The sequence below is a fragment of the Panthera uncia genome (assembly GCF_023721935.1).
Source record: "Panthera uncia isolate 11264 chromosome A3 unlocalized genomic scaffold, Puncia_PCG_1.0 HiC_scaffold_11, whole genome shotgun sequence".
Taxonomy (NCBI): domain Eukaryota; kingdom Metazoa; phylum Chordata; class Mammalia; order Carnivora; family Felidae; genus Panthera; species Panthera uncia.
The window spans coordinates 783,110-852,158 of record NW_026057578.1 but is presented as its reverse complement, the minus strand read 5'-3'; the positions used below and the strand labels follow the sequence as shown (position 1 = coordinate 852,158).

Sequence of the window (69,049 nt, the reverse complement as noted above, 5' to 3'; positions counted from 1 at the left end):
GCGGCCTGCTGATTCCTAGCCTGAGCCCTCCGGACATGGACATCCCGGGAGGACCCAGACAGCGTCCCTGGGAGGGGGGGCTCCCAGGGGAGGGGGAGGGCGGGCCACAGGCTGAGTGGCTCTGCATGTGGAGAGGGAACAGGTCAAGTGGGAAACTCTGTGACCCTCCAGGGAGAATGCCAAGTCCTCCCAGCAAATCTACTTCTTTGCCCCTCACCTCCCAATCAGCTTGCCCTCTCTCAGCCCCCAAACCTGGCACGGACCAGTTCCAGATGGAGCTTTGCTTAGGGCCACGAGGCCGGGCCCCTCCCAGGCCAATGGAGGCTCCGTGTTAGGGCCTGGACAGGCCCTGAGCCCCAGGTTAGTGCTCCTGGTTTGTGACCCAGAGTCTGGAGACTCTGATGTCTCCGGGCCACGCGTGGGACCTCCCTTCTATGAGCACAGCAAGGTGTGTGTCCTGGGGCTAGCCCAGCTCTGCTGGTCCACGGGGGGCCCAAAATTGCTGGCTGTGGGTGCCCACCTCCCCCACCAGACCCTGGGACCCTCAAGGCAGGTGGCTGCCAGGAGATCCTAGAGGAGGGGCCGGCCAGGCCTTGGTGCGTCCCGCCCGGACTGGGCTTGGCCGCTGCCCACAAAGCCCCACTGAGCAGGCCCAGGGGCCTCCCAGGGAGGGAGGAACACCTCCTGAGGTTGGAAATTGGGGCTTGATCCTCAAAAACTGGTCCCACCCATCAAGATAGGGGAGAGGAGGCCAAGTTCATGCTCTTGTTGGCCCCTGGACGTGGAGGGTGGGCTCTGCTCCCTGCAGACCTGGGCAGAGCTAAGACCCCTCCCCAGCTTGTCACCTCCATTCCCGAGCACGTGCCCTGGGGCCCCCGCTTTTGGGGAGGCATGTGTGAGCCATGGGACCCCAAGTCAGGAGGCATATATAGGTCCAGGCCCCTCCAGGCACAGCAGCCGGGCAAGCCCTTCCCCAGCTCAGCATCCCACCCATGAGGTTGGGGAGCCTTCCCTTAGTCCCCAGGCCTCGAGAGCAGGGATGTTTCTGGCCGAGGGGAAGGCTCCTTGCTTCAAAGACCACAGGGGCCTGGGGGAGGGTGCCAGTGCGGCTGGCCCAGGACGACGGCCCTGAGGTCGGCTCCCCCCCAACACACGCCAGGCCTACCTGCATTGCCATCCCAGGCTCCTTGGGGAGCAGCACAGGGGCCCCTTGGGCCAGGCTGGATCCTCCCTGCCAGACCTTCTGGGCCAGTCCCACGGGCCCGAGTGCTGACAGACATCCGCCTCCGACAGTGCAAACAATGCCAACAGGCTGCAGAGACCGGCCTGCGGAGGAACCACAAAAGGCCACGCGGGGGGTTGGAGGGGGGGGGTCTCCCTGGGGCCGAGCCGGTGAGGCCGGCAGAGGAGGCTGGACAGGAAGCCCCAGCATCTTCAGGACGGCTGCAGGCCCAGAGGCCGGGGGAGAACCTGGAGGCCATGGGCCATTTCCTGGTAGGCACAGGGAAGGCTGCCTGTCCTTGTGTCCATGTTCCTAAATGGGGGCCCGTTTCTGCAGTGCAGCCCTGGGCCTGGCCTGCCCCACTCACGTCCGCCCCATTTTGGGCCCAGCTCTCCTGCCCAGGAGGCGCCCCTGCAGGGAAGGCAGGCCCCTCCACCTCCAGCCTGCCCGAGCCTGGGGACATCCACCCTGCCCCCCTCCGCAGCCCTCCCCGGTGGGAACTCGGGTCGCCAGGCCCAGGGGCTGACCAGGGAGCAGAGGCTCCTTTAGCCAGGCGACTGGATTTCAAATCAGCACATTCCCTGCAAGTGAAGCAGGGATGGGGGGGGGAGGGGGGGCAGGGCTCTGTCCTCTGCGTCCTGTCCTTGTCCTCCAAGCAGCACTGGGTGCCCGAGAGATGCAAGGCCGCTTCGCATGGCACAGCCAGAAGCTCAGGAGCCCTGGGCAGAAAGGACGCGGTCCGCTGTCCGGGTTTCCCCAGTGGAGGTTGCTGACCCCGCCCCCCGGGATGCGCTGCGTAAACGCACCACCCACAGGGCCTCTGGAGCAGGGGCGGCCGTTGGGGGGGGGGGGCAGGTGGGATGAAGCGGGATTTGGCACCTCTGGGTCTCCAGGTGCTTAGGTGAGGAAGCCCACCTGAGAAACCCCGGGCTCAGGCAGAGCTGGGTGGGCGGGGCTGCGGAGGGCGGGCTCTCCCCGGGGGCTCAGTGGGTTGAGCAGCGGTCCTTGGATTCTTTTTTTTTTTTTTTTTTTTTTTTTTTAAATTTTTTTTCCCAACGTTTTTTATTTATTTTTGGGACAGAGAGAGACAGAGCATGAACGGGGGAGGGGCAGAGAGAGAGGGAGACACAGAATCGGAAACAGGCTCCAGGCTCCGAGCCATCAGCCCAGAGCCTGACGCGGGGCTCGAACTCACGGACCGCGAGATCGTGACCTGGCTGAAGTCGGACGCTTAACCGACTGCGCCACCCAGGCGCCCCTGGTCCTTGGATTCTTGATGTCAGCTCAGGTCACGATCTCTCGTGAGTTCAAGCCCCACGTTGGGGTTCTGCGCTGACAGTGCAGAGCCTGCTGGGATCCTCTTTCCCTCTCTCTGCTCCTTCCCCACCTCAAAAAAAGTGTGCATCAAATCAACCCGTTGTGCACCTCAATCGTCCACAATGCCAAAGGTCACTTACATCTCCGTAAAGCTAGAAACGTAAATAAACAATAAAATGGAGAAAAAGGAGGCACACTCTGAATGGTCCGGGACCCCAAGGCCCAGCCCAGCCCCGAGGGGCGCCATCACCCTCTGCTGTCCCGTGTCCACTGCCGCTGCGGGGGATGCTGGCTGTCCCGCCTCCACACGGGGAGCCGGGAGCTTTCGGAGGCCAGGAACTGCAGCCCTCCTCCCACTGGGCTTCTGAGCTTGCGCTTGATGTCTTGGGGGGGGGGGGGGGACAGGGGGGTTGGGGGGGGGGGGGGAAGACAGGTGTACTTATTTGCAGTGTGGAGTACTGTTTGATTTCTGGCATGTTCTCACATTTGTCACACCGGACGGATTGTCACGGCGTCCGGGGCAACATGACTGTCATGTTGCCCCCGTGACCAGGCTGAGCTCCTCTGGCCGCCTCACGTCACGGCGCCCAAAGTCCCCCAGGACTTTGGCCCCCACCCCGCCGTCCTCCCCGGGCGGTGCCCAGAGCTGACTGCCCAGGAGAGCTCGTAAAGCCAGCTTGGCTTCCTGTTGACGAAGACATGTCTGCAAATAGCTCCTCGTGGCTCCAGTGGCTCCAGAAGCCGCTGTGCCAGCTCCGCCTCAGCTACCTGGGCCAGCCTGCGGCTCATGAATATTCACGAATCTTCCTAATTAGTGTGAATTAAGCCAACCCAGCTTCTCTGCAGGCTGCAATCCTCCGACCTTCAGGCGCCCCCCCCCCCCAGTCCTTCACCTCCTGCGGGCGCAGCGGGAGGCGGCTGGTGGGACCCCCCTCTCTGCGCCCAGGTGGGGTCAGGGCCATCAGGGCTGTCCCGGCGCCCAGGCCCTGCTCCAGCTCGCCGTCTCTCCAAAGCACTTGACACATCCCTGGCCTGTTCTCAGGAAGGCCCTGGACCCTGTCCCGTCCTGGGTGGAGAAAATGACCCTGACGTCCGTTTGCGGAGCTTCGATACGTTTTCTCGGCGTCGGAGACGCAGATCTGGCTGTGGCAGCCACGATGGGTGGTGTGTCCCTTTCTTGGCTCACCTGCTCCGGGCTGGCGTTTCCACCACTGAGGGGCCGGGTGTCTTCTCACCCAGAAACCGGCACAGAGCTCGGTGCAGACACACAGGGGGCACTTCATTCTCAGAACCTGCCCGGGGCCCAGACATCTCCACCGGGGACAGGGGCCTGGGGTGCACGCGGGCCGGAGGGCGGGGAGCTGCAAAGCTCCACACCTGCGTGCAGATGTTCCCCAAAGCGGCTGCAGGTGGGATCTCACTCGGAGCGGCTCCGGGCCGCGGGCAAGGGCAGGGTGAGCAGGGCCTCTAGTTCCGAAGAATCAACCACAGGCGCCTGGTCCTGAGGTGGGCAGGCCTGCAGGACGCGGGGAACGGCTGCTGCTGTCCAGCCAGCGGGAGCCAGATGGAGCTCTGCGAACGTGTGTCAGGCCAGCCACGTCCCGTCTCACGGCCGGCCCCATGGCCCCACGGGAAACCAGAACAGGGTAGGTCCCTCCCACCCCAGCACCCCAGAGCTTAGAGCCAACATGCTGCTGAGGGCGGGGGGACAGGGCCCCTGAAATAACGCCCAACCCCATCTCTGGCCCAAGAGGACCTGAGTGACCCTCTCCATCCTCCTCTTTCTCTCCCCTGCCTGCCACAGTTCCAGAATCTAGAAGGTTCTAGCTGGGCCCTTCCCTGCCCACCTGCCCCCGTGCTCTGTCTGGCTCCTTCTCATCATTCAGGTCTTGGGTGAAAGGCCGCCTCCCCAAAAAGGGCTCCCAACATCTTTCTCAGAGGACGGTGGCTCTGGTCCTGCCCAGGACAGGAAGCATGGATGGAGGATAAGGTTGAGGCAGTGGGGAAGCATCTCAGCGCCGGGCGCCTTGGCACAGTTTCGGGCGCTCGTGTTGAGAGCGGGTTCTGAGCCAATGGCTTCCCTGTAGGCCCCACGGAAGAATCAAGCTTTGGTTGGGAAGGTTTATAAGGAGGACACAGAACTGGCTTTTCATGTTGAAAACCTTGTGCTGAGAGCCCCTGAGAGAAGGCCAGTGCCAGGGGCGGGGGGGGAGAGAAGGCCAGTGCCAAGGGCCACCTCCCACGTGCCCCCCGCTGGAGCCCAACCCCAAGTGTCCCCCAGTGTTATGTGGCTCTGGGGTTTCCTGGTCCGGTGGGCCTCAGTCCAGCACAGCCACATAGCCTGGCCTCTCGGGCCCCGTTCCAGCTGAGTCAAGGCCAGAGGGCCCAGTGGGTCACAGTGAACCCCTTTCCCATGTGCCCGTGTGCCCAGAGCTCAAGTGCAAAGAGGCCTTTGCAGCAAAGCCCTGGGATGAGACCCGCAGGGTGGAACTGTATGGGGACAGAGCCTCAGTCCATCCCGGACACCACTCAGACCCCTCTGGCCCCCCTCACACAAAAGCCACCGGTCCTCAGGCCCTCCCCGAGCACATGGGGCGGACGGAGCCCCTGGTGAGGCCAGCGCCCAGGGCCTGGGGGTGCCCGCTGCCCATTTTCAGGCTCCGGGTGGTGCCCGTGGATGGAGGGACCACGGCTGCAGCAGGGCGTCGGTGGGCGGGCGCGGCCGTGATTCAGGTGAGGCAGGGCTGACCTGGCTGTTGGGCTGCAGGGAGATGGGGCTCCTCAGAGCATGGGTCACGCCCGATGCCTCAGGGCCGGGTCCTCCATCCCAGGAGGGCGGTCACACAGGGACGGGGTCTGCCTCCATCCCGATGCTGGGGTCTTACTCGGAAGCCCCTCTCTTCCCCCGTGGGACAAGTCTGTCGTCTTCCTGGATGGCCACCTTCACACAGTGACCCGGAGACTCAGGACCCATGGTGACGTGAGCCTGGGAGTGCTTTGACCCCGCTGGCCAGATGGCCTCTCCCCCAGCTCCCCCCACAGCCCCCCACGCCCCCTCCCTGCTGCCTTGCTATCTCCACACACTCTGCTTGGGCTGAGAGGGGCGCGTCTGCTGAGGAAGACTCCGGCAGGCAGGCCACGGCCACCTCTCCGGGACCAGCCCAGCTCCTGGACCCCCCAGGGCACCTCTGCAGCCTCTTTCTGCCCCTCACCTGGCCACGCTGCTCCCTACTGGGCAGCACTAGCTGCTGGGGTCACGGCCCCCCAGTCCCGCCCTCCAGACCCCAGAGCCTGCCTTGCAGACCGTGTCCTGCCGGGTCTGCACCTGCTCGCCCGCAGCCACCACCACCAAGCCTGCAAGGGCCTGCCTGGAGGCACATGGCCCCCGTCCCCTGCCCTCGCCAGCACGTGCGGCTCCAGACCCCCACAAGGACCCCTCTGGCCGCTCCCCCTTTCGTGGGGCTAACCTGGCCCGCAGCCGCGCCCTCCCTGGCGGGGGCACGGCTAAAAGCAGCCCGTCTTCGGGACTCTGAGTGAGCCCAGGCCCAGTGTCTGCAGACATCAGCCAAGGGTAGGAGGCGCAGGTCGGGGCTCAGCCAGGGAGAACCTGGGGCCTAGACGTTGAGGCCACCCGAGGCCCCGGGCTCAGGGAGAGGGGGCCCAGACCTGCCCTCCCCTCCCCTAGGCAATCCCGTTAGCTCTCGGTGGGTATCAGCTGTGCGTCGTAGCTGCAGACCTTTTAAAACCTGGATGCAGAGGCAGGCGTCCTGCAAGTCTGTTCTCTGCTCTCCCTCGAGTCAGGGGTGCTAAATCCTCAGGCCTCCGCAGCCCCAGGAGGGGACTTCCTGTAGGAAGTGGGCCACGCCAGCCCCGCAGGAGGCGCTGCTGGGCCCCCCTGCTGCCCCCGGCCCCCACCCGGGCTGCAACGTGCGTCCTCATCTGAATCAGACCCTGCCAGCCACGCGCCCGCGAGAAGCGAGGGGAAGGCTGAGCACAAGCCGTTCAGGTGAGCGGGTCCAGCTCAGGACGCAGGGGGCATTCTACTCGCCAGCTAGGCGGGTGTGGGGTTCTGGGGGAGAGAGATTTTAATGGGATTTCCGTGCCCATGGCTGCACTTGCCGGACGAGGCCTCCAGGGAGGAGGGCCATGCCCCTCGGCCTCCCCGCGCCCACCACCCTGCTGGCCCAGAGCTGGTGCCCAGGCCAGGGCAGGCCGTAAGGTGGCGGCTGCCCCTGCCCTCGGGACACACAGAGAGGCTGGGCAGGGCACACCCCCCACCGGGGCCTGGACACACCTGGCATCCACTCCAGGCCCCCCTCCCCAAGCCACAGCCGCCTCCTTCCTGGCTTCTCAGGAATGGATTGACCGGACACCGTCCCCACCCGCCTTTCCCCTGGGGCCCCCTCGGCCCAGCCAGGCTCAGACAGATGGGGTGGGCACTGTGAGCACCGGCAAGGCCCGCCCCTGAGTCTCGCCCCATAGACCACCCAGGAGCCAGAGGGGGAGCCCGGGAGATCCAGACTCGTGAAGACAATGCCCAGGGTAGTCCTGCGGGAGGGATGGTGGTACCAAGGCCAGGACCACTGTCCCGGAGCAGACGGTGACCCAGCCCAAACCTCCGTGTCCTCACTGGCCTCTGAAAGGCGTAGTTGCCTCTAGTGCCTGTGTGGACCATAGGTGATGGGGCACCCCCCCCACCCCGTGATGCCTGGTGTGGGGTCCAGAAGCCTGCCTTTCTCAGTAGTGAGGCCCCTCGTTGTCACGGTCCCCTGTGATGGGAACAGCACCAGCTCAGGTGCGGGCCCACATGAGCCGGGGACACTCGGACACTTTAGAGGGACTACTCTGGAGAAGTGACCTCTGGCCAAATGCGTCTGTGGATCCTGGTTAGAGAAAACTCATTAATCAGCCCTTTTTTGTTGCCTCGTCGTGCGAATTCCCCTGTGGTTCCTGGACTGGGGTGCATGCACTGACCACGCTGATTTGAACGCAGAGCTATCTGGGGGCCTCTGTAGGCAATGGGGTTCTGCAGAGCACCTTCTGGGAAAGGCTGGACCCCAAGGTCGGGATGGACGGCGGGGTCTGGCTCTGCTCTGGGACCCAGGAAATGCACTGTAGGCTCCATGGGGACCTGGGAGCCAGAGGCCCAGGGCTCCATGAGCATCCATGGCAGACGCCAGGCCCTGGTGCCAGCTGCTGTCCTGGCAGAGTGAGCCCGCCCACCATCAGCCCTGTGCTGTGCTCTCAACCCCCCTCTTGGTCTTCCTTCCCCCCTGTAACAGTTACCCTCAGAGCAGGAAATCTGGGTAGCGGGACCCTGTTATGCCCGACCAGCTTCCCCGGGAGGGCGGGCAACAGGGAGAAACAGGCTGTGGGGCAGTGCAGGGGGGGCCTGACTAGGATCTGAGCCAGGCCTCTGCGGGCCTTGCCAAGGGGGCGGCCGTGAAGGTCACAGGACCCCCGACACTCGGGACCTCGGGAGACCACGCCTTTGGGCAAGAGCCCCCCACGTCGGCCATAGACAGTGAGACCCCAGTTCCCCAGGGCCGGGCTGGCAGGAGTGACCTTGGGTGACCTTGTGCACTCGGGCCCGTGGCTCTGGTCTTGCTGGGGTCTTGTCTACTCACAGTGACGATGGTGTGAAAGAGGATGTGTCCGGGCAGAGGAGAGAGAACATGTGATGGTCAGAGCCAGTGATTCCAGTGCGACCAGAGGGTGACAAGCCTTCCGCCACGAGTAACCCCCCCCACGGGCCCCCCAGGAGTGGAGGACAGAGAGCAGCCCTCAGGACAGGCCTCGGCCCTGGGAGGAACGGCAAGGAGGGCTTGTGGCCTTCAGCTCGGCCCGGGGGTGCCCCAAAGGGTCCAGGCCCACAGGGTTTACGAGCCTCCCGCCTGAGCACACAGGCCCCTCCCTGCCCCTCCCCTCCCCGGGCCGGCTGCTTGCCTGCCTGCAAGCTGAGGACAGCCAAAAGGGACACTCACCTGCCACGGGAAACTGCTGTAGGCGGGGCCGAGGACAGGTGCAGGTGGGTGCAAGCCATCATCCCGCTGCTCTCCTGCCAGAGGTTCCAGGCTGCTCCAGAGGCAGTAATCCCCCTTGTGGCAGTCCCCCTGTGCCCCGGCCGCGACCGCCTGCTCCCCAGGGTTTGCTGAGGGCCTGGCTTGGACCAGGGCGCCTCGGGACACACCACCGGGCTGCGCCTGGAAGGACCCCTCCCCTCAGTCTGGGATGGGCTGGTAAGGGGCTTCCGTGGGAGGAAATCAGCTCCCTGAGGGCACGCACAGAGCAGGGGACCCGTGATCCCCTCTGTGGGCGCGGGTGCTGGGACCTCAGAGGCCCATGGGGGCTGGGTGCCTTGCAGTCCCTGGTGGGGGTGGGGGAGGACAGTGCAGGATTTGGGGCTTGGCCCGGCTGCCAGCGGGGCGCCCCCACCTCTCCAGCCCAGAGCTACACCGGAGGGAGGTACGTGTTTGCAGACGCAAGCGTCGGTCCCACCGGTAAAGGCTGTGCACAACCAAACCAGGGACAAGACGGACGGCTGGGGTCCTACAGCTGGTTTTGCTCACAGGTTTTAAATACAACTTGCCTGAAGAAGCCTTGTGTGGACCCCGGTTAACTAGCTGAATGCGAGGTTTTCTCCCCAGCCCGAGAGGGTCACGCTTCCCCACCCCACGTCCTCCTCCCCTGCTCCCTGCAGAAACTCATTCTTCTTTCCCGACCTCATCCCGGACCCTCCGGGGCCCATCCTCCAGCCCACAGACTGTGCGTGTTTCCATGGCAACCTGCACGTGCCTCCCACTGTGAGCTTTGAAGGTGGGGGCCCCACCTGGATCTCCAGGAGAGTGGGGCGCAGAGGGAGGCCCCGTGAACTAAGCCCAGCCTCCCTGGGGGCTGAGCCTCCAGCCTGCTCTCCGCCATTGTGTCTTCTGCCTCCTGTCCCTGACCTCATGCGTTCTGGAGGGCAGGCTGAAAATGGAAACTGAGGCACAGAAAGAGTGGGGGGGGGGAGGAATCTTCCCGTTAGCAACACCCACACCCCCTTCCTAGGGAACTGGAAGTCACCAGCAGGAAGTGTCCCTGGAACAGGATGGCGGGCCACCGGCCCTCTGAGCAGGGGCGCCGGGCCGGCCTTGCCTCCTCACCCAGAACCCCCCTCGGTGGCGATGGCTTTGCTGCTCAGGCACCATTGGCCATCCTGGTGCGGTGACGTTTCTGTCTGGTGTGTCCCCTCTCAAAGCAAGCCACTCCGATGTGCCAGCACCTATCTTGGACTCTATGGCACCTTGGAGAGGCGGACTCCGTGCCTCTGGGCCGACGTCAGCGAGGGTCAGTCCCAGGTCCTGGCGGCACAGGCACCCGGGTCCCTGTGAGCCGGGCGTGGCCGAGCTCCAGCCTGCGGCTTCACCACCCTGTGTGCACCCACGACGGCAACCGAGAAATGTTCCTCTGGGCCCCGGATGTTCTCTCCCGGGGCGAGGGATAACTAGTGCGCTTTCAGACACACGCAGGCCCTACGTGTCAGTTTTTGATAGCAAAATCATTGTTTCCGATGCAAATTTCTCAGGCCACAGACATTGCCGGAATTTGGCTGAAAAAAAAATGGGGGCCATCTGTCCTTCCATAATCCCAGGCACCTGCCAGCCTCGTCACTCTTCTTCCCTCCTTCCCTCTCTCCTTCTTTCCCTCCTTCTCCCTTCCCTTCCCCTCCTTTCCCTTCCTTCTCTTCCCTCCCTCCCTCCTTCCTTCCCTCACTCTAGACCAACCCACTCGCCTCCAGACCAGCTTCAAACTCATTTGAGTCCTGGGGTCAACCTCATTTCCCCAGCGGCCCTTGACATTTACCAGCGAAAGAAGGGAAAAGCGGGCATGTATTCGTGAACCCCCAGCAGTCGGAGCACCTGCCTTACCTGGTCTCCATGTGACATTCAAGCCAGAGAAACCAGGAGCAAGCGGCCGGCCCCACCGCCCACCTCCAGGCCCTGCCCAGCCCCCACCTTGCCCCCTGCACGACTCGAGGGGCCACGGCTTCCCTCTCCCTTACAACCCGCACCCCGGCCTCTTTGCGTATCTGGGAACCCAGGGTAGGGTGGGGCTCTTCCCAGGTGGTGCGGAGTGTGGGGGGGGCTTTGGGGTCTCAGGCTGACCTGCGAAATCCCTTCCGTGGGCTGCCTGCTCTCGGAGGCCCTATCGTCTCCTTCCTCAGCCTCTGATTTGGCTCAGGTAGGACATCATTTAAGTAGGAGCCCATTTGGAGCGCCTGCGTGGCTCGGTCGGTTAAGCGTCTAACTTTGGCTCGGGTCACCGTCTCGCGACTCATGGGTTCGAGCCCCTCGCTGGGCTCTGTGCTGACAGCCGGAGCCCGGAGCCTACTTTGGATTCTGTGTGTGTCTCTCTCTGCCCCTCCCCCATTCATGCTCCATGCTTCATGCTTCTTCTCTCTCTCTCAAAGATAAACATTAAAATATTTTTTTTAGCTTTAATTTTTTAAAAAAAGACTTTCACGTACAGGAGCGAGATGGTCTTTCCCTCTAGGCTCTTAGCACAGGGCCTCCCTGCTAGAAAATGCAGATGCAGACAGCTAGCTCTGGAGAAGCACCAGGGTCCCACCCCAGGCTGTTGGCGGGAGACCCTGACCCAGCAGATGCCAGGACCCCACTGTCTCCAAGCCCCCACACTGCTAGGAGGGGCCTGTGGTCTTGCAGAGCCCCCGGGAGGGGGACTTCCGGGCTTGGAGCCAGGTGGCAATGCTGTGGTCACCGCAGGACCCTGCACGCACTGCTGGCTGGGTTATGGATCCTGACTGTCCACAGCTGTCCCGGTCTGTGCCCTTGTCCTAAAGAGCGTGGGTTGGACAGAGTTGGTAAGACTGTTGGAAGGAAAGGGGAACAAGCTGGAGAGTGAGGACCTCCTGGTCCTATCAAGATGGAAGGGTGACCGACCCTCCCAGAACTGGGGCTCTTGCTTAGCTCGGGCCCTGCCGTGGCCCTGGAAGGCATTGGGGTGGAGGGGGCTGGGCAGGACCAAGAAGTCCCCAGCTGCCCTCTGCCCCCAGTGTAGGCAGTCCCCACAGTGGGGCATCTGAGCCCTGGTTCCCGGGTTGGTCGCACCGAGAGGCCTGTGTGGTTCTGCAGCTGGGTCCCTGCCCACTGTCACCGTGTGGAGCCGTCACCCAGGCCTCTCCCTCAAGGGTCAGGACTATCTGCCCTCGACCCAACCCCCCCTTTCAAACGAGGGGTCCTGCAGCCAAAGGCACCCTCCCCCCCGGGCCACACCTATCAGCTTGTGCATCATGGGCCCTGCACTCTGTCTGCCGATCACACATCGGCCGTAGCCCAGCGTTTTAAAAAGGCACATAAAATATCTACCAGATCACGTCTCGCTGCCTGGAGAACAGAACTGAGTCGCATCCTCGGCAGCGCGGCCCCTCCTGTCCGGGAGGCGAGGGCCAGCCCTTCCCCACGGCCACAGATGACGGGGACTCGGTTTCCCGAAGCGCTTGCCTGGCCCGGGCCCAGCCTAGGCGTCCACCCCGCCCGGGCGGGTCTCGCTGCCTCGTCCGCCTGGTTCTTCCGCCCTGTCTTATTTTCTCGATGGTAAAATGACAGAAGATTCGTTTGGTGTTTTTGAGTTATAAAACCCACACGCGATGCCTTGGCTGTCTCCACGGAGAAGCCGGATTGGAGTTCTCTCCAGCCGCCCTCACCTGCTTCCCGTCACCTGCTCCCCGAGGCCGGGAGTGCAGACTGACTGCCAAGGGCGGGGAGCACGGGTGGGGGTCGGAGCCGCCCGGCACCCCCTGCTCGGGGGCAGCGCAGCCTGGGCGAGTACTGAGCACCCCCCTTCCTCGCCTGCCCTCGAGACCAGCCCCGACGGGCCTCCTAGCAGCCTGGGGCTGGGGGGCCTGGCCTCCCCAGGACAGATCAGCTCCCCACACGCGTGCGGGGGTCGTGACCTTGTGAGACACCACAGGCAGGGACTGCAGCCGAGAGGCACGGAAGGGGCGAGCCAGCCGCCAGCCAGGCTGCACCCGGGCCCCCTGGAGTCGGGGGAGTTGCTGGAAGAGCCACACCCTGGACAAAGGGGGCAGTGGCCACTCAGGTGCCAAGGAACCTCCTGGAAACTTCTGTGGGGTTCTGAGCCCATTCGTGGGACCAGGATCTGAGGCGTGTGATCTTCTCGGACTTGGGGGCCCCTCTCTCAACACCGGGACCAGACCTAACCATCTGGAAGCCCCTGGGAACCCCAAATGCACCCCAGAGCTCCCAGGTGCCAAGTCGCAAGAGTGACCACGAGTGGGGGCCTGTTTCCAGGATGCGCTGTCCCGAAAGGCCCCGGGCCACTGGGTGCCTGTGGGCGCTGGCGCCTGCCACCCCCACGTTTGGGGGATGACGGCTGTCGTGCACCAGGAGTTGGCGTCCGCCCCGCATCCCGCCGTGCCGCTTCCAGGCCGGGCACCTCCGGAGCCACCGCACCGGGCTGTGCAGATGACCGGAACAACACCGTCAGCCAACCGGGGCTAATGACGCTCCCGGGACCACAACATCGCACACGGGCGTCCAGTGAGACGCGGCGTCTTCTGGGCCCTGAAACAAAGCTCACAGAGAAGTCACATCAACCGTACGAAGCGCAGTCCAGAGCACGAGGGCACCCGGGAGAAATCAGAAACAGAATGGTACGGTGAAAACACCCCAAAAGGAACCCACGAAAGAGAAAGTCTTGGGGGGAGTTTGAGAATATTTTGGGCGAAAATGGAAATGAAAAACGCCTACCAAAGCTCGAGGGGGGCCGTGAGGCAGCACGAGGGAAAGCTGGGCCTCGTGCTTCTACTGGAGGAGCTGCGGTCGCGGGGAGGAACCCAGAGGAGGAAGCGAAACCCTCAGGAGAGCAGGACGAGGGGGCAACGGTCAGCCAGACCAGAACTCCCGTAAGAGAGGGAGGAGGAGGACAGGCCTCAGGGGTACGGCCCCCTCCCCTGCTCTCGACGGGCCAGTCGCCAGCCGGGCTCCGCAGCTGAGCCCAGATGACCAGCTCCTTGGAGCACGGACTACAGAGCGCCGTGCGGAAGGGGGCGTCGGAACTGCCCCACGTGCGGAAGGTAAGAGCCTCCCCGGAAAGCTCCAGGGAGTTTTCACACCATCACTCGCAGAAAGACAGCACATCCCTCCCAACTCACCGCCCCGACGACACCGCCCGATGCGGGAACCAGACGCTGCGCACGCAACGGCGCCCAGGAGCGTGGGGTCCGGCAAAAAACATAAAATGGAGCACAGCATCACGGCCTCACTTCACCCCGGGCACAGGCCTGAGACGAGAAGGAGACCACGCATCACCTCGGTGGATGCAGACACGTATCCATGACGACAGCTCCCGGCAAACTGGGACGGCCGGGCTCTCCAGCTGCCTTCACGCCGCCCGGCTCCTCCCCGCCTGTGCCGTGGGGGCCACGCCCTATACATCCCGTGGTTTTGTACTCGCGGATCTGTGGCCGCACAGCACATTGCCCCAAAACCCAGTGGCTTCCAGCAACGACGACCAGGGGCGCCCAGCTGGCTCGGTCGGTGATGCATGCAGCTCCTGATCTCGAGGTTGTGAGTTTGAGCCCCATGGTGGATGCACAGATCACTTAGAAATAATAAAACTTTAGAAGAAAGCAAGCCACAGTGGCAAGCATGGGCTGTGTCTCCCAGTTCCTGTAGATCGGGACTCTGGACAGGACCCAGCAGGGACCGTGGTCTCTGCCCCAGTGTCCAGGGACTCCGCTGGGGCCTGGAAGCATCGAAGGCTTTCCTCAGGCAGACGGGACCCCTTCCCGTGGCCTCCCCACGCGGCTTCGGCTGGGTTCCAGAGGCGAGCGTCCCAAGGGATTGCCAGAGGGGAGGCACGTTGTCCTCACTGCCCCATCGTGCCCACAGGGGGTTCCTCTGGCTGTGCGGAGGCAGGTCTCACGTGCACAGGAGGAAGAACCCAGCCCTGCCTCACGGATTCTTGCTTCCAGCGCTGTTTTCAGAGAGCATGGTGGGGCGGGGCTCCCCGAACCCCAGCGGGCCTCCTCGTGCTCCCGAAGGGAAGACTGAACCTCCCCAGGTGGCTGCAGGGACCCCCTGAATCAGGTCCGGTACCTGGGACCCCACCCACCTACCTCTTCCCAGAAACGCTCTGTCCTACCCACACCTTCAGGGCCGTTGTCAGCGACACTCATGTTCAAGGGCGGAGCCAGACAGGCCCGTTCAAACCCGCTCTGTTACCTCCTGGCGGCCACTTCTGGGCACTGCCGTCCTCTCCCCGGGCGCCTCTGGCCAGGATAGGCTCTTGGACACTCGGGTTCCTCTCCCGGACGGGGAGGGGGCTGGGAACACAAGGCACATGGCAAGTGGAGGACCAAGACGGGCGGGGACTCATCCCGGGAGAGTCTCTCAGCGGTGGCCCCCTCAGGCCCTGCTTGTCCCCTCCCCTGGGCTTCTCCCCTTAACCGGCTCCTCTGTCTCCCCGCCCCACCCCATCAGAAGCTGGAAGGGGGGCAGGCGAGGCTGCGGGAAGGGTCCCTCCCGAGCAAACCCACAGGAGCAGGGGCAGTGTGGGCGCTGCCACCCAGCATGCTCCTGTCAACCCGTCCCCAGCCCCAGCTGGACCCATCTACAGGGGGCAAGCCCCCCCCCCCCCCCCGGAGCTGGCAGGCCCTCATTTTGCGCCTGCTGCATGCACAGCGGAACCCAGGAGAGGGCCGGTGGAGAGGCACAGGTGCATTACCCTGCTGCAGGGAGGGGAGCTGGGCACCGCGTGTGCTGGCTCTGGGACAGAACAGAAAGCACCCGGCAGCCCTGAGCCCTGGAAGGTGGCGGGGCTGGGTGCCGACACGAGGGAGCACCGGGGAAGGCGACCCGGGACCGGGCCCCCTCGGGGAAACTTCGCGGAGGAAGCCGCCCTCCCGCACCCCGTGTGAGGTCGGAGGGCAGGGCAGAGGCTCCAGGTGCCCCCACAGGCTGGGTCTGCACCTGGGGGGTCCAGGGCCCCAGAACCTCCCTTGCGCAGGGCAGGCCACGGGCAGGGTGGCCGCTCGGACTCTCAATGCCTGAGAGCCAGGAGGGTCTGGTCTGTGCAAGCGGCAAGGAGGAGGCTAACACAGACCGATTCTAGTGCAAATGTCAGACCAAGCGTGCGGTGAACGTGAGCGGCTCCGAATGTCAGGGACAGCCCTGTTTCCAGCCGTGTGGCTCCGGAGGCGTTCCTCCAGCCCCCCGGGCTGCGGGGCCACCGCCCTCCTGCGAGGCCACAGGGAGCCAACCTCAGGCCTTGTTGTCTCCGGTGCAGAGCAACAGCCCAGTCCGGGAAACCTGGCCCCAGGAGCAGTGTTCCCGAGAGCCTCCCTCCAAGAGCAGGGCTGCAGATGACAACATCAGGTCTGCTGAGTCCAGACCCAGAAGACAAAAGCTAATAGGTACAAAGTGACATCTGACCCAGAGTTGCCAAACCGACACCTGAATTCGCTGCCCAGGACTTAATTTGGCTGCATCACAAGAGCTCTCCTACCTGGAATGAAGGAGGGGACAGGGCCTTTGGCCTTTGCCAGGGAGGGGGCCCCGGGGTCCTGGGCACAGCTGTGGGCTCCACGCCGAGGAGGGTGTGGGTGACTGAATTACCACAAGGCGGCCAACGCGGGTGTGAAAACTAGGTCATCTGAGGGCAGCGGACAGGCTGGGGCAACGGAGGCCCAGTGACCACCAGTCTTGGGACTGCAGGGCTGACCGTGTCCTGAGTCAGAGAGGATGGAGGTGACATCTGGGGAAGGGAGACGAAGGCTGCCACCAGGCCCACAAACCACTGCCCCCCAGCTCCGACCCAGAGCTCTGTGCGTCCCTGAGGCTCCCGCGGGCCCGGGACCCGGGGCGCCTGGCGGCTGCTGCTCCTCAGTGCTCTTGGCGTCCTCCGGGCTGGGCTGCGTCTTGGTCCGCTGGCCGACCGCACACCCCGGCGGGTGCCACCCAGGGTCGCTCCAGGCGGAGAGGCACTTGGCACAGCCCCGGTCTTCCGAGCCGCCCACCGGCCGACCCCTTCCCGCTCAGCCTGCCTCGGCCGTTTCCATGTGAAAGTGTCGGCAACAAGCCAGGCCCCAGCCTCGATGTTACACCTTCCTCTGCACAGAAGGAAAGGCCAATATCTTGAGCTAGACCATTTCATTTTTAAATTGAAAATTAAGTTACTTTTTTCGCGTCTTAGAAAACCAGATAATGGCCGCAACCAGGAATGGATTCCCGAGGACCCAGCAGTGCCAGGCTTCTAGAACTTTCCTGGAGTCCACCCCTAGCATGTGCCCAAGGACTCGGGCGCCCAGGCCAGGGACAAGCGAAGGGACCTGGCCCTGGCTGGAGAAAAGACACTCAGGAGGCGGCGTCCTCAGAGAACAGGATAGGGCGGAACGAAGGGGCCACAGGTCACCCACAGGATGCCGGTCCGGACGTGGGAGGGACCCTGGTGCAGAGCACTGTGGGGACCCCCAGGAAGAGGCAGGGTTGCAGGAGGGCCTGGTGGACCTAGGAGGACTTGGGAGGAGGGCAGAGGGCAGGGAAGGTAGGGAGGGGGCAGCACAGAGAGAGGAGCCATCCTGGTGTGCTGGAGAGACAGGTGGTGAAGGCCCCCCCAGGATGCTCCAGGTGAGACTTTTCCCTCCAGGCACTAGGGAGCCATGGAAGACTTCAGAGTAGGGAGTGCATGGCCAAAGGGGCAGAAGCCTTGAAGGAGGAGACTGAGGCCGGGAGAAGAGGAGGAAAGGGCCGGCCGGGTGGAGGGGAGCACAGAAAGTCTCACAGGACTCGGTGGGGAAGCTGGGCACGTGCACACACACACAGAAGAAACCTGGCCTTCCCTCTGTTGGGTGAGGCACGAACAGGCCTTTCCCTGGGCTCACCCTGGGGTCCCTCCTCTCTCTTAGTAAACCCTCTCTCCTGCCTGCGAAAGCTCGAAATTTCCCAGTGGGACCCCGACTTGCCTGGTTTAACAGCTAGGGGCAGGTGTATGGGGCTGTGAGGAGCCCCTGCTGGCTCCGGGTTCTACCTGCCTCCTGGCCAGCCCCCCACCCTGGCTGAGCAGCCCGGGGCCTTGTGCCCATCTGCAGCCCACTCTGAGGTCCAGCCCGGGTCTCGATTCCGCACCCGTGCTGGAGGGAGAAGGTGCAGGGGGAGGTGGGTGCGTGCAGAGGGCAAGGCGGGTTTCTCAACAGGTCACGATGGGACAGCAAGGAGAGACCACGGCTGCAGACGGGGGCGATTGGGAGCCCGGCGTGGACACGGTGCACAGGGGCCGCGGGAGAGTCTTCGAGGGGGGAGAGGGCGGGCTCCCGACGGTATCCAAGGCCAGGGCACCGGACGAGGTACCCCAGACAATCCCAAGACTACCCGGCCTGGCTCAGCAAGGGAGCCCCTGATCCCCAGGCCCTCTGCCCCCAACACTCAGAGCCCCCCATGCCCACCCTGAGGCCTGCTCAGACCCATAGGACCTGGGGCGGGGCTGGGGGGGTTGTGTTTCTAGAATACAAGACACCTGGAGGGATACTCTGTCCAGGAGACGGGGGAGGGGCTGGCTGGTGCTGGGAGCAGGTGAGGAGGGTGGGGGGAGGCCCAGCCCCGGGGGGGAGCGGGAGGGAGGGCACGGTGCCCACGGCGGGGAGGAGGGTGCTGCCCCCTCACACAGCCCCCTCGGGCCTCCCTGTGGACCCCCGCCACACTCCACCGTGCTCCCCATAAAGGTGCTTTCAGAGGAGAGGGAGCGGGAGCTTGGGGTGCTGCTCCCTCCGCCAGGGCTCTGCGGAGTGGAGCCGGGCCTGGGGCGTGTGATAAAGGTCAGCAAACAAGCCTCGTGCACCTGCGGGGACGGAGCTGAGGGGCATCCGGAGAAGGTCAGGGGAGGTTTGTTCCGGGAGCTTCCAGAAAGTGAGACTATAATAACAGGTTCGTCCGGGGAGGGTTGGCGTCCGAGGTCGGGGGACAGGCCTGGGCGGGTGCCCCTTTTGTGCCCCAGGCTCTGGGTCCGGTGAAGCCCGACACAGCGGTCCCAGTAAGGAACGGCTCCTCCAGGGGCCCCCGGCGTTGGGTCCAGGCTGCTCCAAGGGCCCAGCGGAACCGCTGACCCAGGCTTGGCCGCTCGGGCCAGCCTGTGACCACCCCACCAAGCCGGTGCCGCCCCTGGGTCTCCACAAGGACCCCCTCCTGTCGGCTGCTTCACGGATGTCACGGGGCCCGTCCGGATCCCCGGAGCCTGGCCTCCCGTCTCGCACACGCGTGTGCTGACACACGAGCCAGTGAGGTGGCGATAACCCCTCGGCCAAGGCCACCTGGAGGCCGGAGCTCTCCCGGCAGGAGCTCACACTGGCCTCGTTTGCGGACTGTGTCTGACTCTAACCTCAGTCGCAAGTGGGGGAGGGACAGGGACTGGTCTCCACCCAGGGTGAAGGTTCCAGAATCCCAGGTGGGAAGCTGGAGGGTCCACTCGGAGTCCCCTTGGCCTGGGCCTGGCCTGGCCCCGGCAGGCAGCCCTCCTCCCAGTGAGCACTGCCCCCTAGTGGCGTCCTGGACGCAGTGGCTCCAGAAAGGGCAAGAGGGGGTGTCCAGGCGGCTGCGGGCAGTGGCATTCGCCCACCAGCCTCCCTCGAGCCACGCCCTCGTCCCATCTGCCCCCGTCCCGTCCTTCCGCTGACTGCGGCCCCACTGACCCTCTTCCAGACATCATACGAACTCCTGGGTGCCCCCGGGGACGACATCTTCGGACACTCAGAGGCACCTGCAACCTGCCCCCACGCTCTGTTCCACAAGGACCCCCGCCCTGTGCCCCATCTGCAGCCTCCCCCCCCCACAGTCTCAGACACCAGTCGGGACACCAGCTGCCCTCGTTCCAGCCGCCCCCACAGGCTGCCCAGATCCGGCTCCACCATCTGCAGCCTTCCCCGTTGTCCCCCACGGTGCTGGCCCCAGTGTCCAGTCCCCCACGGTGCTGGCCTCAGCGTCCAGCACTGGACAAGGGGGCCCATGGGCCCGGGAGACAGCGGGAGGCAGCCCTGTGCCTGGCGTACCGGGATGGGGACGAGGAACACGCAGACGTTCTCAGAAACCAGGGCCCCTGTGGCCGGGACACAGAGGGCGGCTCAGCTGGGGGCGGGCTCCCCTGTGAGTTCTGGCCGCTTCTCCAGGCAGGCTCTGGGGCCACATACCGGCCCCTACTTACCTCTCCCGCCTTGGTTTCCTCCCCGGGGAACGTGGTGATCCGTGCTCCCACCACATAGTGGGATGAGGAGGGGGGCGGGTGTGCACCGGCCGCTGCTGGCCGGACACACAGGGCTGTGCGGCCACATGGGCTGGGCGCAGAGTGGCAAGGAAAGCCTGAATGTGCGGGGAGCAGCGGGGACCACGGGGTCACCCTCTGCCCTGTTCTTCCCCACTCTACTCTCTGCACCCTGTGGTCTGGCAGCCAGTGTCCACCCAGGGTGGGTGAGCCCTACAGGGAGCAGAACCTGGGCTGGGTGGGCTGCCAGAGAGCATAGGTGGGCACATGGCACCCGGCATGAAGGCCACATTTTCTGATCTTCTGTACAGATCGTGACTGGGTTTTAGCCAATGGAAGTAAGCAGAAGCTGTGTGTGTGTTTGTGTGTGTGTGTGTGTGTGTGTGTGTGTGTAACTTCAGAGACTGGTCCTTGAAGGGACAGGGTGTCTTTCCCTCACCCCCTGTTGCTGACTGGAATGAAGATGTAATGGTTGGACTCAAGCAGCCATATTGGTCCTTGAGGTGACCTTGTGGAGAAAGTCATGTAGGGCACAGCCACAAATCAGGAGGGTCCTGGGTCCCTGGCACCAGAGGGCCACCTGCCACACTAGTCCAGACAGCCTCCCTCTGGACCATGAGAGACAAATATGAGTCTATTCTGTTGAACCCATGGTTACTTAAGGCTTCTCTGTTAGTCACAGCCAAACCTAACCCTAACCCTAGGTGACAATTCTAGAGAAACTGAGCAAAACTTCTTGGCGCAGAGAAATGAGCCAAAGACCATCGAATGCAAGAGACAACGACCTTCTTCTCCCATGGCCACGGTGAGGCTAGAGCAGTCACGGGCAGGCTCCTGCCTTCCTCCACAGCCTCCTCCGTGCAGTGAGGGGGGCCAGTGTGTGAGGGGGTAGCGAGGGACTTCCCCCCCCCCCAGAGCACGTGGGAGCAGGGTTATTCACCAGGACCCCCAGAGCCACAGAGAAATCTGGCCAGAGTGGATTGTGCTGGCCCAGACACCCAAGGGCCACACAGTGCAGGTTCCAGGGTTCCCGGGATGGCTCTGGAGCCCACGGCCCTCTGGCAGCAGCAGGGACGGGAAGGGGCTTTGGCGGGCTCGGGCCCCGGAATTCCTACTACCTTAAGCTGACGACCTGCGGTCCTTTGTTACGGCAGCAAAGGACACTGACAGAGCCCAAGGCCTTGACCCTGGAGAGTGGGAGTCCCACCGTGGAGCACAGAGGCCTCACGCCGCCCGGCCCGTTGCGAGCAGGGCCAGAGGCCAGCAGCCCCGAGACGGCGTGCAAGAGGAAAGAGGCCACACACCGTGCAGGTTGAATCACTGTGTTTTACTAAGTGCACAGGTCCCTGTGGCAGTAGAACTTTCTGGAACTTTCCACATGCGTCCCTGCTGCCAGATTCCACCCCTGCGGTCCTGGGCAAAGCCGTACTGGGCCCCGCTCTCAGGTACAAGTGTCAACCTGACAGTGAGTTGAGTAAGTCAGCGTGTCGGCTGGTCCGTAGAAAACTAGAGTTCATTCCCTGGGCGTCTATCCCTAGAAAACGGACAATGCACAAGTCGAGGGTCAAGTGTGCGGTGGTAACACATTCGCGAGAAGAAAGGCCGGTGGCAATGGTACAGGGGCGCGTACGAGTGGTGGAAAGTACACGGCAGTACTGAAGGCATTATGAGTATTCTTTGGAGCAAGAACAAAGTGCAGACAGCCAAGGCAGCGGCGCGGACAAGGGCTGCGGGGCGGCGAACGGGGCACCGGGCGCGGGACGGGGCGCGGAAGGGCCCGGCGGACGTGAGGCTGGTGCCGGGTCCGCCGTCCGCTCTGCGTCCATCTGCGGAGCCGGCGGGGAGGAGGAGGCGGGGTCCTGTGTCGGTGCCCGGCAGACGCCAGGGGGCATGGGGCGACCTCGGTGAATTTCCGTCAACGCGCATTAAGGCAACGACATTATGAAACCCAGCCAGAGTTGGGCGTGTGGTGTGGCGGGGGAGGGCCAGCCGTGTGGGCCGCCCCTCTCGGGGCCCCCTCCCCCATCACCTGACCTGCCCGTCCTGAGGGTCTCCCTGGCGTCCTCTGCCAGCCAGGGACACCACGCAGGTGTCCAAGACGAGAGGTCAGCCGGCTCCTCCGGTCCCACAGGTGCCTTGGAGAGGTTGACAGAGGGTCTCCCCTTCCAGGGAGTGTCTCTTCCGTGCTGTCTCTACCCTGTTTGCTAAAGCCTCTCTCCCTCCAACGTCTCCTCCTGGCGTCTGCGGTCAGCCCCCACCCCCACAAGATGGCATATCCCGTGACCCGTGGCCCCTGCTCGTGCACGCTCCGGGGGCTATGCAGCGTCCCGGCCTCGGCAGCTGGTGTTCCCAGGTCCCCTGGAGAGAGGAGAGGGGCAAGCCCCTAATCCCACCACACCACCTCCTACGGGAAGCCCTCCCTGGTCGTCTCTCCTACTTAGTGCTCAGCAGGGGCCCAGCGGAGCCTGCCCCCCGGGAGCAGCCACACAGGCTCCCCTGGGTACTAGAAGCAGGTAGCCCATTACTTCTGGGCCCTCCCCAGCCCTCCTGCCCCTCACCCAGCATTGGCACATCCAAGCAGGTGGCCTGAGGACCGGCTCCGGGGTCACAGAGGGCAGGTCTGTCCACACCACCGCCGGAGGCAGTGGAAGACCACGCAAGACAGCGTCAGTTGGGGAAGGGAGCGTCTGCCTCGGAGCCGGTGAGCATGGGGTGGGGGGAGGGGCACCAGGGGCACAGAGCCGTCCTGCTGCTCAGAACCCAGCCACCCTGCTCGGGTGCAAGATGTCCCCAAGCCCTCCATGGGGTGTCAAACTGTCCCTCTGCACACCGTGTTTATTTCAAGGGCTTGTGACATCAGAGGGCGGGGACACTGTCGTCACTCTGGTCTCGCAGCATGACGTCAGAGGCAAACAAACGCCTGCACCACAGTCTGTACACTATTTACAGTTCGGGGTGAATACGAAATAGATACAAAGAGTCAGCATTTCTACAAAGGCCTCCCAGGAGCCCTCCACACCTCTGGGCTTCAGGAAGCATCTAGAACGGTCTCAGGGCCGAGTTCCATCCACAAACAGCAGAGGCAGGGGCACCTGCTTTATGGGGTGCCCCCTGAATGTGAGGGCCAGCAGAAGAGAGGGCACCCCTCTCCCCCCCGCTTCTCTCCTGTGTTAACGTGCTGAATCCGTGAGCCTAGTACAAGGGACAAGGTTAGTTCACGATGCCGCCCCACCTGGCTGGTTCGTGTGCTCGGGGACCAGGGGCAGCCACAGGGCAGTTCCCGCTCTAACCAGATGGGCTTCTACAGAGCACCCTTTGCAGTGTGGGGTCCCAGAGCGCAGGCACCTTTCCAGCCTCCAAACGGGCTTGAGGCGAGCGCCCCCGATGAGGGGAGCGCCCTCCCGTACAAGGGGCCAGGCGGGCAGGCCGAGGGAGGCCTCTGCCACCTGGCCAGGGCCCCTCCATCCTCCAGGGAGGCCCAGCGAGGCCATGGCTCATGAGTTCACGTGGGCAGGCAGGAGATGTTGGGCCAGAGGGTGCCGGTGAGGGACAGGGTGACGCCCGTGTGGCCAGGGAGGGCAGAGGGAGCCGGTCAGGGCCCCAGGGTTACAACCGGACACCCGGGCCTCCCCAGCCCAGCCCAAGTCACGTCGTGGCATCCGGCCGAACGGAGGCTCTGGACAGCCGCCGGGCCGGCTGACGTGAGGCGCGTGGGCCCCTGACGGGCCCCGGTGGCCCCTCTGCCAGAGCTGCCCAGGAGCCCGGGACCGCCGGCCACCTGCCACTCAAAGTTGTTAGCTTCTCAGGGCATAAAGCAGACAGATCCAGAGAGGTCAGACAAAGGGCCACCAAGGTCAGATGTGCAGCGTGCACGCACACTGGGCAAGCGTGTGAGAGTGCACGCACGTGGGCGTGTACATGTGCGAGTATGTATGGGTGAGCGTGCATGTGTGAGCTTGTGTGCGAATGTGCACGCGTGCATGTGAGCGTGTGTGGGTGAGCGTGTGCATGTGAACTTGTAAGTGTGTGTATGAGTGTGTGTGAGCATCTGTGGGTGACCGTGTGCGTGTGAAGTTGTGTGTGTGTGAGTGTGCACACGTGTGCACGTGTGAGCTTGTAAGTGTGTGTATGAGTGAGCCCGTGTGCGCATTGTGTGCATGTGTGGGTGGGCTGCACATGTGTACGTGTGCACATGAGTGTGTGCGTGCATGTGAGCGTGTGTGTGCCAAGTTACATCCCCATGGGTGCGCTTGTGTGTGTGCGTGTGCTGCACGTACGCAAGCGTGTACATGAGCACAGGGCCGTGGGCTTGTGGGGGCACATACTCTGGCCTAACAAGTGCCCTTGTCTTAGGAAACCTTTGCCACATCTGCCAAGGGTGACCGGCCGGCTCCGTACTCCCATCACGCACACGCCCAACCAAGGGCTCACGCTCCCTGCAGAGGCCTCCAGCCTTTTCCTGCCATGCTTCTCTGAGGGTGGGACCCCGGGGCAGGGGGCGGGTGCCGTGAGGGACACGCACCGCCCGGGCCTCGGTCCGGGCGTCCCGAGAGGGGGCCTCTACGACATCATCTCCCAAAGCCAAGCCCCTAAACCATCCCCCAGAGCTGGGTGCCTCCTCCCTTCGGAGGGGCCAGAGATCTCAGGCAGGAGGCCTCTCGTCCCCCCTGCGGACGTGGAACATGCCTGAGACCCCTCCTGCTGCGGCCTGAGAGACCCCTCCCCCTGTGCGGCGGCTCTGTGGACAGGGAGCACGTCTGAGGCCAGCTCCTCCCGTCTGCAGGGGCACACAACACAGGGAGCATGTGGGACGGGACAGCAACCTTTCTCTCGGGACAACAGGCGCCTCCACCCAGGGCCTGGAGTCCTCGATGGCCGAGACCCAACAAGGCGGGTCTGTCACCGGCGACATGCTCTAACTCTCACAGGGCCTCGAGATCCGACCCCGCCTTGCCCGGCTCAGGGGCCGCCCACTCCTGCCCTGCCTGGCGGTCTGCAGCTGGAACCCCCCTCCCCTCCCCCATGCCGGGAGGGCGAAGGGGGCTCAGCCCAGAGGGAGATGGCGATGGGAGAGGCACCTTCCCCGGGCCACTCCGCACAGGCCACACCAAGGCCCGCGGCGTCTGCACGGGCAGGGACTTCTCCCACCACCCTGAGGCCAGAGAAACACGGCCCTGGAGAAGGACGGTCCTCAGCATGAGGGAGCCAGCACGGCCCCAGAAGCGCTCCTTCCTGGGCCCCCTGGCAACTTCCACACCTTCCCCTCCCGGAGGCTGGGCCCTGACAGCAACAGCGGTTTCCACCTCTGAGCCTGTGCCCTCCGCCCCCCGCCCCCCGCCCTCCGCTGTGGGCAAACACAGACCCAGCACAGCCACCTGCTGCCCAGCCAGCAAGAGGCGCCTATGGTGGGACCCGGGGTGTCCTGGCAAGGGGAGGCGGCAGGCACAGAGCCCATAGCAATGGCCCCTGCCCGGTCAAGAGACATCACTCCCTAAAGAGCTCTGAGCACCCGGACCTCATGCCCGGGGCACATGACCCTCAGATACTGTTTTCCAAGCCCTTCTCCGAGGACAAAGGCAGACTCTCTCGCCAACCACTTCTGGTCCGAGTCATGACAGAGCTCCCCCAGGACCTAGTGTTTGGGGGAGGTCACTCCATAGTGGGCTTGGCCGCGTCCAGCCCGACCACACGCGGGGGTCACTGCCGCAGAGATAGCCAGGTGCCCGGGCTGCGCCTCCAAATGCCAGATGCCTCCCACCCCACAGAGTGCTGAGACTGGCTCAGAGCTGCTGTTCCTGGGGCCAAGGTGCCAACCACAGGAGACAAGGGCCCCTGCTCCCTGAGGCTCAGGCTGGAGATGGTCATCCTTGACTCCCAGGATACCAAGAAGTCACAGCCAAGGGACCAGTCAGTGCAGAGCGGGTGGGTGGACGGTCAGCCGCAGCGGGACGAAGGAGGCACCCTACAGGACAGGGCTGCTTCAGCTCCATGGGGGGAGGGGGCCCCCCAACCTCTGGGGGGCTTTGAAGGCTTTCCCCAGGGGTTATAGCATCGTCCTGCCCTGGGTCCTGTTGAGGCACCAGTGGGGGAGCAGTGAGGCAGGGCCCCCAGGGAAAGACAGCACGTGAACCTGCTCACCACGACCTACCCGGCCCTGGGGCCTAGAAACACCAGCCCGCAACCACCCAGCATGCTCCCTGCACACGGGGCTCTATCCGGTGCTGGCCGTGGCCTGGAGCACATGGGGGTGCCCATCCCCAGGTCTCCGGTGGCTGCAAGAGCCCCCGGCAACGGCCCCGTTCCAGAAGCCTGTGGAGCAGGCCCCTCCCCACAGGAGCCGAGGCCGGGAGGCCCTGAGGTCTCACCCCCTCCTCTGCAGGCCAGCAGCTCCCTGGAGGAGAGAAGGCGTCGTCGTGCCAGCCTTGCGGGGACAGAGGGACAAGACCAAGCCGCGCCCACGGGGCAACAGTGCTTCCTTCAGCCCAAGCTCCCTCCCCACGGGCCTCAAGGCCATCGATCCTGCCCCTCGCTGCCACCCTCAGCGGGCCCTGCTCCTTGACCGCACGCCTCTTCCCTACTGCCAGGGGTCTGTCCTCTGCCATCACCCCTGCTCACACCCCAGCCGGCGGTCTGCAGAGAGGGCACGGCCGGCCTGGCGGCCCCTTGTTAAGAAATAACTTCTGCCAGACTTCACTTCCCGAGACCAAGGCGCCCCCGCCCACGTCGCTGAGGAGCGTCCCGTCTGCAGACCTGGAAAGCCAGAGTCGGGGGGAGGCGGGCGGGCGGCCTCACTTCCGCGGCCCGGCCCAGCCCACGTCGCCGAAAGGGCCCTCCCCGGTGGCGGAGCGCGGCGGGGGCCCGCACGGGGTGCACAGGTCCGAGTCCGTGTCCGACTCGCCCTCCGCGATGTAGGGTCTGACTGTGGCGCAGGGCGCCGCGGCCGCGTAGCAGCTGTGGAGGCCGTCCAGGTTCTCCTTGGACTGGGAGATGCTGAAGCCACTGAAGGAACGTTCCAGCTCCTCGTGGTCCACGGACGGGATGGAGATAGACGTGTCGCTGTCCCGCAGGGCGGTCTCATGCCGCAGGAACTCCGTGCTGGCCCTGTTGCCCCCGCTGCAGGCGGACAGCGAGCGCTCGTGGGCGGGCGGGGGCGGGATGCGCACCAGCGAGCCGTGGTCGCCCACAGGGGAGGTGCCGTGGCCCTGGCGCGGGTGGCACTGCTGCTGCCACGAGGTGGAGGGCGGGCACTGGGCCGGGGGCGCCGAGAAGTTCTTCTGGCCCGTGGAGCTGGCGGAACGGATCAGCTTGATGATGCAGCCGTTCCTGTCCCCGTGCTCGCGGCTGTCCTCGGGGCTGTGGTAGGGCGGCGCCGGCTCGGGCTCCTTGGCCCCGAAGTACGCCTCCGTCTCCGTCGGGGGGATGCCCATGCGCTGCATGTAGATGTTCACCAGAAAGTCCAGCTTCTTCTCCATGGACAACACCTGAAACAGGGGCCGTTGGACCAGGCCTGGAGCTGCCGGGAGGCGGGCGGGCACCCTCCCCCGCGTGGGCGCAGAAGCAAATGCACGAGGGGCTCTGCACCTGACCCCACCCGCCAGCCTGGGTGGCCTCTGGGCCGCCTTGCTGTCCACCGTGGGTCCACCCCTTGGAGCAAACCGTCCAGAGGGAAGGAAGGGCCGTGGCCTCCCCCGTCCCACCCCCCCGCCCCCCACCTTGGGCTGGGGGACCCTCCTACCTGCTTCTCCACCTTCCCCAGCCGCCCCATCATGCTGGGGTCCTCGGGCAACTCGGCCTCGGCTGGGCCCTTGGTGCGGTCCTTGTCTGTGATCGCCGGGCCCCGCCCCACGATCTGGTCCACTCTGCCGGGAAGAGACCCCACCCCCCAGCATGAGCTCGGGCGGGTGCGCCGGGGCCCGTGGCCCTTTCCTCCCGGGCCAGGCCACGGGCCCCCAGATCCAGGCTCCGGGCTGGGCCCGGAGCCGCCCAGGGCGTGGGGGGGGGGTGGGGGGCAGCAGGGCGCCAGGGCAGGTAGACGTGGGGCACCTGGTCTCGCCCTGCTCTCTGAGCCTGAGGGGCCTGCTCCCACCCACTGCGTTCCAGCAGGCGGCACATTAACGAGGAGTAAAGTGGAGAGGGATCGGACCGCTCACCCCCCAGCTGCCCTGCCCCCCGTGCCCCGCCCCCTCCCCTGAGCTTTACTCCTCTAAATGTGACCTCAGTCAGCCCAACCGGGGGCGGGGGGGGGGGGCCTGGGGAGGGCGGAGCTCCACGTCTGCGGCAGGAACAGAAGCAGATGATGAGGGCCGCGGCTCCATGCACACCGGACAGGGAGGGACACAGACCAACACAGGAAACCGCCAACGCACAACACGGGGTGGGGGCAGACAGAGCCACTGCCGACCAGTCTGTGTGCTTGCTGGGCGTGTGCACGTGTGTGTGTGCGCGCGTGTGCTCGCGCGTGTGGGACGGACAGCGCGGCTGAGCTCAACTCGAAGGAGGCCACGGGTCCCGAACGGCAACAGGAGGTGGAAGGTTTCCATCTGGGAGGAGGACATCGGTACGATCCCCGGCCGAATGGGATGGGCCACCGACAGGCTCGGAAGGGGCCACCGCTGCGGTGTGGGCTCCTGACACTGAGCCAAGGCCCACAGGTACGCGGGGGCTCACGCGGGAACAAAGTCCCGGGCTGTGTGCAAGCCGCTGGGTCAGCCCTCCGACCGGCCCGAAAAACGGCATCCCCGCCGGGCGGTCGGGAGCCTCCAGCACGAGGCACACTCCTCGGGTCTCAGAGTGCAGGGGGCCACGTGAGCTGGCCGGGGCCACGTCTCGGCCTCCTTCCTCACCCACAGGCTGCTCTGTCTGCCTCTGAACGGGGAGCAGGGCTCGGGGGGATTGTTCTCTTTGTTGCACGAAGCAGAAGAGGGGTTCAGGCTTGCGTCAGCCACAGTACAGCCTCATGCTCTGTCTGAACTTCATGCTTGACTCATGCACGAAGGACCAGGAAGGGCGGGGGGCAGCGGGGGGACCCTCGGGCTCCAAGCAGACGCCAGTGGAGAGGGAGGAGGGTTCCCTGGTGTCTCCAAGTGTCCACACAGTCCAGGCACAGGTGCTCAGCGCCTTCACCCCTGCCACATGACGGGCCACCTGCCTGGCCGGTCCCCCCTGGGAGCCTGGAGCTGGCGCTGCCGGGGTTTGGGGGAGGGGCCTCTAAGGGGCCTGTGCCCTCCCTCCCCCTGGCCTCGGGCTGAGGGGTCAGGCTAAACCCCCACGTGCCCACGCTGTGTCTCCGGCCCCTTCTCTGTGAGAATCTGCGTGTCCTCTGGCTGCAGCCGGTCCGGAGGCCCGGGCAGTTCCGAGGGCTACAGAACCTTCCCAGCTCACGGCTCTGGATGCCCACCCCTGCCCCCTGCACAAGGCCCAGGACGGGCTGGCGTCTCAAGGCGGGAGAGGACGGGCGGAGCAGCGGACCAGCAAACACTGTCAGGGGCTGCCCCGGGTCAGGCCTCCTTCGTCAGGGACCCCTTTCTGACGGAAGAGCCACCAGGCTGAGAGGTCCAGCATGCTGACCCTCAGCCTCACGTGCAGAAACCCTGGCACGCGGGGAGGACGGGTCAAACACACCAGTCCCTCCAGCGGCCAGCCCGGATCCACGTGGCAGTGTCCCTGCGGGCCTCCGGGATGCTCCTGGGCCCCTCTGCCCCTGAGCTGCCAGCAGGCCAGGGCATATCTGCCCTGGCCCTCCTCTCTGCCCCGGGGGCTCCGCTGTCCCTCGGCTGAGCAGCCCTGCCCAAGGGCCACAGGTCACGGCCACCATCTGTCCCAAGGAGGCAGAAAGGTACCGAAGTTTGAACTCGTCACTAGAACAGCTGCTTCTGTGAACTCCCCACCTAACCGTGCCCTCACCTTCCACTCCGCCCATCAGCCGGCTTCCATACTATTCTGCCCGCTGGACATGACGCAGTGAACTGTCACGCGTCCCCTTGGCACCCGGCTGAGTGCTGGCTGCCTGGGGGGGGCTTCCTTACTACTCTACCCGGGTGGCTCCAAGGCGGGAGAAGCAACAGGCGCTCCTCAGATCCACGAGGCAGCCCAGGTGAGCCCCGAAGCAGGGAGGGCGCGGGGGGAAGGGGCAGGGGGGCTGGGGCGGGAAGGACACCGCCAGCTGGGGGGCCCCCGCCCAGGCTAGACGTCACTTGGGATGTCCGTGGAAAGGAGCCCCCCACGGAAAGCTTCCCCGGGACCCTGACACCGCCCCCCCCCCCCCCCGCCAGGAGCAGCCCCCCCGCCTCCCCGATGTCCCGTCGGGATACAGGCCAGGTGCTGCCGTCATGTGGCCTGGAGCGAAGGGGGCTGGCCGTTCCACAGACACAAGGCGGGAAGGGCTGGCGTCCTGACCTAGGTGAGTACTGGGGTGACTCTCTCGGAGGGGCCGCGGGTCCTTTGCTGGGGTACTTCTTGTGCCGGGGAGTTGAAGGGGGTGGGGGGCCCACAATCATATCTATCCTGGCGAGTGAACAAGAAAAGAGACACCACCAAATGCATCGTGAAACGGCGCGGAAGGCGCTCACCTAACCTGGGAGGCGCCCGAGCGAGCCCAGAACTAGGGGGGCCCGCAACCACGCGGCTGGCCCCAGGCCTGCCCGGGCCAGCAGGTGTGTGCGCCGGAGCCACCGCAGCGGGGGCACGGCGCCGAGGGTGCCGGCGAACCACGGTGGGGCCCTGCCAGTGAGGGGCAGGTGTCCCAGCTCCTTGGGGCAGCCCATGTGCTTTGTTCTTCCGGTCAGAAGGGGGAGGGGGGCGGGTAGGACAGAGGAGCCCGGTTAACAAAATCAACCTCGGTGAGAGAGACATGGGAACAGGCCCAGCGGCGGAGCCGCTGCAGTACTCTGTCTCACACACCCCTGTGCACGCGCACGTCCACGCTCTGCACGCCTCAGCTTGCACGCACGCTGCACAGGCACACGTTTCCTTGCATGTGCATAATTGCACACGCACACACTCGCACCTCACATATGCCCACGTGCACGGCACAGGTCTAGCTGCTGCCCCGGGGCGGTGGGGGACGGTGAGCAGCTGACCGCGCGGCCTCAGCCGTGTTGAGGACAGGGTCACCCCCCACTACCCGCCCGACGGGAGCAGCTTAAGGCCCAGAGAGACCCTTCCCTGGCGTCCAGGTGCGGGAGGGGCACACTGACCTCCCCAGGACGAGGACTTCACTACCGCCAGGGCCCGGGGAGCCGGCTGAGCCCTACGACTGTCCCCTGACCGTCCGGACCCTGCTGCGGCCAGGACCCAGGTGGCCGGGGCAGACCAGTGGAGTCTGAGGGACCACGGGCAGGGGCGGGGCTCTTGCTGGCGGAAGCGTGTGACTCACTTCCGGAGGGACCACGGCAACAGCCACGTGGGCTCCTTACACCACACACACGTGTGTGCATGTGTCCGCGCCTGTGCTCGGGTGTGCGCCCGGGTCCGTGCACACGCGTGTACGTGCCCTGCCGATGCCAACCCCTCCCATGTGTCCTGGAACGCAGGGGGCCGCCCGTGAGGGACGGGGGTGGACAAGCCCCTGTCCCGGAATAAGCAGCAGCTCCCGGCGGGGCTCACCAAACCCCCTCTCTCGAGGCTCCCTCTCTCGAGACAACTACCCTCACCCCCCACACACACGCACACCGGTGTGCACAGGTGCACACGTACATGCGTGGACCCACAGCACACACAGAGGCACATGCACACGCCACACGCATGCATAACGTGTGCACACACGTGCACCTGTACCGTGGCCGCAGGTGCCCACACCCGTGCACACGCGTGTGTGCGTTCACACGATACACGCACGCGCACACGTGCATGCGAATGCACACACACGTACGCTCGCCCACCAGAGCGGGGGCAGGAGGGCGAGAAGGGAGAGACAACGGAAAGATTACACCAGACAGACCACACGAGGGTGTGCAGAAGGCCCACGCAGGGCCGGCGTGGGGCCCGAGAGGAAGGGCCCGGAGGCGGCGGCAGGCAGGGCCGACCACCGCGTCCCCACAGCCCTGTCCGCCACCCCCCCTCTGGGGGCGGCACGAGGACCCCCACGTCGCCCCCCCACCCCCCGTGCTGGCCCCTGAGGGATGCCACCCCTCCGGAGCCACCCCGGCTGCCGGAGCCACCCCGGGTGCGGCCCGGAAGGACCCGGCCTCCATGCCCCAGGGCTGGCAGGCGGTGGGGGTAGGCTCTTGCCTGGACTGCAGGTTCTTGATGCGGGACAGCATGTCCAGGTGGCCGGCCGAGTACTGCTCGATCACGTCCATCACGTCGTATGGCCGCAGGCTCTCCTTGAACTTCCGCTTGGACACCAGGAACCGCATGACGCTGGGGCGGGGGCAGCCGTGAGCCCCGGGCACCCCCAGCACCTCCAAGAACAGGCAGCGGCCGACGCCACGACCTCCCGGGCTGGCCACCCGCCCTCTGTGGACACGGGCCACTCCCGGGCCGCAGGGTGCAGACGGCCCCCGTCCCCCCACCCCCGGGAGCCGCCTCCCGGTAGCCTCCGTGCTCTGCACCCAGGACGGGCAGGTGACAGCCGTGGCATGAGGAGCCACGGGAGCCACAAGGCACAGGTGTCTCACCAGAGCACATGCCCCCACGCCGGCCCCCAGAGGGCCCGCATCCCAGGGAGAGCGGAAGCTGAGTCCCTCACCACACGGCCCGGATGCTGACTTTGAGGCCTGGGGTCAGATCTTCGGTCACAAACTCGCAGTTACAGCTCTTGTTGTCCTCCGCAGCGTCCTCCCCGGGGAGGCTCGCTTCTGGGTGGGGGCGAGACGCGGCCCGTGAGGGGCGGAGCTGCACCGAGGACAGAGGGGCCGCCCCCCTCCCCTGAGCAGTGCCCTGATTCCCCGGGGAGGCCACCTTCCAGCCCACCTGCTCCCCTCAGCCGAGTGGCTCACAGGACGGCTTCAAAGTGGACAGAAACCATGGAAGATCGTCCGGCCACGAACAGGCACGAAGCCGATTTGTGGCCCCGCACTGGCGTGTGAGCACACAGCATGTGACTCGCTTGTGTGAAAAGTGCAGAGGAGGCCAAGGCACACGGGAAGCAGCAGCCTGGCAGTGGCCGGGGCTGGGAGGGGCCCTGACAGGTGCAGGTCTGCTCTGAGCCAAAGAACGTGCGGGATTGAAAGCTGAGTGTACTGCCACCAAAGTGCTCACTGTGACGTGGCCGACCTTACGTTACGGGAGTTGCACCTCAGAAGAAAGGGTCGAGGAGAGTCACTGCTCAAAGGGGCTCCGGGGCCCTGGGTGGTGCTCGGGGGACAGCGAGAGCGCAGGCAGACGGCGGCCTGACCCACCTTCTGAGTTCTGTCGGGACGCAGCGCCCTTGATCCGGAAGGCCTGGCGTGCCCGGCTGCGGTCCCCGAAGCTCCAGCTCTTCGGCACCTTGCTGGGACTGTCCTCCAGACTCTGGTCGGCACTGGGTGACCGGCGGACGGTCTGGGCCTGCGGGGACCCCTTCCCCTTGGCGGCCACGCCTCGGGGGCTGGAGAAGACACGGTCTTTCAAACTGACCTTCTGACTGCTCCCACGAGGACCAACAGGGGCGGACACACAGAAAGACAGCAAGAGAAGTCACTGTGCAAAGGACACTCACACCCCAACGTCCGCTCACAGCCCACGCCGACACGTGCACACACGGGCGCCCCTAGGGCCCCTCAGTGCTCGGCATGGCTGGGGGGGGGGGCAGTGGACTCTTAAATCACTTTGGGTGCTACGGAAAGGTGCTGGGCCTTCTCCATACTGTCCTGCCAGGTCTCCAACTCCACGGTGACACTCTGCGGCACGAGGGCCCCAAAATGCCCCGTGGGTGTGGCTTTTCCCTGGCAACCTTCTCTGGTTTCCCTGCCTGCCCCTCCATACCCTGTAACTGCCCCAGAGCCTGGGGGGTGTGAGGTCCACAGCTGCCAAAACCCCCTCTGCCAAACCCCGGGAGCCACCTGGAGAAAGGTTTGGAGCAGGAGCAGGAAGCATGGAAGCGTGGAGGGGGCCAGGGTGTCCTGTGAGGCTCGTCCCCTCTCCCCGGCACCAGGGCCAGCACAGGCTCCCGCCCCCACATACAGGACGCATCCGGGAACTGAACGCCCACACTTCCAGGGGGTGGTAGGGACGTGCCACAGGGAGAGGCCACCGTGGCCAGCCAGGGGTCCTCAGGCCTCCCTGTGCAGTTGGGTCTGATACCCTCTGGGCAGCAGCCACGAGACAGGAGTGGGTCACTGTGGTCCGGGGGCAGGTCAGGCCCAGGGACCAGTTGGCCCCTGGCTTCCTCCCACTGGACAGTTTCCCTGTGGAAGAGCATGGCTCTTGTGAACTGTGAACCTGCTCACACCCAGCACATGCAAGGAGCCACAGAACTTTCTAGAACAGCCTCTGAGCAAAGCCCTGCGCTGCTCCCGGGGCCCGACGGGGGCCTCTGCTGTCACCGGGAAGCCACCATCACCTGCTCACCATTCAGACATCGCCAGACCCCACTGTGGCTCCCCTGGGTCAGCCACCCCCATCGGCCCCAACCAGAACCCACAGCCGAGACAGGTCCCTGAGACGGCGCAGACATGACTGGCCACGGAGAAGAGACGGCCAGTGGCCTGGTCTACCCAGCCTGGAAACAGCATCCCCTCCCACCTCCCTGAGCAGCTGAGATCACCCGTCTGCTAGTGAGCAGGTCTCCCCAGGACAGGGAAAAAGGGAAGAAAGGAGCCTGTAAGAGCTAGGAGTTGAGCTGCGGTGTGGATCCCACTCGGGTGGAGCAGGCATCTGCTGGCTCGGGACACTGGCCCGAGCCCGTAACGGCTGCGCCCAGCACAAGGCCAAGAAGGCCAGACGGGTGCGAGGGACGCCGGAATCCAGGCACCGTGCGGCCCTCCGCACAGACGACCTCCTCCTTCCCAACGGAGATCAACAGCTGGTGCAGGGAGACCGGACGAAGCAACGGCCCCGCTGAGCCCCCGGAGCTGGGCCCCACGCAGCCGTCTCGAGGACGGAGCCACAGGAAGGCCTTGCTGTCCCGGCTCTCGGAACGTGCAGACCGGTGAGGGACGCTCTGCCGCAAGAGCCCGCCACGTGGGTGCCCAGGCTGCACAGCTCAGTGTGTGCAGCACCCGGCCCCCGGCCCCCCAGACCCGCCCCACGGCCAGGTGTCCACGCAGCCCCTGCTGCAGCAGGTGTCGAGGGAAGGGCTGCCTTAATAACCTCACAAGCCAAGGACAGAAGCGAACCAACGCGGGCTGGGGCTCTGGCCACCTGCTCCGGCGGAGAGACCCCCGGACGAGACCGCCGTGGGTGTGCAAGGGCAGTCTCTCCTGGCACCAGTGCTCTGGCATTCACACGGGACAAGGGGAGCAGGTTCCGGAGGGTCTGGGGGAGACAGCCAAGCCCCAGCCTTCTCCTCCCCTGCCTGCTGCCCACAGCGAAACCCTAAATACCCGGGGGAGGGGAGGGGAGGGGAGGGGGGGAGGCCCGCACCGACATCGGCCACGCTTGGGTCTGCACAGCTGGGGCCCAGATCAGCGGGGAGGGAGCCAGCATCCGCGGGGAGGACCTCCCGCCCGCGCTCGACCACGGATGTGCCCAGGGAAAGCGCGAACGATGACGGGGCATCCGTGAGGCTGAGCTTGGCCTGGGCTCCTGGACTGGCCGTCTGGTCCCCCAGCAGCCTGACCGCGGCCCCTCACCCGAGGGCCCAGCCTGTGGCCAGAAGCCCCCTGGACACAAGCTCTGGACAAGCGGGTCAGCTTCTGCCGGGGCCCAGCGCCTCCGGTCCCGGAGCTGCCAGTGTCCCCCAAGCGCCGCCTCCGGTGGGGACTCGAGGCATGCAGAGATGCAGGTGGGCAAGCATGCCCCTGCCCCTGGTCCTGCTGCACAGCCCCTCCCCACGCCCGCCGCTCGACACCCGTGCGCCCAGGGCCAGCACCGCCACATGCACAAGATGACAGGCGAGTGCAGCTGCCCACACGCCGTGGGGCTGCGTGCTGCTCTGGCCGGGGAGGGGGGCAGGCGGGAGGGGGGCGGGGCGGGGGCGGGGACCCAGAGCAAGCAGGACAGACGCTTCCACACACCCCACAGCAGACAGTGGACGGAGAGTGAAGGTGTGGACAAGGAGCCCACGGGGCAGGGGGCCGTTTCCGGTCCGCCCAAAACCAGGCCTGTAGGGGGAAGGGGGGGCCGTGGGCCTCTGGCTTTCCGGCGCGTCTGGTGTGTCAGGGCCACGGGGAGCCCGCACACACAGGACGGAGATGCCTCCCGCAGGTGAGGCGGCCGGTAAGGAGTGGCCACCCTCGGTGCGTAGTAGAGGTACTAGATGGCGAGCCCCGGAGGGAAGGCTCACCGGAGAGCGATGAGGACCCCGGAAACCACCGGCGCCCTTCCTGGCCTCAGAGCCCCTGGCCGCCACCCCCCCCCCCCCCCGCCTCCTGCTTGGAGCAGGGCATCGTTTGGCTTGGGGACAAAAGCAAGTGTGCCGCCAGCAGCCAGCACCGTCACCGGCCGTCATTTGGAATCAGAGGGGGCCCGGGGCTCTGCCGCGAGGGGCCGTGGAGGCCGAGTTGCCAATCAGAATTGGGGCCTGGGGGGCCGGGGCGGGGTGCCAGCCTCGCCCTCACTCATCTAGAACCTCTAATAAGCAGTGTTTGGAGCGGGAGAGGAGGTGGAGTACAGCCGTGCAGCAATGGTCGGTCCGTGCGACACGCCCGCGGTACCTAGAGTGTCCTGGGCAGCATCCACACAGGGACTCTCTGCACGGTCTGCCTTTACTGGAAATGAGGAGAGCACAGTTAGTCCTGGGCGCGCCCAGAGGGGCCTGGGCCGGGCGAGCGGGCAGAAAGCACAGGTAAACTGAGGCACCACGCCGACCCTGATGCAGCCCTGGGCTCGGGGTCCAGCAGCCGCACTTGGGTCTGAGCAATGACAGTGAGGGGCCTGCACAGAGAGTCTTCCGCCGGCCTGGAAAAGAAAATAGTGCCCTATTTTTGGAGAAAAAAATTCCCGTTTTTTTCCTCCAAAAATACCTTTTCCTTCCAGAGTCAGAGTTTTGGGCCACGTCTTCTTAAAAATGTATTATTTTTTGCTATCTTCATGCCAACCAAAAAATAATACACGGGCGAGACTTGGCAAAAGGCTTGTTCTAGATGGACAGGATTCCGGAAAGCACACATTTTAGGGGGGGAAAGCGTGCACTCTGGCGTCACAAACTGATCACTGAGGCTTCGCCGAGCCCAGCCAGCCGCCGGTCAGCAGTGGCCTCGGCACATCCAGGAGCCAGTGGCTGCCTGTCCCTGGAGGGACGCTCGGCAAAGGGGCCTTGGGGGCACCGCCCAAGTCGGTTCGTCTGGGTCTCGGTGCTGAAGCCCTGGGCTGGGCTGGGCTGGGCCTGCCGGGCAGCTCAGAAAAGGCTCCCCCAGTGGTCTGCGGTCCCCAGGAACCTCCCCCGAAGGCCCCAGATCTCTCTGCACTACATCGTGCACATTTTTAAGCAAAAGTGAAAACACACAAGAGTCTTTGGTCTTCCTGAGGCCACCCTCCCTCCCCCCACCCCTGCAGCTATGGCCTGAGACAGTTGCTCTCAAACCGCGGGCACAGGAACCAGACACGCCGACCCCTCCCCTCCCCCCTGCTCACACAACCCAGCCCCAGGCAGGGCTGCCCGACGTCCACACACATAAACACTGGCGGCACCTGCCGGCGTCCCCACAGGGCGCCTCCGGTCCCCAACACTTAGCTCTCCCACCAGTGCAGAGCTCAGACTGCCCAGAGCGCTCCATGCCGGCCCAGGGGCCGAGGGCCATGGGCCCCCCAGCCCTCTCCCCTCCAGGGGGGACTTCCTCCCTGTGGGGTCCTCTCGGTGAGGGAACTGGGGTCCAGCTGTTATCAGAAAGTGCCCTCACGTGGGGGCAAACTTCCCTGTGACTCAGTATCCCCAGGACCCGGACCACCCTCCCCCCGCCCCCGCCACCTAGCAGCTCTGTTCACAGAAGACCCTCAAATTCGGGGCAAATGCTCTTGCCCAAGGCACACCCTTACGTCAGCCACAGTCCCACCACAGCTAAAGACTGAGAGCCCCTTGCTGCCTCCCCCTGCCCCCCGGGGCTCCCTGGGCCTGCACACGGCCCCCAGCCCCCGCCACCCGGAGGCTCTGTCCAGGGCAAGACGGTGATGGGGGGATGGGCCTTGCCTCCAGCGCCTTAGAAGGACCTTAGCTTTGTCCAACCCCCCAAACAGCTTTGCTGCCTTCAAAACTCCCAGCATAGACGCCGGCCCCGGAAGGGCCCAACACTGCCTGGGGACACGTTCCCAGCCGCACCGAAGACATAACCACCCACCTGTCCGCCCGCTGCCTGCTTCCTGAGCACCTGCGTCGGAGGACTGGCTCTCGTGTGTAGTAAAACCTGAACCGGTCACATGTGGCCAGCGGCGCCCCCATGGGACAGTGCGCTGAGAGCCTGACCAGAGCCGGGGGGTACCCACGGCCTCCCTGAGCACTGCCCCAGGGGCCTCGTGGCTCAAGGCCCCCCAACTCAGGCCCGTTCCTTCGGGGCTCAGGCCAGCGCTGGGGTTTTCCTGCCCGCAGCAGCCAAGAGGAGCTCCGGCCGGTCTGAGAACCGCCAGCAGACAGCAAGGGTCCGGGAGGGGTGGGCAGGCACGCCCAGGGGGCCTGGGGGTTGAGTGAGTGGAAGAGGCACCCACAGACACTCACCAAGACCAGACTGAACAGACAGGCACTCGGACACAGCACGTGGCTGCCTCGACGAGGAGGGACCCACACAGACAAGGGGAAAGCAGCTGGAGGACGGGGGGGGGGGGGGCCCCCCCCGGGACGGGGGGGGGGGGGGGCAGTGAGAAGTGGGATGGGGCAAAGGGCAGATCAGACACACCCAGAGCGGCACAGCCCGAGACCCCGCGGCCTGCCCCCGCACCCTGCCCCGGCACACACGGCCTCGGTCTGACACCGGCCCAGCCAAGGACCCCAACACAGCTGGGGCGCATGCCCGTCGTGAGCCAGGACTGGGAGGGGGTCTCACGGCAGCTGAGTGAGGGTCCCTGTGCCCACCCATCCACCTGCCCAGACTGGTAAGTGCCAGCGGGATCCTGACATGCAGGTGGCAGGTGGCAGGAGGCCACTACCTCCCACTGCCATGCAGGAGGGGCTGGGGAACCACACCCCCGTTAGCACTTCACGCAACAGGGTCCCCTTGCCCGGCAGCCCCGGAACAGGCCCACCCCCTTGGGGGCCCTGGCCGCAGAAGAATTTCTGGCATCCCTACGGTGCTCTGGCTGCCGAAAAGGGGATCTGTGGCCACCCCGAGTGAGGGGACAGAAATGCTGCCCTCCGTCACCTAGCTGACAAGTGTATGTCCCAGGAGAGGCCTTCTGTCCCCAGGGCTCAGCCCAGGGTACGCCAGGAGGAGGGCCGGGCCAGGCCAGCCCTCGGGGAAGCCACTGGGTCACGGGCAGGCAGGGACACATGGACACACAGGGAGGAGACAGAGGAGTGGTGTGCGGAAAGCAGGGAGAGGGGAGCCACGGAACGTACCGGAGAGCCCGGGGGAGGGCTCCCGTGTGTCCTCACCTTGAGTCCTGCTTTCAGGGTCAGCCACCTCCTCCCCAAAGACAGACGGACGTGAAAGGGGCCCAAGAAGGGCAGTGACAAGATTAAAGGCACTTGGGGGGGCAGGCAAGAGTGTCCAAATTGGGGGGAGGGCAGGAGAGAGAGAGAGAGAGAGACGCTGAGACGAGAGTCGTGGGGAGGAGAACGAGAGGCCGCATGAGGCCGGGGGGCCTCAGATGGACTGGGGCAGAGCTGCGGGCCCGCCTCCCCCGGGCTCAGGGTGTGGAAGGGCCGACACAGCAGCAGCGATGGGGACAGAGGACGCGGGGGGCAGCCCCCCCGGTCCCCCACACGCCAGGCCGTGCTGGGCATGTGCTCTGCATCCCCCCGATAGTGAGCACGGGGTCTGCGTGCTGGGTAAACCAGCCAGGTCCAGGGTCGGCTTTCTTAGCCGCTTTGAGGGGCTGGTCACCCTTGCTCCAGCGGCTGGTTCGGGGCAAGAGTGTGGCCAGTCTTCTGTCACCCCCTCTGGGGGAACATGGGGGGAGGAGCGTGCCCTCCCCCGGTGCATGGAGAGGGTAGAGCTCAGCCTAACTTGAGCGGCCAGTTAAGTGGCCTGCGGTCCAGAAGGGACTAGACTCGCGGCAGGGTGTTGGGGGGGGGGGGGCGTGCCCCGAGCTCAGCATGGTGATACACAGGCAGGCTGGGGTTTATCAGACTTGGAAGTCATGAAACAGTCGATTTTCTTCTTAGTACAGGAAAACATCAAAACATCAGATTGCTATCAGCCCTCCTCTGCTCCCAGCAGAGATAACCCTCGGAGTCCCCGCACACGGTGGGGTTGGGGGCGACCCCGTCTCTAACCTGCCTGACTGCACACCAGAAGGCGGCACCTGCAGGGGCCGGACAGGCGAACACTCACAGGGCCAGGGCTCAGTTTCCACCAAAGAGGCATGAGGCGGGGAGAGGGCGTCTGGCCCTGCCCTGGACTAGGGGTGCTCACAGAGGTCTCCTGCCTCAGGGCCAGGGGCGGACGGGGGGCGCTGAGCACAGGCAAAGTGATTTAAGGGCCCACAGCGTGGCCGGCAGGGTCCAGACACACAGTTCCACACGTGGGCACAGGGCCCGCGATGACAGTGCACAGACACGGAGGGGCCAGCCCCCACGCACGGCAGCATACCCGGGGCAGCGGGGGGCAAGCGGGCACTGACCTTGGAGAGGGCTCCGGCTGAGGCTCCTTCCTTTAAACAGAAGCGATAAGACTGTTAGCAGCAGGTCGGTCAGGCGGACACCACCCCACGCAGGGCCCAGTGGACCCGCCCCCCAGCCCCACCCAGCCCCACCCAGCCCCACCTCAGGCCCACACGCCCCGAGAGCCCCTGGAGGGCCCGAGGAGGCAGGTCCTGAAGGCAAGAGGGAATTCTGGAAGTGCTCCAGGCCCCACGTTAGGGGCACACGTTTTAATGAGAATCGCCAACGTTAACTAAGTGAGCGTAGATGGAAACGCTGGAGGGTTCCGGCTCCACAGCCAAGGTTCGGGACGGACAGTTGCCCCAGTTCTGGCTCCCACTGTGGCTTCTTGGGGTCACTCTTCTCCGTGATGTTTCCCAGCGGAGAGGCCACGGGGCCGTGGTCCTGGGCCTGTGCTTGGCTCGGCCCAGGGCAATTCTCCAGCGCACCCTGACTGGGGGTAGGTGACTTCCAGGGCCCACGCTCTTCATGAACTGAATGGAAGGCTGGCGGCTTGGACTTTCCTTGGCTGAATCGCGGGGCGACCGCAGGTGACCCGAGTGGGCTCTTCGGGGCGTGTCCAAAGTCTCGGCGGAACAGGTACCGTCCTGCTGTGGCTGGCAGAGCCGTGTGCCAGAGGAGGCAGGAGGGGTGCCAGACCGCCCACAGTCCAGCGACGCGGGGTGCAGAGGCCTCCGTGGGACCCCTCATGCCCGTCCTGTAGCCGCCCTGGAGCTCAGACGCCAAGAGCTGCGCGGCGAGTCTCCGGTGACGGCATTACAAAGACCCACAAATCTGGCGGCTTAAGACCACGGGAGCTTCTCTTTCGGTTTAGAGGCCAGAGTCAGAAATCCAGGTGTCGGTCCGCAGCTCCCTGCCTGGGGCCGGAGCGTGGGGTCCCTCCTCCTCTCCCAGCCCCTGGGGGCCCCTTGCACTCCTGAGCTTGTGGCCGTGCCCCTCCAGTCTCCGCCTCCCTGTCACAGGGCTTCTCTTCTGTGTCTGGTCTTTTCAGGACACGTGTCCCTGGGTCTAGGGGCACCCCAATCCAGGATGACCTTCCCTTGAGATCCTTAGCTACATCTTCCAACCCCCCTTTCCCAAATTAGGTCCACTCACGGTTCAAGGGCATGGACATCTTCCGGGGGCCACCACTAAACCCACTACGGTCTGTGCCTTAGCACCCCAAAATTCACGTCCACCTTATACCCCAACACCCCAAAGTCTCAACCCATGACAGCATCAGCCCTACGTCCAAATCTCAACTAACGCTCAGTAGCTCAGAGAACCCATAATCACGGGGTCTCGTTCATCTGAGCCAGATGCGAGGAAAAGTGCATGTGATCCACACTTGGGTAAAAGTCCTCACCAGGTGGGGACCCGTCAACTCTAGAAAACCAGTGATCTGTCCCCAAAATACAACAGGACAGACAGGCCCAGAGAGGCCCACCCAAACAGGGAGAAGTTGGAAGGCATAAAGGGTCACCAGTGCCCAAGGTCTGAGACCCAGCAGGAAACCCCTCTTGGTCACAAGCGCCTCGGTGGTCTCCAGGGGCCCCGGCCCGAACCCGCCCCGCACCTGCCCGGGCCCCAGCCATTCTCCCCTCGCCCCGAGGGCCCGGTGTGTTTGTGGCTGGGGAACCCCGTCAGCCTGCCTCCTGCCCGCGGGTCCCCAGACTGCCAAGCCCTCCTTCGCTCAGTCTGTCTGTCCCTGCCGGCCAGGGCATGCTGCTATAAATTCTTAACAGCCGCGTGGGCCTCCCGCACACGCCACGGGGACAGGCAGTTGTGCAGGAGGGTTCCCACACATCTCCCCCGGGTGACCCACCTTACCGCCTCTGCCAAGAGAGCTCAGACCCGCCCGTCAACACACCGAGCTCTCCCACCAAGGCTGTCCCCGCCCACGACCCTCCTTCCAGAGCGCATCTCCTAACTTTGTGTCCCCCGCGGTCTTTGTGTCCCCCGCGGTCTCGACGGGGCCGCGGCCCCGAGTCTTCAGGCACTGGCTTCTCTGCTCTGAGGTTGATTCAATTCCCCCTCACCGCCCCAGACAGTGTCTTCCACGAGGTTGGGCCTGTCTGCCACCGTCTGTGACAAGAGTGGCCTTCCTCCCTTAGCCGGCGATCCCCATTTCCATGCAAGACCTCACCAGCAGCGCGTACGGCACCCTCCAGCGGCCTGTGCCCTGACCAGACCGTCCCCGCCACGCTCCTCACTCCCCGGAGCTCTTACTGGAACCACTCCCACGGCCGTGTTTCCCGTCAATCATTTCCTCCAGGGAACCCAGGACTTTCCTGTGTCTTTTTTCCGTTTCTTCCAGACCGCCCTCTCCCATATCCCATCCCAGGCACCGTGGGTAGTGCCGCAGGCTCCTAACGTCTGGTTACAGACCTGCACTCATCTGCCAGGCCGCACAGGAGCACAAACCAGGCAGCCTACACAACACAGGCTACTCCATGGAGCTGGGGCGGCCGAGCTCCCCTGAGGCTCTGGGCGGGGCCTGAGGGGGGGGGTCCCTCCTGCCTCTCCCAGCTCCTGGTGGCCCCAGGCATCCTGGGCCCCTGGCCACATCCCTCCCACCTCTGCCTCCCCTCACGCGGGCACGCGGTCTTGGGATTCAGGGCCCATGCTCGTCCAGAATGGTTTCGTGTTGAGATCCTTCACATAATAACACCTGCAAAGCTTTTTTCCAAAGAAGGCTGTGTTCACGGGTTCCGGGGCGCAGACATACCTTCAGGGGATGGGGGCCACCGCTCAACCCTTACGGGCGGCCCACCCCGCTGACCCCTCTTCAGAGGCGGCAAGCCGCGCGGGGCAGCCCTCTGCGCGGGGGCCCAGGCGGCCACCCCTCCACACACCCGGCTCTGTGCCCCTGCACTCAGTCGCAGATTTGGGGGGATTACGAGAGAACCAGCAGGCACCGTAGCGTGTGCGTCCGCCCGCTGCCCCAGAGAGATGTGGGGATGGGCTCCCCCCGGCCCGGGGCTGGCACGCCAGCCACGGGAGGAGCCCCTGGCCCCACGCGGAGCAGCACCCTCTGTGCCCACCCCCCACACCGGCCACCCTCTGGAGATCGGAGCCTCAACCAGGTCAGCAGAAGCTTTGGAAACCACCAAGGCCACCAGGCCCCGTGGCCAGCAGTGCCGGGGACCTCCTGTGGCTGCCTGCCCCTCACCGAGGACCCCCAGGAGGGCTGAGACACTCCCCCCCCGCCGCTGCCCCCCGAGCTCCAGCCCAGGCGCCCTCTGCTGACCTGAAGGTGAGCCCAGATTTACTCTTGAGGTTCCGAAGCAGCTCCAGCTGGTTGAGCGGCGGGATCAGTCTGTGGCGAGAAGAGGCACAGTGAGCTTCAGGCCGCCTAGGCCTGGGGGACCCTCACCCCTGCTCTCACCAGCATCCACTGCACACACAGGCACCTACGGTGTTAATGCTGGGGGCATGGGTGTGGCCTGTCCCAGGCAGAGGGAGGGGACGGCTCCCCGGCAGTGGTGGCCCTGGGGGGCCACCCGCACTCTCCGGGCTACACGTCTCCCGGGGTCCGTGGCGCTGGAGGCGGGCAGTGAGCAACATGCACGGCAGGGGGCAGGAACAGCACCCAGGCCGTCCATGGAGAGTGTGGGGAGGGTCTAGAAGGGCACCGGAGGACAGGCTGGGGGGCCATGTACTATCTCCTCTCCCTTCCCAATCCCTGAACACCCCCGAGGGGCAGTACCGTTGCAAACAGCATCCCAACATACTCATGGTCCCACATCCCTCCCTGCAAAGCCAGGGCGGGGACCGAGGTCACAGAAAAGGGCTCTTTGCTGGGCAGAGAGAAGTCCGCTGCAGATGGGCGGCCTGGACAGCTGGAAGAAAAGGCTCTGCTCCAAGCCCCCTCTTCCCAGACCGGGCCACGCCCACCCAGGACAGCCTGCTGCCCGGCCCCCGCCCGCAGGTGGGCGTTCGCCCATGTGGCCACTGGGCAGCTCCAGGCAGGACTTCCACAGGAGCCAAGGGGACAGTCAAGTCTCCGCCTTGACACCAAGGCAGAGATCTGTAAATCCTGCCAGGTTCCTGGGGGACCTCGGGCCTCCCCCACCCCAGCCGCAGGACCAGAGGGGCTAACGGGGGGGGGGGACCCCAGTCCCCTCCCAGCTTCTGGGGCAAGTTCTGTCCCTCCTCACCCACCCTCCCCTGACTCGGGAGCTCACCACTTTCTGCCCTCACACATTTCTCATCTCAGCACAAGGAGGAAACGCCCCTGCTCCTTCCTGACCCAGCCCCCATCCTGCACTGTGACCCCCCCCCACCCAGCTCTGTGACCCCTACTCGTCCTCAAGTGGGAGTCCCAACCACTCCTTTAAAACCATGCTCAAAGACCCCCACCCAGCCTCAGCCCCCCTCCCTATCGTCCTGTCCTCAGCCCCTGTCCTTCCTGACCCTGGGGACCACTGCCCCGCCCAGACCCCCCCCTTGGCCCTGGTCAAGGATCAGCGTCGGAGCCTTTACTTGGTGTGGAGGGCACGGCCACTTCCGGCTCAGCCGTCACCTGCTATCAGGTGTGATCCGCTCCACCCCCCCACCCCCCACCGCCCGCCTTCACGTGACGTCACTCAATGGCTCCCGTGCCTCCACAGTAGGCTTGCTGACTGCCCTGAGTCCTCTGTGCTGACGGCCAGGCCTCTCCACACCCCTCCTTGTCTAGCCACACTTCCCTGAGGGCGGCCTGCCCTTGGTCCGAGGTCACAGCCTCAGAGCTGGCTGCGAAGGGGAGACCGGTAAGCTCGCTCCCCCTCCCCCCTCCCCTCCCCTCCCCTCCCCGCAGGGCTGTCCCAGTCCCAGTGGGTCAGGACGAAGCAGGAGGTATGTGGGCAGTCAGGCTGGCTCACGGCATGGGCACAGCAGAGGCCCCAGGACTGGACATGGGGACAGAACTGGCCTCCCCACTGCCCCTCAGGCACCCACCCCTGGGCCTGGAGCAGAGACCCTGGACAGCACCCCCCACTCGGCCCCCACACACGCAGGTCCAAGTTCAGGGACACACAGATACGCAGATAGGACGTCATGCCTTGGACACAGAAGCAGGGGACAGAACACAGAGGGGCAGGGTCACGGGCAGGGACGTGCACACAGCACACAGCCCCGATGACGCTGAGGGCGGTTGTGGAGGACGGGGGAGTAGGGACATGAGGGGGTGCCCCACAGGAGAGAGTGGCGGCTGGCCGAGGGTCAGCCAGCTCCGAGAGGACACCTCCAACCACCCAGGCCGGGGAGAGGCTGCTCCAGACGGGAGCCAGGGACCGGCTGGACAAGACGGACAAGGGAGGAGAGGAGCCTATAGCAGGGAACCCCCAACTGCCCGGGCAGCGATGGGTCAGTACACAGGGGGGTGGGGGGATGAACACTGACCCCCCACCCTCTCCTCTGGGCGGGGTCTCTGGGGTGTACGGCCAGTAAAGGGCAGGTGCTGGGGTGGAGATGCCCGTGGGATTCGGGGGCTGCCCGGCCCTGCCCCCACAGCACCCCCCCTCTTCCGGAACGTTCAATCAGTTCCCACGCAGGGCACCACAGGCAAGAGCTTTTGCCAGGGGGACCCCAGGCTTGGTCTACACAGGGAGGGTGGGCCCTGGGTCCGAAGGCCTGTGCCCGAAGCCCCACCCATCCCACAGGGAAGGGCCTGCCGAGACGCTGCCCTGTGCAGCAGCTAAAGGTCAGCGGGAGTGAGAGCCCCACCCCCGCCCCGTGCAGACACAGCAATTGGGACAGCGCTCACGGTCCTCCCGGGTCCAGGGAGGGAGCACCCCTGGCTGGGACAGCGGAAGCCGTGTCCACCCGCTCTGTGCTCTGCACATGGGGCCTGTGGGGAGGGGGGGAGGGCGGGGAGGGGCTCAGCTACTGAGACGCGAGGCAGAAGCAGGACGAGGAACAGAAGACAAGGCAGGACAGACGGATCCAGCCGGAGAAAGCAGCTGACGGGGGAGGGGACCAGTCGAGGGGGGAACCGGGCTCCAGGCAGGGAGGCCACAGGGGGACCAGGGCAGCGCCTGCGCCCGGCGTGGGGGACACAGGCTGGGCACGGGTACAGGGCTGCAGGCCGGGGCGGGCCGGGGGCCGGGGGCCAGGGCGGCCCTGCACCGTCCCAGACAGAGAACAACCACACCACACACGCTGTCCGTCCCATGCATCTCCTACCTGGAGGCCCCGTAGGATTGAGTTTGCGAGCTTTCAAGTGTTTTCACACACACACAAAGGGAAGAGAACGGAAATTTTAAAAGAACGGGATAAGAAAAAGAAAACGAACCAAATGGTTGAGGAAAGTGGGGGAAACAACAGAACAAAGAAAATTAGCGCCAGGGTCGGCCCACTCAGGCCCGAGGGACGGTGCCGGCAAAGCCAGAGCCTCCAGCACTCCCAGGGAAGGGGGACATTACAGAGAATGCCCACCAGCGTGGCTGCTGAAGGAGGGGCGGGGCCGCGGCCTCTGCCCAGGTGACAGAGCGGGGCGGTCGTACCCTGCCTGGACATCGCTACGTCAGGATCCCCAGGGGGACGTCGTCCCAGCCCAGAGCCCCAACCCGCTCTGGCAGCCCAGGCCACTCCTCCGGTGAGGGCTCCTGGCTGGACACCAGTAGGTACAGGTAGGGGACATCCAGGGGCTCGGACGCCCCCAGGCTCAGCTTCGCCCCCGCACCCCACCCCAGGCAAGGATGGGCCTGCAGGGCAGTGTCTGCCCCGAGGGTCCCCAGCCCCCCTCGTCTCAGACCTTGTTCTAAGCCAGAGCCCAGCACAGACAAATCCTGGGGGTGGCCGGGGACTGCCACCTGCTGGTGACCACGTTGCCTCCACCAAGTGCCCCCAGCGCGGGCTTCCGGCCCTTCTGTCCCACCCGAGGGCGCCCTCGAGCGTCTGTGTGCTCTGTGCTGTCGGGGACTCCTGCTCCTACAGCCTCGACGTGGCCCCTCCCCCACACAGAGACCCTGGTCCTCGCTGAAGGACAGAGGTTACCCTTCACTTCCAAAGCTCCGGGGCCCGCCCTGGCGGGCACTAAGCCGGGCCACGGGCCTCCGCGAGTTCTCGGGAGGGGCCTGTCTTCACGATGCTCACAACATAACGTGACCCACAGCAAGGAAGGGAAGCAAAGGGTGGGTGGAGGTGGAAAGTAAGAGCCACGAGCTATAAAACAAAGAACAAAATTAATGCTGCGAAATAAATCACACACAGAACTCCGTGGAAAGTACACACGTTGTTTAAAAAAAAAGGAGAACTCAATTAAAATAATGAACAACCAAAAAATGGGGCTTCAGAACAGACACGATGACAAGCAGGCGGTGTGCCGCGGGGCGGGGTCCCGGCGGGCGGGCGGTACCTGTACATGGGCACGGTCACCGTGCGTTCATAGTACTGCCATGTCGAGTGCAGGTCTGTGCGAGACAGGTTGGTGGCATAGAACCTCCAGGCGGACTGCGGACGGGAAGCGGGCGAGGGTCAGACCATGCCCACGCCCCTGAGGGCCTCGCCCCTGCCCGGGCCCCGTCCGGCCCCACCCCCGCCTCAGTTTACCCCCGGGAGGAGGGGCACACGCCACCACAGGTCACGCTCGCAGCCCGTCTACAGCGAGCCTTTCGTCGTCCGCCTCACCCGACCCTTGGCGGTTGGGACCTGCCACGGCGGCCGCTCCTGCACTCCCCGAGCCCGATGGGGACACCACCCTGGGTGCGGGCGGGGGGGTGGCTCAGGAGCCGGGGGGCAGGGGCAGAGCCAGGGACACACAGCCGGACCCTCCCCAGTGCAGTGGCCCAGCCTCAGCCACACAGCCGGCCTGGGCTCCCGTTCCCTTTCCTTCCAATTGTGGCGAAACGCACAGAGCACACGGTCGGCCGTCTCAAAGCGCGCAATCCGGGGGCAACAGGTCCACTCACACTGCCGTGCAACCACCCCCATCTCGCTCCACACTCGCATCCCCCCAAAGGGGCACACGCCCCAGCGCGGGGGCGTCGGGCATCACCTGCACCCGTCTCTACGGCGTCCCTGTCCTGGACACAACCACACAACACGTGGCCTTTCGTGACCGGCTGTTTTCACGAAGGTTTCAAGGCCCGTGCACGTCGTGGTGAGCGTTAGCGTTCTGTTCTAATGATCGAATAACGTTCAACGGCAAGGAAACACCGCATTTTGTTCGTCTGTTCGCAGACGTTCGAGTCGTTTCCACTTTCTGGCTGCTGTGAATCCCCCAGGAGCAAATGTTTGTGGAAAAGTTGTTGGTTGGACATCTGTTTTCAGTTCTTTTGGGTACACACCTGGGGGGGGTTGCTGTGACGTAAGGCAGCACTTACCCCTCTGAGGCACCACCCAGGGTTCTCAAGGGGCCGCACCCCTGCACCCGCCACCAGCAATGCGCCAGCATCCCGATCCCGCCACACTCCCACCGCCTGAGGCGCTTCTGACTCGCGTTTCTCTCACGGATGACGTGGAGCATCTTTCCACGTGCCGACTAGCCGCCTGGACATCTTCTCTGGAGCCACGTCTGTCCGAATTCATCTCCTAATTGGTTTGTCTTTTTGTTGTTCAGTTGCTGGAGCCCCTTACGGATTCTGGATACCAGAATCTTACCGGACACAGGATTTGCAAACACTTTCTCCCATTCTGTGGGTTGGCTTCTCACTCTCTCTACAGTGTCCTTTGATGCACAAAAGGTTTTAACTTTGATAAATTCCCATGGGTTTTTCTTTTCTGCTTGTGCTTCAGGTATCAGATCTGAGAAACCAAAGCCATAGAGCTCTACACCTATTTTCTTGTAAGGACTGTATAGTTTCGGCTCTCAAATTTAGGTTTTGACCCATTTTGAGTAAATTCTGCATGAAAGCAAAACTTCACTCTTAAAACTGGATCTTCAGCAGTCCCAACACCATCTGTTGCAGAGACATTCTCTCCCGTTGGAGGTTTGCAGCATCATAGTTTGGGGGCTTGTTTGGGGGCCTAAAACGTGGTCTATCCTGGGGAACACTCCCGTGGGGCTGACAGGCTGTGGGGGGCTGCCCTGCGGGTATTTGCAGGTCCTGTACATCCTGCGTCCTTGTACCCAGGATTGGGGGGGGGGGGGGCTGACATCCCCAGCTATTATACAAGCATCTAGGTCGCCCTGTAATTCTGTCAGGCGTTGGCTGCACATACTCTGGGGTTCTGCCCCCAGCGTGGACACGTCTACCCCCGTCCCTACAGTCGGACTCCTGTCAATGTGTCATCGCCTCCCGGGTCTCTCTTGACAGTGTTTGCCTTAGTGTGTTTTGTCTGCCCTGCCCACAGCCCTCCCAGCCCCCTTCGGGCCACCGTTCCCTGAGGGGTTCCTGTCCTCGTTGCTGCGCTTTTCAGCCTGTCGCTGTCCTTGGGTCTAAGGAGTCCCCCCAGACAGCACACCGCCAGGCCCATCTCAAATCCGTTCTCTCAACTGCTGCCCTTCAAGCGGGAGAGGGGGGTGCACTCACGTGCAACGTGATCACGGACAGAACCCTCTGTGTGTGCGTGCTCCCAGCGCCTCGTTTCTGCCTTCGGTGCTCGCTTGTTCTGCTACGTTATCTTGAGCCTCTTCGGAATGTTTAGAAATTGTTTTCTTAATGGCGACCGTGTGCCTCACGGCGAGCGTCTCACAGAAGCATCTAGTCTGAACCAGCTTAGCTGCCGCGGCGCACGAACGCGCCCCTCCTTCACCCCCTGGCGTTGTGCCCCTTACATCTCTACACGCTGCACACCAGAAAAACGGATCTGTGATCACTGCCCTATACGTCTGCCTTTTAAATCACATGAAGAAACAAAAGACGAGTCACAAGTCAAAAGCACACCACGGCCGGCTTTGACATTTACCCCGCGGTTACCTTCTTACCGACGCTCACAGCCCCGGGGCCGCTCCAGCTCTGAGGTCTCCAGGCGGACAAAACACAGGCAAAGCCCTGTGCTGACCTTCTGGAACAAGGCCACGCCAGGGACTCCCCAGGGCGGAGGGCAGGGGCAGGCAGGTGCCTTTAACCCCACACACAGCCCACAGTCCTGTGCTCACAAGCACCCCCTCCCCTGGTTGTTGTAAAATTCTGATTTAGCTCCCGAGTCCCCAAAACAGGATCCGGACAGGTTTGCTAATCTGTGTGCCTTTAGCACAGAAATGAGGTGCCGGAATTCTGTCTCCCGCCACGTCCAGTGACCTCCCTGGTCCCTAAGCTTTAATCCAAACCCTCGACTCGAACGTGGAGTCTTGAGAGAGAGGCTCCAGACCCCTGCACCTGTAGTCTGAGCGGTGCCTCCCCATCACCTGCCCACCGGCCCCGGGGACTCCCCAACAGGCTCTCCACGGCTCGGGGCCCCCATGCTGCCCCCTTCCCTGCCTGTGATGTTCAGGGCCCAGTATCCTCTGCACACGCATCTCCTCTCCTGCACCTCTGCGTCCAGCCAGGGCCTCACCCCTCCACTCCAGGCCTCTGGCCAGCCGCTGTGCGCACCTGCCCTTCAGGGCCGACCGGCTTCCCAAACCCCACACTCCAAACCTCCTCCCAACCTCTCCACCCTCCTGGACGCTCCTAGCAAAGCCTGGGGCATCTCCTTCTGCCCTCCCCTCCCTCCCTCTCTGGGTCCTGTCCCTCCTGCCCCTCCCTCTCCAGGCCCCCATCTGGGCCCACCCTCAACCCGGATTCACAGAGAACACCAGAGCACCTTGCCCACCTGTGGGGACCTCAGCACAGGGCAGGGGATGCCTCCCCTCCCTGTCCCGCTGCCATTCAGAGCCTGTCCCGGGCCATCCGAGGGAGGATGTCCATTCCCTTGGCGGTGGGGAGGCACTCTGCCAAACTGTGGACCACGTGCAAAGGCAATGGGGTGGATACCGGCCCGGGCACCTTAGCTGCCAGAAGGACACAGACCATTGGAGACTTCCAGAGCATAGAGGGCCCGGGCCTCTGCTGGGGCTTCCCCCGCTGGTCTGTTCCCGTCTGGGCGCCGGGAATCGCAGCCAGGTGACCAGCTACGCAGCTGTGCAGCTGTCCCAGCCTGTAATCCCGAGCAGCGGGGCTGCGGTCCCACCACCTGCCTCCAAAGAAGGATCCCCGAGGAGACGCAGTCCCCCGAGGCATCGCCCGTGACCGCGCGCCACTCGTGCACCGGGACTCCCTGCAGCCCCGCCCACAAGCTCAGTGTCCGTCCACCGGGTGGACACCCGAGCCTCGCCCCTGAGCTGCCTGAGTCCTGACGGAGGACAGGCACGCAGGACACTCACGGGGGGAAGCGGGACAAGCGTGCGGCTGCTGAGAGGGCCTCACACCTCGGCCCCACGTGCACGTGCGCGGTGAGGCCGTGGCCCTTGTCCCTCATGCTCTTTCGCATTTGAAAAATAGCCACTTGCAGCTTTTATGGTGAAAGGTAAACGCGCACGCGCACACACGCATGCGTGCTCGCACGCATGCAGTACGCGCACGCGCACGCTGCCTGTACGCACTCACACGCCGCACGCACGCGCAGGAGGCTGTCCCCAGGGAAGACCACGGCTCCCCAGGTCCGCCGGCGCCCATGGGCTTTGGAGGGGCCCCTCGGGCAGCCTGCTGCTCAGGCTCGGGAGGCACTGCTAGATCCCGAGGGGCCCCTGTGTCCCCAGCAGTGGGACGGGCTGTGTGAGCGCGGGCACCGAAGCTGAGACGCCACACCTGCCCGGCAGGGGCCCCGTGAGCGGCACGTCAGGGGTACCTGTGACCGCCTGGTCTAGGGCCCGGGGCCCACGCAGGACAACGGCCACCCACTCCCCCCCCCCGCCCCCCCGGGTGTCACTACAGGTACTGTAGCCTTAGGCGTCTGCACCTGGCTCCCGTGCCCAACACGTTCCTGCAAAGGAACAAGGGCCGTGCACGTCGCCGGGGCAGGGGAGACACAGGGGCCAAGGTGGCCCCCCCTTAGCAGGGCCGTGCCGGGAGCGCCCCGGGAATCCCATGTGGGGCCACCTGGACTCACCTGGATCAGGCCCGCTGCAGGGTTCCGCCTCTTCTCAAAGTGCTTCTGCCGGTGCTGCTCTTGAACTTTCAGAGCAAAGCCAGATCCCAAAATGCCCTGCAGATCATCAGGGTCAGACCACGTGCTGGGGACCACAGCCCCACCCCCGCCCCAGCCTGCACACCCGGGGGCCTCGCCGGCTCTGCCTTCCCTCCTCTTCAGTTGCCCATCACCTGGGGACCATGCTGGGGAGAAACACTCGGATTTAGGGTAAAGGAAAACCTCCACCTTGCGGGAGAGGGCCGGGCCCACAGATTACCCTCCCTCCCGGTTGGCCTGCACTGAAGCAAGTGCAGCCCAAGCTCTGGGTGGCAGCCACCTGAGACAGCTGTGTCCCCACCAGCCACCCCTCTGACCTGTCCAGCTGTGGGTGACACCAGAAACACCCCCCCCCCCCCCCCCCCCCCCCCCCCCCCCGGCGGCGGCCCCCACCACCCCCCCCCCCCCCCCCCCGGAGATCTGACAAGGCAGCCTCATCACCACTAAGCACTGCTCTGGCTCACAGGGACCCTACTGGTCAATCCCATAGGGCTGGGAGGGGCTGACAGTGACCACAGATGCAGGGTCTGAAGCCACAGCTGGAGGACGGTCAGTGTGTTCCCACGGAGGCTCACAGAAGCCACCCGCACCCTGCCTGCACAGCCCGGGAAAGGGTGTCCTTGCACCATACCCGCTGCCTGCGGCTCCTGGGGTGCCAGGGACCCTGCTGGCAGCCACGCTCCCGTCCTAGGGACCCCAAGTGGACAGGTGCCCCAAGCTGCGTGTGGCCACCCGGGGGCTCGCCAAGGCAAGAGGGGCCACAGGACTTACCGCAGGAAGAGCAAAGAAGGAGACGCCAATGAGGGTGAATGTTGCAGCCAGGAGCCTCCCGTTCCAGGTCTGGGGGTACTTGTCCCCATAACCAATGGTCGTCAGAGTGATCTGTAGGGCGGCAAGGCCAGTCACTCGGCCAGCTTGGCAGTGACCGCCGTGGACACCCGCAACCCTGAGCTGGACACTTCCAAAGCCCCCGGGAGTCTTACACGCAGTGACCTCCCACACTGTTCGGGGTGAGCTGGACAGGCATGGGGACCACCCTCCCCATCACCATCCTTCCCCCCCTGCAACAACCACATCAGAACTCTCCGGATCCTTTGTCTTGCCCTACATGCCAGGGCAGGATGTGGGGGTCACCAGAAGCCTGTGTTACCATTTCACACGCATGAGGGCAGAAGAACCCGTCAAGCGGCCTCCCCCAGGACGGAGGCGGGGGCAGCTCTGGGCTCAAGGCCAGGCAGCAGCCAGGAAGTGCAGAGTCAGGGGCTGGACAGGAACGGTGCTGAGCAGGAGCCCCGGGGGACAGATGACGGGGACAGGATGGGGACCGTGTGGTGGGACGTGTGGAGGTGACATAAGGCCAGAACGGGAAGGGTCCCCAGAGGTGTGGCCGGAGCGCAAGCTGCCCTGTTGTACAGCGGGGAGAGGAGCACCCACGCAGAGGGGTGCTTGGGCACACAGGAGGGCCCGCTGCCCGTGGAGCAAGCCCCAGGTGGCCCCTAGCAGACTTGCCAGTGGGGATGGGCTCACGCTGTTGGGGACAGGGGCACCTGTCACCACCCACCTGCAGCCCCTGGAAGCTCTCCCCGGGTGCCGCACAGGGCCTGCCATGAGTCTGGGAGACGCCCTGGGTAAATGGAGGCCCCGGGGGTAGGACCTTCAGGGCCTGTTTACATACAGCAAGAAACAGGCCCAGGCGAGGGGCCACCGTCCCCATTCCCGCCAGTGCAGAAAGTTCTGGAAAGTCACAGGTAATGAGGAAGGGCAGCCAGGAGTGGGTGTGGGCAGGAAGGAGACCCACTTCTCACCATAAAGCTTCCCTGGTAGAATCTTCACCTCTTGTGAGGATTACAGTCAAGATTTTTAACATAAACTAAGCGTATTTTAAAGACAGGAGATGCTTCAAACCACCACTCTCTGCAAAAATGCCAAGGTTGTGCAAAGAAGCCTGGAGAGCAAGGGTAGGACCTGGAGGAGGGGCTCAGGGTCAGGAGGCGGGAAGAAACCTGGAATCCACGGGGCCACTCTGTGGCCGGACACCTTGGTCCTCACACAGAGAGAAGAAATCACATCCATATGACAAAGGAGTCTTGAAAATTAAATTAAAATCAAGCAGGCGGAGATGTACGGCTGCAGACGCCTCCTCGGGGCCGGACAAGAGGTGAGGAGACAGAGATAAGAGGACACATCCTGAGGCCTGTTGGGCCCGGAGGGAGGGCAACGAGGTAGCTCACGTGCACAGGAGGACCCCCCACCCAGCCACATTCCAGAAACACGTGGGAGAGGATCCCGGAAGTGTGGGTCCTGGCAGCCGGGAGGGCGTGGGAGTGGGACCTCGCAGACGCCCGGGTCTGAGAAAACTCTCAGAAAGCCATCGGCCTGCTCCTCCAAAATGAGGGCAGATTCGAGGGGGGCATCGGGGCGGGCCTGGGCGGGACGAACTGCGGAGACTCCTCAACCCCCACGAGGGTCCCCCACAGCCGCGCAGGCCTACAGGGCAGAAGAAAGGGGAGGCTCAGGCTGGACGTTTTCCAAGAATGACGAGCACAGGGGACGGGGCACCACCTCATTCTATCACAGCACAGAGTGAATAATTCACGTCTGAAGTTTAAATCCGGCAACAGCAGCGTAAGCATATTGTTGGGAGCATGGAGGCAAACCCCAAGAAAAGCCACAGGAGCTCTGCCCAGAGGGCGAGGAGGGAGTGCGGGGAACTGCGTGGTCACTCTAACACGCACACACTATTCACCATGTTTAAGTACTACTTGGATAAAACACTTAAGTAGCCGTTTCGGTTCCGTTCTTCAAGATGGGAAGGCCATGGCCCACGAACAAGACCTGGGGCAGGGCAAGCCGGGTCACCAGTGACTGGCCCACGGCCCACCCCGCTCCTTCCCGCTCAGCTAGGGCACAGCACACAGACTCCAGGCTGCACGGCAATCGATAAGATGATTCTGGATAAAGTGCGTTCTCACTGAGATGCGTGTAAAAGCTACATATTCCTTTCGCCACTGGATCTGAAGTATCTGCCCAAGGCCACGCAGCCAGCATTTGTGGAAGGGGGCCTGGGGTCCCAGGACCGGCCACACATCCCCAGGCCAAGCGCCCCGCACCCTCGGGGCATTCCAGCACCCTGCCTGGGGACATCCATCCGTGGTTTTGGGCAAGGAGCCAGGCCAGGCTCCATCTAGCTAATGGGGATGAAGCCCACAGGGCAGGGCCACAGACACAGGGCTACCCCACGCAGGGTGGGAGGGACCCTTCTTCAGAGGCTGGCCCAGGAAGAGGCAGGTGACAGGGGAGGGGCGCTCCGGGGCCCTGGGAGCTGGGTGGCCGTGAGCAGGGGCTGTGGGCCCACAGACTCTCTGCCTGCCCTGACGGGCAGCCCGGAAGGTGAGGCCCAGGAGGGCCAGGGGCTCGATTTTGCTTTTCCAGACTCTCCGTGTGACAGAAGGGCTGTCCCCTCCTCCCTCCAGCACAGAGGCCTCACACACCGGTGGCCAGTAAGGAAGGTGGGTGACCAGGCAGGGCCTCTCCGCCCACTGCCCAGCCCCAGAGAGACCTCTGCAGCCAGAGAGCCCCTGTGACTCTGCCATGCCCTGGGGGCAGGGGGCACATCCTGGAGATGGGGTGGGGGACAGCAAGGAGGAGGGCCCCCAAGGAAGGCGGTGCCAAGCAAGCGGGTCCCCGGTGAAGGACGATGACCCCAGCTGCCAGGACTCACCAGGCCCCACCAGAGGGCATCAGCGTAGGTATCAAAGTGATCGTTCTCGCCCTTCTCTGCCAAGTACACCAGAAACGAGGCCAGGATGAGGCAGAGGAAGCCGATGTACCAGGCAGTCACCAGCTCCTGAAAGAGAGGGTCACGTCCCGGCTCCCTGGCCCCAGCAGGCACCACGCCCAATCCAGCTCTCTGTCCCCACAGAGCCCTCGGCAGCCCAGGCCGGCACCTGCTTGGCTGCATGGCCCTTAGCACAGGGCCGCTGCGGGGGTGGGAGGGATGGTGTGTGTGGTCCTGGCTGTGTGGTCCCCGTGCCACGTGGCCCCTGCACCTGCTCACACAAACCCAGAGGACGGCCGCTCAGTACAGCCCAGCTCACCCCGTCCACCAGGTATGGGGAGCACCCCCACAATCCTGAGGCATTCCCGCTGCAGATCTGGGACTGCTGAGAACCTGTCCCACCTCCCCACGCCTGGAGCAGGCAGCCCGACTGCCCACTGGCTGCCCTCCTTGGGGACAGACCCCCTCCCCGTCCAGCCTCAGGACTCAGACAAGGACAGGAAAGGAGGCCATTTGGGCTGGCGGGGTGCGGTGTGGGCCTCGTGGGGGCTGCCTGGGACACAGGGCTGGGCTCCTGCCAGGACGTGGGGCAGGGGCACCTCAGGGCAGCCGCTGTGAGCCCGGGCGGCACAGACCCAGGCTCACCCACCAAGCACAGAGCGAGCCGCAGAACAGCCGCTCTAGAGAGAGACGACCAGACGGACCGGGTCATGGAAAGACGCCCCCAGAAGAGGGGATGGGCTGGTTCCCAGCTGACCCGCCCCCTGGGCTCGGTTCCCCAGGGCTGGTGACCCCGCGCCAGCGCTCACCTTGCTGTGGGCGTAGACCACGGAGCCCAGCAGCTTCCAGGTGCCGCCGCGCCGGTCCATACGGATCATCCTGAGAATCTGTAGGAAGCGCAGGCTCCGGAGAGCCGACGTGGCGAACACGTTGCCCTGGGAGCCAGCGGCCAGCACGGCGATGGAGGCGATGAGCACCATGATGTCTGCGGGGGACGTCGCGGCTCGAGGCGGGGCCGGCCCCCTGCACCTCCGTGCCTGGTGCAGATGAGGGCGGGGGCCCCCAGCCACGTGGATGCGTGGCAGCACGGGGACGCCACGGCCGTCCACCTAGTCCAGCCTTGCCCGGCACGGCTGCTGTCCTGCCACCTGTCCCCTCCTCCCGCCACCAGGCCGAGCTCACCACAGGCTCAGATGCCAAGAGGGCAGGTGGGAGAAACTTCCAGAAGGAGCCAGTCCTCAGCTTCAGCCTCAGCCCGCCTCCCGTGCCCACACACACTCAGCTCTTCCCGGAGCTGGCAGCCCCCGCCTGCATGCACACGTGCACACACGCACACACATGCCCCGCTCACCTGTCACACACGCACATGTGCACACACGTGCACACGCGCACCCCGCTCACCTATTACGCAGAAAGGCTTCCGGGCAAACTTGAGCCGCCCCCTCCAGCCGCGGTACCGGCAGCAGCAGCCGGCCGCCCAGATCCGCACGAAGTACTCCACCCCGAACACCACGATGGTCACGATTTCCTGCAGGAGAGGCCGCGTTGAGCCACCCCCGGGCCTGCGTCAGGGCTGGGACCAGCCTGGCTGAGCGGGAGTTAGGGTGGGGGGCCCGGCCTGTGTGGGCCGGTGTCAGTGGGAGGGGTCCCACACTCTGGACCCGGATCAGCCTCCTCGAGCGGCCCCTCTGTCGCCAACAGCAACGGAGACATCGCTCTGTGGTTGCCATGGCGCCCGCCCCTGCCTGTCAATTGCTGTCAGCTTCTCAACCCCCGTCCCACGCCCACGCCCGCCGGGAAACACCCCACACCTCGGGGCCAGGGGGCGCCTGGGCCCTCGGGCTCCAGTGAGCAGGGGGGGAAGGGGTGGGGGAGTGGGGTGGCTGTCAGATGCTGTGGGGACACAGGGAGGGCAGCGGGGTGGACCGTGTGTGGGGAGAAGTGGGTGGGAGCACTGTGACAGTCGCGGTGGATGCTGCGAGATGGCTCATGTCAGGAGGTGAGGCCAGAAGGGGCCCAGGTCCACCAGGCTGGAGCTGGAAGAGCAGGGGCCACGGTGGGGGGGGGGGGGGGGGGCCTGTGGGGGGGGGCGCGCCTCCCCGCGGGGCTCGGTGGGGGGGGGGGGGGGCTGGACGGGGGGGGGGGTGGGGGGGGGGGGGGGCCGCGCCCTGCCAGGGGCGGGCGGGGGGGGGGGGGTGGTCAGAGGCTCGGAGGGATGGGGATGGGCCAGCGACCACAGCCTCCGTGGCCGCACACCCACGGGGGCTCACCAAGATATAGAGTGCGCCCTCGGAGCTCTTCTCGTACTCCTTGATGGTGGAGAAGACAGACAGCACGAGGCAGGAGAAAACCAGCAGGAAGCTGCGGGCAGAGGCAGAGGGTGTCAGCGGCCGCCACAGAGGGGCCAGGGAAAAGCGCGCCGCACGCACGCACACAGCGCCCCCGGGACTCCTGCCTCAACAGCCCTGGGCTTTGAGACGGTCCCCAGGCTCTCGGGGGGACACCGGCTACCCCGTGGACATCCCTCAATGAAACTCATCCTCCTTGTTTGTAACATCCCTTTCTCGGCTCCGAAACGGAAACCGCCGATCTTCCAAGTAGCACCGGCCCAGGGCCTTGGCCGCGGACCCGCGTCCGGGCCGCACCCGGCGGGCGCGCAGAAGACCCATCGGTTCCCAAGAGGTGGAACCAGGAGGCCCCATTTGACACCAGCCAGGGTGTCCGTCCAAAGGCTGAGGGTGGGGTCTGAGGGCACAAAGCACACAGTGTGGGGAAGCTGGACAGGGGCCCGCACACCACACCCCTCCCGTGTGTTACTGCCACCCTGGACGTGCCAGGGGGAGAGACCACAGTGGGGAGGCTGCTGCGTGGTCCGCCACGAGCCCTGCCCCCCGGCCACCTCCAGCCGGACGTCCTGCCGGCACACGCAGCCCCCAGACGTCAGGGCCTCGGCCGGATCCCGGGGCATCTCGGGCAGCCCGGCCCCTCGCTCCCCGAAGATGGGCAACCGCGTGCAGAGACACACGACCCTCCCAGGAGCGTGGCTGGTGAGGGCGCTCCCGGCGCGCACCCCACTCCGGAGCAGAGGCACGGACAGCAGATGACAAAGGCAAAGCCGGTGCCCGCTGGCACACACAAAACCACGCGAAGAAACAGTCACATCTCAAAACCACAATTAATTTCCTTTGCTCATTAGACAATTTATTCAATTAACCGAGCGCTGGAAAAAAAACGTCCAGCTATCTCATGTGTCTTATATTTATTCATAATTCTCTGCCTGGTGGTATTTTTTCCCGACTCAGTCAGTGGGGAAGCAGCATTTACACACAGTGCCTCTGCCAGGAATGGGGGACCCGGAGACTCCAGGGCTCTGGGTCAGGACCCTGGAGGCCTGGGTGACGGGAGAGCCCATGGCAAGGAGGCCACCCAGCCCAGCTTGGCCCGGGGCAGAGGTGCAGAGAGCCCAGGGGAGACGTGAAATCTGGCAGGCTTCCCTGAGAAGGTGTCCACAAAGGCAAAAAGGAACTGGTGGGGCCAAGAAGGGAGAAGGGAAGGGGTGGTCCAGAGAAAGGGACGACAGGGGGTCCCAGGACTCAGCAGAGGGCAAGTCCAACCAGACTAAAGAATGGGGCCTGATGGGCCTGATGCCATTGTCACCCACGTGGGGGGACCCGGAGAGTCCACACTCAGACTCACACTGTACGAAAACATTACCCTGAAGTAAAAAGGGAAGGCCCAAGTCCCAAAGCAACCGGGCCCTCCCGGCCCTGCTTCCTGAGGGCAGCTCTGACTGGCATCTTGGAACATTCCGGAATGGCCTGGCCGTGCTCTACGGACGCAGAGCCCTTCCCAGAAGGCAGGGACTGGGATGTCCAGGGCCACGCCAGCAATACAGGAGAAGAAAAACCCGAAGCCAGACACGGTGAATGTTCCTAGGCCACCAGGTGAGCAGAGTGAACCTGAGCAGAAGCCACCCGGCTTCTGAGGTTTTGGAGCAGGTGGCCACAGACGGCAGGCGGGTCTGCACGACGGGGGAAAGGGGTGGGGCCTGCCCACCCGTGAGGAGGAGGAAGGAGGCAGGCAGCCTCGTGGGGCACCCCACACCCGCAGCAAAGACAAGCAGATCCCCATGGAGAGAGGCCGCCCACCCGCCCAGCCTCCAGGCCCAGGACTCGAGTCTCCCACAGATCCCAGAGCCTTCCCTCGCTCCCCAGCTGGCCCTGCAGGCCGCTGAGCAACGGGGAATACACTTCTTTCCAGGCCTCTTCCCATCTGCAGGCACCTTGGTGACAAGGGTGCCCTGCCATGCCCCCTGCCACATCCACACTCATACCCACCTTACACAGGGGGACACTGAGTCTCAGAAAGGGGGCTCTGCCTCTGGCCTCATGATGCCAGAGCACAGTGTCCTTGGTGATGGGGACACGTGGGTGGGGTCCAGCCCTGGGGAGGCTGGAGGAGGGGCCAGCCTCCTGCAAGGCAACAGGGGAGAGTCACCAAAGCCCCGCAGCCCATGGCAGGGCCCCTGGGCTGTAGCAGTTGGGGCCCTGGGCAGACCTGGAGTTTCCTGTGGGTGCTCAGGGGTCTGCAAATGGCCAGTGTTCCCACAGTCCTTTCCCTCAGCGACCCCGTGACCCTCAGTCCCGGCTCCTGACAGCTGTGGGAGGAAGGGGCCCTTCTTCCCACCCCTCGCCCTAGGAGAGGTGTTGGGGACGGTGCACAGGGAAGACCAGCACCACCGCGGGGGACCCTCACGGCACGGCCACGTGCTCAGAGTGTGTCCCCTCCAGGCCCCGAGGACCGACGTGGCTCATGAGGAAACGTTCAGATAGAAATCTGTGCTGTGCTGGTGCAGGATGGCTGGTCTGCTTCCTCTTGATGGGGACAGGTGAGTGGCTCTACCCACCCACAGGCTCATCCCAGCCTGGTCTCTCCAACGCCCAAAGGCCCAGGTGGGAGAGGGCCTTCTCATGCCCTCCAGCCTGGGAACCGTCCAGGCTGCAGGGAAAGAAAGGAGGGAGGAAGCGTCCCCGGTGCCAGAATGGGGCGGCTTCCCTGCAGCCCGAGAATGGTTACGATCGCGAATTCTCCGGCAGCGGTTGCCAAGGAGACCAGTATCTCAAGCAGCCCAGATTCCAGGGGCTGGGATGGGGGGGCGAGGAGGGGGAGCCAGGGTGACAAGGGACCTCAGATGACGCTCACGAGCAGCGAGGAAGCGGGCCACCTGGAGACGCAGCTCTGGCTGGAAGCACTCCCCCGCTGGCTGCCTGCTGCTGCGCCCCAGGACCCACAGCAAACACTGTCTGCACCCGGCAGCAGGAGAAACCACAGCCAGACGTCAGGAGGGACATCTGAGCCACAGCCCGAGCTCTGAGCAGAGGACTGGCAGGGTCCTGAGGGCTGGGGTCCTGACACATGGACAGCGGGGAGGGGCCCAGAGCAGACGCGAGGTGACAGGAGAGACAGAGGACGGTGGAGGCAATCACGTTGGCCGGAGGGGCCCCTCCTGGTGGTCAGCCTGCAGCCACACCTGCACGTCACGGGGTGCGCCCTGTGGGCGTGTGCGCGTGTGTGGGTGTGCACACGCCTGTGCGGGTGTGCACCTGTGCGGGTGTGTGCACATGTGTGCTCTGCCTGCCCTTGCACTTGAGACAGAGGGGCAGCGCCCACCTCCAGGGAGAGACTCCTCTGCTTCTGCTTCCGTCTCCCCATCCCACACCCTCGCCCCATCTGGCAGCAGGGAATTATTTATTTTCTGGGAAAATATGACAGAACCCCTGCCACCTGGCTCCTCAGTCCTGATTCACTGCTGTGGGGCCAACTGGGAGGGTCCCTCGGCACTGGCAGGGCAAAGCCCCCGTGGTCAGGCCCACCCCAGACCCCTTCACAGCCTCCAAAGACTAACTCAGGAGATGGCTGGGGCTGTTAATCTCATTTGTGTACTTAGTGAAATCACCATCTAACAAGGGAGCAGCCGGGATCGGAGAAGGTTGCCAGCACACCACTGTCCCTCCAGCCCCCAGTGGCTGCTCTTCAGCAAGTGGGGAAGGGTCTCTGACATCCAGCCCCGCCCCTCCAGGCTAGAATTCACAGTGAGTCTACTATGCACCAGGCCCACGACAGCCCTAAAGGCAGAAAATGTTCTCACCCATTTAACAGACGGGAAAACAGAGGCTCTGAAGCAGCTCACCATGGCCATTCAGGGTCGAGCCTGAGCACCGTCTTCCGCTGTAGAAATTCCCTCTCCCCAGAATAATGTCCATCCCAATCAGGCTGTGCCTCCCTGGGGACTGGGTGGCCCAGAAGCCCAGCAGGGCCCGGGGCTGGGCTAGCTTCCAGTGTGAGGCCAAAGCAGGCCCTCCCGCCCAGACTGGCCGCCGGGCCGCAGGAGCCTCCCGCTCACCTCGTCCGCTAGGACTGCAGCCGGCGCTACAGCCCGGAATCTAATTTCGCCCCTAATGAACTGCTCTGCCTGCAGGACATGCTGCCACTTCCAATCTCCAGTAGCGATGGAGCCCGGACTGCTGACGGCTGCTCCAGGCGTAAACCAGATGTGAAAAATCACTTTGAGGTCCCGCCAGCGTTGGAGGGAGGCCAAGGCCGCACTCCTGAGACCCCTCTTCTGGAGCCAAGTCTCACCCGTGGGCGTGGCCTGCCCCCAGCCCACCTGAGCCTGCTAATCAGAGAACGGAGGCTTCTTGGTGGCACCTACCTGCACCTAAGGCTGGGGAGGTGATGGAGGTGCGACGAATGCCTCAACTCAGGAAGTCCCAGACCTCAGAAGGTCCGGCTCTTGGCCCGGCACTTGAGTCCCCCATAAACAGCCTTGGCCTGCCCAGACCCCACCCCCACCTCACTGCACCCATCCACCGACTGGCGCCCGTGGCCACCCCACAGCCACACCTTTCACACTAATGCCCCTTCCTCTCCCAACACCCAGGGCAGGAAGGTGCTCTCAGGGGACCCCTTGAAGCCCCCCACTGGCCAGTGACCCCAGGATGGCCAGGGTCCCTCCAAGGTCTCTCTGGACAGGGGGCCATGCAGGTCAGATGTCCTTCCCTCCCTGAGCCTCGCCCCCTAGTCATCCACCCATCAGAAGCCCCAAGTTCACAGGGGCCCCCAGCCCCCCTTTTGCCCACTGCAGACCTTGCCCCCCTCCCCAAGAGAGCCAGCATCCTGGTGAAGCGCCAGGTGCTCCAGGACTGGGAGGTGTGCAAAGGGACTGAACCCAAGGGGCCCGGGCAGGAAGCCCGCTGGCTCAGCACACAATAAAGGCCATTTCCCCAGGTGCCTCCTGCTCGATCCTGGGAGACCGGGGTAATTACCACCTGGCTCACGCGAGCACACCAGAGGGGCTCCCCCCACCCCACACCCCGCCCACACAGGGGCTGCGCCGCAGTCTCTACTTTGCACTCCTGGGTCTTCTCTGCCTCCCCAACCCCACCCTTCTCATAGACGATTGTGACCTCCTCCAGGCTCACAGCCTCCGGTCAGAACCCTTCTAGGTGTCTCCCTTCCTCCAAAGACCTCATCTTGGCTCTTCCATCTGATGCACCCCGTGTCCCGTGTCCACCGTGCCCCACTGCAAACACCTGCCACCCCCACCAGAGACCATAGGAAGTGTGCTTCGCTCCCCTTTTGTCTATTTCTCAGCTTCCGCAAGCCAGCTTCCCTGCCCCAGGGCCTTTGCACACACTCCTCTTACTGCCTGGAGTTCTTTCCTGCTTGCACATCCACCATAGGGCTGCCTCCTCCTTGTCCTCAGGTTTCTGACAGGCTGCCCAGCCTTCCTACACTGGTACCCTCTAAGCAGGGGTCCATTCATTTCCTCTCCTGCTCTCTCTGCTGGCCCCCGAGTACACAGTCAGAACCCACACACAGGGGTGGCATGTGCATCCTGACGCATGACAGCCAAGATGGCCCTCGTGAGGTCAGATCCAACTGGAGAGCAGCCCCCGGCCCCATTCAGACAAGGCTCAGTGGTGCATCCTGAGCAGTCTCTAAACACCACTGGAAAGAACTGGAAAGAAGGGGCCCACGGGTAGGAGGCCTGTGTCCTAGAGGGACCCAGAGAGCTTCCAAAGGCAGAGCATGGGGGTCCTGAGACCAGGAGGGGCTTGGCCCTGTCTGAGGAGCGTGGCCACACAGGAACCCACAACAGGGTAGATGTGGCTCACTTCCAGCAAGGCCACACCCCAGAGGAGATGACGGAGGTAACTCGTGCCCATCCATACAATCACAGGGGAGCCTCGTGCAGGATGAGGAGGGTTCCTCTGAGGCAGCCAGCGCTGCTGTGGATGTGAGCTCTGGGGTCAGGACACAGCAGAACTGTCATCTGCTGAGAAGACATCACTTTTTGGGGAGAAGGTGCTCAGCAGTGGGATCAGTTAGGACCACGCCCCACAAAACATCCCACATTCCCTACATGAGCACAGGAACCAACAGACCTGCCTCCCTGCCCCACTGCCCCCTGATGTTGATGGGACAGCCAGGCCTGCCTCCCCCAGGGTCAGTCTCCCCCAGACTCTTCCTGAAGAGCCTCCAACTGGCTCTTGGGCTGGCCCATCCCCTGTGCTCCCACGGCTCACAGCTCTGGCATACTGGTCCCCTAAAATCATCCCTAGCGAGTGTTTTCTTGGACTCCACTCACATGCCTTCAAGTGACAGGAGGCTCACCCACAGGCAGAACCCCTTTTTAACATGCCCCCTCCTTGGTCCCAGTCCTCCCCCAGGCATGTGCGTGGGGTCCATTCTCCAGGCCAGCACCCACAGCCACGGTCTCCTCCCAAGCTATAAGCCACCGAGGGCACAAGGTGAGGGGAGTCAGGGACAGGGCCACCTTGTCACCCAGGGAGCACCAGGAGCTCTTATGACAGAGACAAAGCCCAGTGCTCGCCAAACAGGCACATGTAATTCCACAGGGAAACTTCACAATATGTCGTTAGCGTGGAAAAGGACTAGAAAAGTCTGAATCTTATCTCGTTTAAAAAACACATAGGATGGGCACAGATGCCTGAAAATAAATCAGGTGACACAAACGTTCTTCCCCTGTTTGACTGTATCTCCCCAGCTCCCCACGAGGGGCGTGTATTATTTCTGTCATCAGCAAAGACGACAGACCATACCCAATGGTTTAAGAAGCTGCTGGCGCCCCTCACTCAGGTAGGGTTGAAACACCTGCTTTCTGTCCATGCCACATTCATTCAGCTTTCGGCTAGTTAAACCACACGTGCCTCAGACATGCAGGCAAGAATGCTAACTGGGAAGAAAGGATCGCTGGGAGCACAAGCTAAATCTGGAGATGCAAGCAAGTGGTCCAGGTGAAAAGGGCTGGTGCTTGTGCAGCCTCCCCAGCCCCTTCCCCAGCACCAGCCAAGGGGCCAAGGGGCCCCTCACGCCCCATGGGCCTTGGCTGGTGCCCATGAAGGGCCAGGGCCGTGGGCTCCTGTTCAGCACCATGGCCAGCACCCTGGCCAGCACCCTGGCCAGCACCCTCTCCTGCCCACAGGCCTGGGGTAGGCCAAGGGAAACCCATCTGCCTTCTTCTTAATCCCATCTGGGACCTAAGCTCCAAAATGCTCCCCTGCTCTGCCCTTGTGCACGTGATGAACAGCACACTGGGTCAGGCCCTGCCCTCCTGAGAGAGGCTCACTGAGGCTCCGTCTGTGGGTAAACAAACTCCCATGGGCCCAGCAGGCTCCTGCGGCAAGCTGTCGGCTGCTGGGCCAGAATCGGCACTTCCACATCCTCTCCCAGTGAACTGGCTTCTCTCTGCGCCTCCCGCAGCTTGTCACCACCTCCCCACAAACCTGGGGTCCCAGGAGAAACTGGCCTTTTCCTCCAAACACTTCAAACATTTTTTTCCAAGCCTAAATGGAAAAGCAAACTCAGAAGTTCTAAGCTCTCTAATTCCGTGGACGGAAAGAGCAAAGCAGACAAGACCTAGGGGGAAGGAGTGCAGCTGGGCAGGGGACGGCCGCACCCTGCAGGCCACCAGGAACAATCCAGGGGGACGCCCTCTGTGGCCGGGCTCACTCGGCACTACCCATCCATCCACTGTGAGCAGCCGACCTGCCACCATCACAGATGATTAAGGGACATCCGGATACACTGTTCCCAATGACTCCCATTAGGACTTTCTGTACATTTACAACATTATTCCAAGTAATCCAAAAAAATTAGAGACCTAATTGTATTCAGACTAGATAACCAGTAGAGACTAATGACACTCAGCTCTGCAGCACGTCCTGGAGATGAAAGTCAGGCTCAGGGATGACCCGGAACACACCCATCCCCCATCTCCCCCAAGGGGAGCAGCCGTGGCCCCAACCTTCATGGTCTCTGCAAGGAGCCGCCAGGAAAGCCAGGGCCCTGCCCTCCCCCCCCAGCATCCCTTCCCTTCAACCAACCCCAGGTGCTAAGCAGTGGGAACAAGGTTCTGGGCAGCTGGTGGCTGGGGGGGAAGCCAGACCACCCCCCAAGTCAGGTCACCTCTCCCATTTGTGGGGGCTGTTGGAGAAGGCCATGACCTCTTTGACCCAGCACCTGCCAGGCCTGAATCCCGGCTGCCCCACTTACCATCAAGTGGCCTTGAGTCCATGACCACTCACCTGGGGTCCTGACCTCAGCATCCGGGGGCTGACGGACAGCAGGTGTGTGGAGCACCTGAAAACAATCCTGTTCCCACCCCTGCTCATCATCCTGGAGACTTGGGGAAGGGTCAGAGGACCCCCTTTCTGAGACCTGACTGCCCCTGTGACTGAAGCCCACAGGAACCAGAGTCCGGGGGGCAAGAGGAAGGGTTAGGTTCAACACCGCACTGGGGCCAGCGTCCCCAAGGGCCACAGTCCCCTCTCTGCAGCAGGAAAGGGTGAGGCTACAGGTGTATGGCAGGGTTGGTGGTGGATTGCTTTAGGGACAAGAGGCTCCTTAATCAGCACTCAGACCCACAGCCAGTGCCCATCAGTGTGACTATACCAGGCCCTTCCTTCCCCACAATGAGTCCCCAGCCTAGTCCCCTTGGGCGCCCCACGAGGACCCATCCTGCCACGCTCAGCAAGACCCTTGCAGAGAAAGCCACACAAACTTACTGAGAGCAAATCATTCTAGGAGCACCTACTCCCCTGGAAATGTGGAGCGGACAGCTGCCCCTGGGCAGCTCAGCCGGAGGGCCCCCAGTCCAGGGACCCTACGGTCCTCAGGGCCTTCAGCATGACCTAGACCAGCTTCAAGCAATAAAAACTCCAGCCCTCCCTGCCCCCAGCTCCAGACCAGTCCATCTGCTGAGCAGCCCATGGACCCCCTCCCCTCCGACTCTGTGGCCCCGGCTTTTTAAATTCACATGAGGAACAGGCTACAGGGAGAGCCATCTCTGCCACTGATGACCCTCTCTGACACGCACGCACCTCCCCAAGAACTACAGAAGGAGAGCAAACTCACTCCGGGGGTTCACCACTGTGCCACCAGCAGCCGGGAAAGCGAGCTGAGAACGAACGGGTCAGTGCGACGCATCACCACCGCGAAGGGTGGGGCCCAGCTGCTGAAAGGGGCCCCCGGGGACAAGGACAAACGGGAGTCATTTCCAGAAGCACTGCTTTCTTCAAAACCCTCCCCCCAGCACAGACGACGTTGTTCTCTGGGGACAATCTTAGGTCTGCACGGCCCTCTTCTTCGTACCTAGGACCCAGCTAAGCTGTTCCAGCTTTGCTGGGCAGGGTGGACGGGTGCCACGCAGCCACAACAGGAGGACACACTTCCTCCGGCAGCGACGGCCCGGCACGTCGTCACAAGTGAGGTGCCGTTTTAAGAGGCTGCTGGAGCTGTCAGCACATTGCTGCTGGAAAGCACCACTGGCTCCAGCCTTGCAGAAGAAAGCAGCCATGTCCGCAGCGTCTCCCACGCTCTGGGGACAGCGCAGTCGAAGGTGGGCTCAGCCTTGAGGCCCACACACACCTAAGTCACTACATGACTTAGCCGAGGACGGTGGGGGGGCTGGTCAGGACGCCCAGGTGGAAACCAGATGTCCCCGGCGAGGTTCTTTCGGGTCCCAAGAGTCCGCCCGTCCAACCCGCCAGCAACGGTGTTCTTCAAGCCCAAACCATTCTGCCTCCATGTCTGGAGGCTCAGGATGCTGGGGATGTGTGCCATTCGGCTGTGAACAGAAGACGTGTCCCCGGACCCAGGCGGCTGTAGAGCAAGCAACTTCCTTCAGGAAAACAGCAGGTCCCCCCTGCAACACACGAGCAAGCGTCTGAAGTGTCAGAGGCCTCACGTTTATGTGCGGGCTCGTTAACAGCAGCCACAAACCTCCTGATCCAGGCCGGCTACTGGCTGATGGCTGAGGACTGGCCGTGGCTGGGCCGAGGGGCAGATGGCTGAGGGCGCTGTCCAGGACATGCTTGCTAACCGTCGTCCACCTGGCTGGCCAGTCTCTATGCAGGACGACGCTTTTCATTTTGCTAAGCCACAACCACGGAGACCTAGCAACAACGGCCACAAGCTTCGTGAGCACCACACACATCAAACACCACGCCGAATGATTTGCAGGAGATAAACACGGAGCTCTTAGCCCCCGTTACAGACAAGAAGGCTTGGTCCCGGGATGTCAGTGGAG

General features: G+C 64.2%; 1 protein-coding gene across 1 annotated transcript; it reads right to left on the bottom strand.

Moving 5' to 3' along the window:
* Positions 1–21,101: 21,101 nt before the first annotated feature.
* On the bottom strand, positions 21,102–59,404 carry KCNQ2 (potassium voltage-gated channel subfamily Q member 2). The gene is made up of 18 exons (XM_049650374.1): positions 59,284–59,404; positions 59,082–59,181; positions 58,707–58,797; positions 57,838–57,964; positions 57,246–57,421; positions 56,380–56,505; positions 53,430–53,540; positions 52,581–52,676; positions 47,965–48,059; positions 46,791–46,820; positions 43,873–43,941; positions 40,604–40,633; positions 33,151–33,374; positions 32,499–32,607; positions 32,039–32,170; positions 30,206–30,313; positions 27,546–27,669; positions 21,102–27,291 (listed from the first exon to the last, which is right to left on the bottom strand). Exons 1-18 carry the CDS (start codon positions 59,402–59,404, stop codon positions 26,599–26,601), a joined length of 2,562 nt encoding a protein of 853 aa, XP_049506331.1. The 3' UTR covers positions 21,102–26,598.
* Between the last annotated feature and the right edge of the window lie 9,645 nt (positions 59,405–69,049).

Excerpts from the sequence above, each read along its gene's own strand:
- KCNQ2 (XM_049650374.1), bottom strand. The coding sequence starts at position 59,404 with ATGCCCCGGGATCCGGCCGAGGCCCTGACGTCTGGGGGCTGCGTGTGC. Across the intron at positions 58,798-59,081 it reads GTCTTCTGCGCGCCCGCCGG|CTTCCTGCTGGTTTTCTCCT; the intron begins GTGCGGCCCGGA and ends CTCTGCCCGCAG. Across the intron at positions 48,060-52,580 it reads CTGCAGCGGGCCTGATCCAG|TCCGCCTGGAGGTTCTATGC; the intron begins GTGAGTCCAGGT and ends TCCCGTCCGCAG.